Genomic DNA, 72,089 nt, shown 5'->3' with positions numbered 1-72,089 from the left:
ATTAATTCATTTGTCCAAGGCCACAGGGACAACTGGGAGAGAAAGTTTGCCTTCTGCCGGTTTGTGTATCCTGAGAGAGTTGTGTCCGACAGATGACAAGTCATTATGTCCATTCCTTTCCTTCCTTCTTCCCTAGACAGGAGCACTTGCCAACTCTCACAGGCAGGATTTTATCCTATTCCCAAAGATCTCCCAGGACAGACAGACACCGATTCCTCACCAACCTTTTCAGCTGCATTGTCTTACTCTGCTGATATTTATTATCTGGAAGGCAATGCCACCGCCGAGTTTATTAGCACTTGGGGGTTTAGAGTAACTGACCTCCGGTAGGTCTCTGTGGCCATTCAGGCACGGACTGGGTGCCCACCACAGGATGGGTGCTGACGAAAGGCAGCGGTGAGAAGAGATCAGAGGCCCTGACTTTGCATTCAGGTGATATATGCTTTGATCTGATCAAAGTACGAGCCTCCCTCGTTTCTACAACCCAGAGTATTTCGTGGTATGCTGTGTCAACATGTGCATCCTTCCTCTCCATGCTTAGGGAACTGGTCACCAGTGGCGCAGTTGGCGGGTAAATGCAGGACACCTGCTCAGGTGACACAGCCTAGTGATTTCTGGAGCGTGGAGCTCTCTGGTGTGCTCTGCTGGGCCCACAAAGGCCAGCTAACACACTCATCCTGCCTTGCTCTCTGAGGACTGAAAGTTTTGGAAAGAAACTCCCTACAGGGCTAGTAGAGCTCAGGGCCCCACTGTAAGCTCATCTGCAGTTCCATGAATGAGTTTAAAAACCGCTCGTGTTCCATCTTTCCAGGACACGTTCCCTCACTCTGGTTGACTGAAGTGAACACAACTCTGATGGCTTCCAATTTGGAATCTAACTTCTTATGTGGAACTTTCATTAGCTCCCAGCAGGAGCATCGCCTGAAGCTTTAAAAAAAAAAAAAAAAAATTTTTTTTCCCTCAGTGTTTGGCTTGGCAAACCTCCTTTTCCCTTAATTGATCAATTTTCCTGTTCAGAAATAGACATAATCAGATATATTGCTCAGTAGCCTCTCTGAGAAAGCATTAGCTCCGTCTGCTTAGACAGGCATTAGGTTTCACACCCCTGAGGGTTGCTTTTCTTTTTCAAGAAAAATTAAATGGCTAAGTAAGAGGGTGCTAAAAAACAAAGTTGTGTTACTGCTTGGCATTTAATTGAGAAACTTGCTAATGTGTCCTTTGAACTCTTGGTTTCCCCTTTCCCTGAGGGATTGCTGATACTTTGCTTTAATGGCAGCATAAAAATCTCAGTTTGACTCCTGGTGGCATTATCTGGGCTTTAAGAATGCAAATTGTTGTTTTTACTGCATTCCTTGGTCTAGTGATTCTGACAGCCACCACATCCCAGTAACTGACTGTTCAGAGAAAGTTCCTAATTTGGAAGACTTCTTAGGTCTTGAGATCTGGAAGCATTCTCCTGGTGGTTGGCATTGACAGCTCCCACCATTTCGGAGGCTGATCGGTAAAGGAAGTCCATACTTCAGAAAAAGAAGAGGGGTTGGAGGGTGAAAACTGCTCTCCTTGAATAAGGAGTCACGAGTCATGGTGGTGGGAAGCAGGTGAGCTTTGGAGCGATGGACCTGGGTGTTTCATTCTCTCCTCCCTTTGCTCAGTTTTGTGGAAAGACTCAGCAGCTCCCCAGCGAGTTTGTCCACTTATGGCAGGTAAGAGGTAGCACTGAATTTCCGTTCATCAGCTCATCCATGTCAGTTGTACAAAAAAGTGACTTTCAAAATTTTCCAATAACAATTTTATATGTATTAGAAGACTCCGCACTGTTGGTGTCTGCAGTAAATTAGTCACAGCTAAATGAGGGACCATTCTCACTTTTCTTTCTTTGTCACATGGTCAGCCCCTTGGGAGAGCTCATCTTTCCCCATCTGGATCTTGGTCACCCATTGACCTCAGGTTGCCCCTGGGGTGTCCCTTGCTCCTCTCCATGTAGATCTATCACATCCTGTGGTTTTCTTTTAATGCCATCTTCTGTGTGAGACCCATGTAATAATGTTGCTCCTTCCAGGTACAGCTAGGGCGTGCTGCTAAGGGATTCTTGTTCTGACTCATTATACATATTTCTCTGAAGGCCTTATGGTCTCCACGGGACTCTGCTGGGCAGTAGGTGTGGGACCCCTACTCCGGGGCCCGGGAAAATCCAGGCTGTCAGGCCTTTGTCTTCCCTCTCCCTAGCCAGAAAAAAAAAATAAATAAATAAAAAATAAAAAAGCTTTCTAGTCTCCAGGGAAAGCTCTGCTCTGAAACGTCATTCCATTCAAACATTTAACCTATGCCCAGGTCCTCCTGAGTCTTGTAAGAACATTGGATTTTTAGAGCGAAATGCTCGAATATCCTTTCCTTTCCCTCCCTCTCCCCCTCTCTGCCTTCCGTGTTCTGTCCTGTATGATCTGCCCCTTAATGAAGTGAGGATTGACTGGTCTAGCTGCTTGAATTAGGGTTGTTGGAGAAAGTGAGCTAGTCGGGGGAAAAACAGGAAACTAATTAATAATTCCAAATATTACCCTGCCACATGTAGATAATAACAGCTAGTAGCATTGTTACAGAGTTCAGAGGTGAATGTGAGTTGCTCAGCGTTGAAATTCTCAAAGAGTAGGTATGCCACAACCCAGGCCGTCTCTCCTTCTTCTCAGGGTTCTAAGGGACGCGAGGGCCCAAGGCTGGGTGTGGTGTCCCTTTTGCTAATCCTGTTTCTCTTCCTGTTTTCCGTATCTCAGTGTTCTTTCTTTTACACATTTGTTCTGTGTCAGAAATTAGGGAATTATCTTAAACATCTCTCCTTTACCACTTTTTCCTAATCTATTCCCCAAATCCAATCAGTTGGCAAGTCTTGTTGATTCGGTCTTCAGTGTCCTCTCTCAATCTCTCCGTCTGTCCCTATCTCTCTTGTCTGTCTCTCTCCAGGCTGTCTGTCTCTCTCTCTTCTTCCATCTTTCTCCTGAACATTAACCTAATCTCCCCAGACATCTGTTCTTGCTCACCTTTAATTCTTTCCCCACAGGTAGCCAAAGGGGGCTTAAACAACAGCAAAACCTCTCACTGACTTGGCTTCCCGACAGCTGGGGAGAATGAAATGTAAACCCCATGACATGGTCTTTGAGGTCCTGCATTTCGCCCTGGCTCCCGCTTGAACTTCATTTTACTCACTCTGTCCAGTAAAGGCGGACATTTCCAGAGCCAGTGGGCCCTCCATGCTTTTTGGCATTTCTTTCCCCAGTTGGCTGCCCCTTCCAGTCTCCACAGTCAATGATCCTGCCTTCTACGTGCCCCCATCACATCTCTGTGTTATCCTCTGACTCACTCACTTTCTACAGATAACTTGACCTTCATCTTTGAGAAAACACGGAACGTGATTTCTGGAGGTCCCTAAAGTGGCTTCATGCTGTCCTCTGAAATATGTTTCCCTCTGGTGGTCTCCTCAACCCTGTCAAAGCAGACATGTCCACACCCCTTCCCACTTGTCCTTCGTGGGCTCCTTGTCCTCTCTCAGCTTAGGATTGCCTGATGAGATACAGGGCACCCAGTTAAACTGGAATTTCAGATAAAAGGCAACAAAATTTTTTATTCCAAGTATGTCCCGAGTATTTCACGAGGCACACTTATGCTGAAAAATTATTACTACTGTTCTGGAATTTAAGTTTTGCTGAATATCTTATAGTTTTCTTTGTTAACTCAGGCAACCCTACCCCTACCTTCTTAAAATTATTTCCCCTTCTCTCCTTTCGCTTCCACTGGGTGCTCCCACTCAGCTTTAAGCTCTCAAGCTACTTCCACTGATAAATTTTTAGGCGCAAAAAAATCATTCCCTGGATTCTATTATCCTTCAAGCTTGTGCCCCAACTCTTTGGTCTACCCTCTATTTCAACTTCTTTACTTGCTTTCTGTTCGTTAGGTCTTTGCAATATGATTTCTGGTTTTACTACGCAATACTCTTCTTAAATATCACAAATGCTTTCCAGATTCCCTCTCCTGCTATCTTTATATCCAATTAGGCTTCTCATTTAGGTGTCCCACAGATATTTCCCCTTACACACTCTGTTCTCCTAAATGTTCAAGAGTTAACTTTTAATTGCCCTCTTGTAATTTATCCCCCTTTCTGTTCTAATTGTTGTGATTTAAAAGCATCTACACGGACCTAGTTGCCTAGGCTGAAATCCGTGGAGTCACATTCCTCCTTATTTATCATTCCCAATATAATTGGTCACCAGCTTTTATGGCTTCTGTCCTTGGAATAAAGCTTTTTCAATTTTCTCTTCTTTACCTTACTACTTTCCTGTCTGTGCTTTAGATTAGGCTTCTACCATTTCTCATGTGAATTAGTAGCAATTTTAGATCAAAAGGGATGCAATATTTTGTATATTTTATATATATGCCAAATTCACCTCAAGAATTGTGCCAAATTTAACTCCTGTCAGTAAGGGATAATACTGTTAATTTTCAAGAATCCTTGCCCAAAGTGATTGTTGTCTTGGAAAACAGCTTTGGTAGTCCAACAGGTTAAAATGCCATTTGTGTTTTAATTGCATTACTAAGAAAGTGGAAAACATTTCCTAGATAACAGATTTTTTTGAAAACTCAAAGATGGATCTAAATTAACTGCTTAAAATCTTGTATTGCTTCCCATTTCCAATGGGATAAAATCTAAAGTCCTTGGCAGGACGCTTAATGCTTTTCACTCCCTGGCCCCCAAATATTTTCCCCAAATTTTACTTCCCATAATCTTCTCCCCACATGCTGAGTAAAAGGAAGTAGAGAAGGAGACTTTGGTAATTTCCCTGTGGTCAGGAATTGTGTCTTTCCTCTCTCCTACCACTGTGATCATAGCTCCAGCACATAGCAGGTGCTTAATGAGTGGAAGGGCGATGGCTGAGCGTGAGATGAAGGGGAATGAAGGCTTTGGTGGTGGTGTGCTGGAGATACCCTCGGGTCTGTGCCTCAAAATGCCTGTTATCTCTAACGCTACCCGTCTGTGGAAGCTATGACATAAAAGTAGATAATAAGGGATAATTCACAGAAATGGACATGTAGTTGTACATGTTGATAATATCTTCACCAATATATGAGGAAAAGCAAGGAAGTCATTTTCTGTAAGCCACAACAGTAATCCCTTCTCCAGCGATCTTAGCTGGCTAGAACTCCCGTCCCTACTTTCTGGGCTTCCACACCTGGTGATTGGCTGGCCGGGATTTGCTGACTTTTCTTCTGTTTCACCCAAGATGACAATACCCAGGAACCACAGCTATGCACAGCACCCTCCCCCCACACCCCGTTACCCTGTGCCTCCTAAAGCCCGCTCCTCTCCCTGCTGGTTCCTGGACAGCTCCCTTCCTGTCTCCGAACCACCCACAGAGGGCAGCTCTCGGATCGTCTTTGCTGCACCCTCTAGTGGTCACTAGGATGTTGCACAACATCACAGGAGTAGCTTTCCAGAGTGGAAACAGGGCAGTAATGTGTGCGATCCTGCAGCATCACAAAGCATTAACTCTGTTCCAGCTACTCTTCCCTGGAACACAGCTCTTGTTCCCTGTATGGCTCAGACAGGGCCTGAATCCATTTTGGAGGATCTTGGCAATAACCCCCAAACTCCTCACCCTTCTTTCAGGGCACAGTGTCCCTTACAGACTTGGTAGTTTTATCAGGGAGATGTGTGAATTCAACTTGAATATAATGACCCTGAGTTCTAGGGGTGATTTATAATCTATGTGATAAGACCACCAATTGGTATTAATATGTTACATATTTGCATTAATTACAATATAAGGGAACACATAATAGTTCGAAATGGTGGCATTGCGGCTGACAGTCCTGATTTATGAAAATAAAGAACAGTGTGGAAGGTGTCATCTTGCCAATAACCTTTGTATTCTGAGGCTGCCCCCATTTTTAGGCCGAGTGACTTTCACGGCTCATGTTCATTTTACTTTGGGGGGAAAGAAGCAACCCCGACATACAGAGAGAACCTTTCCCTAAACTCCCAGCCTCACAGCAGCACAGCCCATGCTCAAAACTGTCAGTCTGATGCCCAAGTTGTCATTTTCGTCCTGCTGACTCTCTCCCGGGAGCCCGATGGAGTCTCCTTGAGGCAGCCGAAGGAGTGACAGATAGACACGTTGGATAGTGGGGCCATTTGAGGCAGCCACATGAGGTATGGAAAATGTGATTTATAGGTATTTTTTTCCCCAGGGGAAAATGGATTTCATTATTTTCCACCTCAGGTAAGGGGTAAACCTCTGGGCTTGACCTTGGAAGGTTGTACAGCTATAATATGCTGCCTGAAGTGCTGATATAGAGTAAAACCTCATTAAATCAATATTGGTTATTCAAAATCATGCTTGATTGGAAGCAACTGCTTTCCCTCAGCTGCCTCATGCCCCACTGTTTCTTGAACAAAAATATTAGCTACTTTAAAGCCAGTTAAGCTGTGAAGTTTTCTTGGTCCTTGGAGTTTAAAATAATATCGTTATTTATTATTTTTCAAATAGAAGACAGTTCTGAAACACCAAGTCCAAAACTGATTATAATTTACTACTGTCGCAGGTAGGTTTAGTAACCAAAACTTCCTGTCTGTTTCAGTAAAAATGTCATGCGTTTTCTCCTCCCATGTACACAGGTGTACAGTGAATGCTTATTGGAATAAATAAGCTTATGGGTCCCCGGGCAAATAGAAGTTACACAAATAAACAGCCATGGCTAATTATCCATGGCAACGGTCAACTGGAATGCAGACGGATGAGCTCCATTGTCAGTTTAAAGGCTTCTTTCAAGCAGAGTGAGGCCAGCTTGAAGAAACTGGGAGGTGATCTGAGGTCATAGGTGATCTTGAACCATTTTACCTCCCATCCACCCCCCCCCAAACCAAACCTATAGTAGTCGACATTACCAAAACCCATTATTTGGGTTTTCAGTAAAGGACATCAAAGTACCTCAGAAGAGAACAGGCAGTTAGAGATATGGCTAATGCACCCATTAGTAAGTAGCTGTTGTATGTTTATCTTCATGATCACGCCAGAAACGGTCCAGATTTACAATGCAGCATGCAGATCGCCGAATGCTGGGCCTTCCCAGGCCTTCCGAGGCAGTACTGTGTATTTGTATTTTTGCCATATCTTGTCTACAGTTTTTAGGGCTTAAGTGACGCAGGCTGTTGGATTGAATGTTTGCTTTCTGTAAACCTCCTTTCTTTCCTTTGGTCCTGTCCCTGGCTGAAACCAGGATAGAGCCTGTTGCTTTTGTCTTTACTATGCCTCCCTCCTCCCAAATCCCTCCAAATTTCCAGATCCGTCTGGTGGGGAATGGGAATGGGTCCAGGGAGTGTTAGGGTGGGGCTCCTGAGAGACGAGAAATTCTATCTGAGTTAGAGAAGGCTGGGAAATGGGTTTCTGACTTCTCTGGGGTCCTGGCATGGGATCCCTTATCACCAGCCAGCACTTGGGTTGGGGATGAGTGGCTGTTCATGGTTGGGGATCCCATTCTCAGTTTTTCCTTCATGCAGGGACACTTCTAGGTATCTCTATATCCCGGATTTAGGGATAAAACCAGGCCCCTCTTTGCTGGAATGCAAATGTTTGGTGATCTTCTATGGCTGCTGACCATGGTAAGATCTCTGCCTTACAGCTTCCCCATGGCTCCCGCTGCTTCATCCCAGCGGGGATCCTGAACAGCAAGGCTTCTCTTGTCTACTTTGGGAAGGCTGCTGACTTGCCCAGGTGGATGTGGCTTTCCAGGTGACCAGTATACGCTGATTTTGAGAAAAATCTCATGGAAAGCAGAATTTTTAAAACTGAGAAATGAGGACATGGTCAGTCCCATGACAAAGGGAATTCTTCCAGATTTCTGTAAACCAGTAACTTTCCTAAAGTGTTTTCAGTGTTCCTCAATTTTCTTACAACATTTTTTAAAGGTACCTTTCTACAGAGTGAGCAGGAGAAACCCTTGAGGTAGTATAAGGGAACACGTGGGCTGAGAGTGTGGAGACATTAACACGGGCAAGGAAGCCTGTAATCCATGGTCGCTGGGATGGAAGAGTAGCTGAGGACACTCAGCAAATTAAAGACATTTCTCTTTTATCCATCCCTGGCCCTCATTAATATCCCCCAATGCACTGTTTTCCCAGGACTGCAATGAAATGAACCTGGCTCCTGATTTGTCTAGTCATAATTAGAGTCTTCCTTTCTCTTGTTAGACAGTAATGCCAATAATGACTGCAAACATTTTGTCTTCTTTTAGAAAGGCAAAGAGCCAAAATCATTATATCTGAGTTGATGTCAGATTTATAATGCTGAGACGCAAGCTTCACATGCCATATGTGTGCCAAAATTTCATTAAGCCTTTGGAAGGTTTAACTGTGCATTAGGAAGAGATCTTGTTTTTTCCCGATGAATTTTTCTTCCTATTTATTTGTACCCCAAGCCAGAGCTTTCTGTTTACTGTGGCTCATTTTCTGGGGAGGCAAGTGGGAGGGAAGGGAGAGGTTGGGGGATGAGGAGGAGGTATCTGATGGGAAGTGAAGGGGAAGGGGGTTTGGGAAAGTGGTAAGAGGAGGAGAGGGACAGGTTGAGGGAGAAAGGAATGGAGGCTGAAGAATCGGATGAGAAGTGGTGTGTGCACGTGTAAGGGAAATGGATTACTTAGAAAGAAGCCAACAAAATAAAGGGAAAAGTTAACTTGATTGACTTGGCTGGCTAGGTCTCTTCACCTGGGCTCACACCCAGGCACGCCAGAGGATAGTCTAAAAATAGGCGGAATTTATCACATGTGGTTGAGCAGATTACTCCCAAGGGGGTGTTTTCCAGGGCCCAAATGGTAGGATCCCAGCCATTTTGCACCTCAGAAGAGGTAATTTACTTCACACAAGTGAGCACTTGGCTCCCAGGGAGAGTATTTCTTCTTCACAACAGAATGGTGTTCAATATTCCCAGCCCTGTAGGTGGGAATTACATACCCATAAACCAAGGAAATGAGATAATGAATGGATTTTTGATATTCTTTAGATGAGAGAAAGGCAGCAGATCTTTCCAGGATTCCTGCTTTGGGCTCCATATCCCACTCCTGCGTGGCAACTCAAGAATGTTTTGAAAATTGTGCTTAAAAGCTAGAGACAGAACACACATTTTTTTCCTTTCCTCCCTGCCCTTCCCCAGTGTTGCACCGAAAAGTGCATTTTTCACATGTAAGATTATCCAATGGATAATTCACTCCCCAGGCACCGGGAAAAATAGGTTTGGAGTTTGATGAGCTGCCTGCTGCTGGCTCCTCTGTTTTCTGGCACCAAGTTTTCTCAATAGCAGACTCAACAGTTGCATTTTTCACCTACAAAAGAATTGCTATCAGAAAACCAGACAGCGGATAATTGTATTTTGTGAATTGACGGTGAAACTACTTGGTTTCAGCGAAGGTCCAAAGGCTGGTAATGTTCAACCAGGAGAAATGGTTTGTGTGAGAGAATTCATTTCTGGGGGCTCATTTTTACTGGAGGAAAGATGTTTGCTTAGATTTTTAAAAAATTCTTTTCTAACGCTCAGCTAGAAGGTTCAGAATCTTTAATGGCTCTGGTGAACCTTGCCGTATTGGTGTGAGTGCGAGACTCCTGGGAAAACTGGAGATTCCAGCTTCAGCTAGAACCTTCATCTATCCCCTCAAACCCACTAGGAAAGAGAATAAAAATATATATCCTTCTTGACGGGCAGCGAATGTTCTGGCAGCTCGCCACCTGGCTGTATTGGATAAGGAAACACGAGGTGCTGAGTGTTTCCCTCCAAGCACACGCCTCGGGCTGCTCCCACACCTTGCTAGTGCAGAACCAAGATGTTTCCCCAGAAGGGAGCCAGCTGCCCGTGCGGGCTGGGCTCATTCATCCAGAGCTGCTGAAGAACGGTGGCTTCCTTTTCCTTCTCGGTCCACCAGGACTCTGCAGGTGTCTGGGACTCCCTATTTTGTATCATTTTTCACTGAACCTTGAGCAAGATAGACCTATATTCTCCTCCTTGCTCTGGAAAATTTGCACCAAGGGAGGGAAAATAAAGGCAAAGCCTGTGAATCTGTTCCTTACACACATTGGACTCATTCCCACCTCTGTGCACGCTGTTCAACCCACTTGGAACACCCTTCACTCTCCCATCGGCACCCATTTACCTAAATTTTATTCATTCTTCAAGACTCATTAAATCCCATCTGTTTCATGAAGGTTTTTCCATCTATGAGTTTACTCCCTCCCCTGGTCTCCTGTATCTACAATCTGTCCCAAAATTTAATGTGCATACAGACCATGTCTTGTGTTTTTTTCTCCCTTTCCCTCCTGTGCCCGCACAGTGGTCTCCATAATAAGCTTCCAGAAATGTTTGTTGATTGACACATTGAGGAGATGAGCTGAACCTCCTTCTCTTTTCTGCAGTAGGGAACGGGGCTGAGGAAGTTATAGTGTATGTCCCACATGTAAGTTTAGCCCAGTGGATTTCTGGGTCTGTTTCCTCACTAAAGAGCAATCTTAAGGACAAGAGAATTGTTCCCTGCCCCCATACCTCCTTTATTCTCACCACTAGAATTTGTGTATAGAACAAAGTAAGATAAAATGGCTATGGCATGGGAAGGGCAGGCCATAGGCAGTGGGTAGTTCACACAGCATGGAAGGTCCTGCCTGCTCTGCTTCCTGATGGTGGGGAGTGTGTACATGTTTCTTGGGATCAGGCTCTCAGAGCTCAGTCCTCAGCTCCCTCAGAGGCCCCCTAAACAAAATAGTGTGATTATAGTAAGAAGCTGAATTGAATACCAGGAGGGCACAGAACAGGAAGTAACCAACTCTGTTTGTAAGGTTGGTAATGGGGAGGTGATCATGCAAGGATTCAAAGGCCAGGAGACCTTTGAATTGGCTCTCAGGTCTCTGGTCAGAGTCATGATCCTTTAGCCTGGTGCCAGTAGGGAGGGGCCCCCAGAAGCCCCACAGAGAGATGCCCTGATTCCAGTGTCCTAGATAGTAGCACACACGGAGGCCTTCATTGGCGCTCGTTGGTATTGGTAGGGCAAGTGCTGCGTTCCCGGCTGTCACAGACCCAGCATTTCAGGGGTGAGGTAGCGAGTGTTCTGGTGGTCCTTCCGTCCCATTTCCAAGACACACAAAGAGCCTCCTAGCTGATGGGCAGCTGGGAACCCAGGGGGCAAGGGTGGCCGAGCAACTTTCCAAGGCTGGCTGGCAGTGACATAGGCAAGCTGAACGGTACTCGCTAAGAAGGGGAAATCTGCTCTTAAGATTGAATCCAGACTGCAAGTGGTGGGGACAGAAGGCTCAGTCCCGGTGCGCCTGTTGTCAGGGATCTGTCAGAGCCAAGATCTGAGTGAGCCACCCTTCCCTGGCAGTCATCAGCTCACTGCACAGCAAATCCCTTTGTTGGGATGCCTGGTGGCCAGTGGCAGCAGCAGCTTGATAAACACCGTGCACGGACACCAGCTAAAAAACAAACAAACCGAACTAGAAAGTGGCTCTCCTTTGGATGCCTGCTACGTCTGATGATTTCTAATGCCACCTTCAGGATTTGCTGAGAACCGATTGTCTGGGTACCAGCTTATTTAAAAGAGCTTTATTAAAATGAAATAATAGGGAGGGAAACCAAAGGAGGGCTGGTTCGCCGTGTGGTCCCAGGCTGCCTTCCATGCTGGGACATTGTTTCGTGAGAAGTATGAGAAGATGGAGGCTCCAAGGCCTGAGCTGTGGAGGGACAATGTGGGAGCCGTGGTCCGGATGGAGGCCTGAGAGGTTGCAAGCGGGACATGACATGCTTGTGGTGGGGTTGTGGGGAGCAGGAACCCCTGCAGGGCTTTTCCCAGTGATGTGTTGTTCTGACCAGGCTGGAGGCTGGCTGTTATGCCCCCATCCATTTGAAAATGTTTGCTGAACATTTCTGATGTGTAGGGCATGTGCTTGGTGTGGGACATACAAGGCCCTGCTGTCTCTGTGCACCGGGGGCTCGCCTCACAGTCTAGTCGGACATTTGACCAGCACGGAGCTCATTTGGTGCAAGAGAAGGACCAAACGAATTCATCTAAGGATTTTGTTCTTCATTCCCCTGTTCTTTCATTTGTTTGACTTAACCTCTATTCATGAATTTCTAGATGCCAGGAGCTTCACTCACTCGTGCTTGAGGAGCTCAGCACTTCATGGAGGTGCCCATGGCAAAGAAAAGGGACACTGGGGAGGGGGAGGGCCCAGAGCAACGAACTCAGGTGTTTGAGTTATGGGGGCAGGGGGCTGGGTCGTGGATGTCCCCCAGGGCAGGAGATATTTGGATTGTGTCCTGAGAGAGGAGAACTGTGAGGAAAAGAAGAGGAAGGGTCTAACGGCGGAGGGAGGGTGAGGCAGACAGAGCACCCACATGGATGAAAGTGCTGGAGAGAGAAGGAAGCGGGCACATCTGATAGAGTGCATGTGAGCAGGTGGACGGTGGAAGCCAGCCGTGTGTGTGTGTGTGTGTGTGTGTGTGTGTGTGTGTGTGTACACAAGCGCGCACGGACTTGGGCTCTGTGTTTGCGCTCTGTCTGTGAATGTTGACTTTGTATGCTGCTGAGGTGAAATCTTAGAAGATGCAGAATTCTACAATCTGTCTTTGAAGGGGAGCCGTGAAAAATGTGGGCATGACACTCCCAGGCCTGCAAAGTGTGAGTTTGCCTTCACACTTCACAAACTAGAGGCCTACATCGGTGTTCCTTGTTTTTCTGCATCCTCTCTTTCTTATTGAGAAAAGGCTCCTGCTTTCTAAGAGAGGTGGTCATTGTAAGAATGCCATGGGCACACTTGCAAACATCTGCTTTACTCCCCGGAGGGTTTCGATGCTGGAAGTATTTAGTCCGTATGCTAGGATTCTGGCAGGAAGGCAGGGCGCTGTCCTGGGCGGCGGCCGGGGGGCCAGGGCTGCTGAACCCCACCCTGGGAAGAGAAGTTTCCACCAGAGCTATCAGGACTCTGGTTTCTAAAAGTAACATCTCAGGGACAGTCTTTATGTTTTAGCAAATTATGCTCTTATGGACAAAGCTGGAATTACTTCTAATCATTTCACAAGGGACATTTTTAAAACTTACTGACGATTTTGCTATTTTGTCAGTGTGGAACCGACCCATTTAAACTTTCCAGTCTTATTAATTTTTAATTTAGATTTAATGAAATTAATTCAAATTAAGAAGGTGACCATTATCAATTTCCTTTCCTATTAGTTCCTTAATGCTTTGGCAAATTGCATTCTAAACTTCTCCTTCAACGAGCTGGATACATATTCATGGGTTTCCTAAGAAAAGATGAATTTGATCTTGATATGCTAATCCACAGCCACGGCAGCAATCAGGGAGCAGCTAGGGAGAGAAGTGCATTCTGGTATTAATTATGGATCAGGCATTAAGAGCTGGTAAATAATTAAAGCTTCATGTGTCACAACTCAAGTTAAGGATCAGTGTATATTTCCATTACCAAATGCGTTTGGGGGCTATTTCTAGCCCTGTTTTGATATTGACTGAACATAAACTGGGATGCAGCTAGGCGACTCTCAGTCATGGAAAACCCGTTGTACAGAATTTTGAACGTACTTATCTGCTGGTGTAGGTATTCATTCCATTTCAGAAGCTGACGTCTGGTGTTTCTAGGAACTTCTGGGTCATCAGTCCCCCCCCCCACATGCCCCTCTTAAAATTTCTTCATTCTTTGGGGGTCTGTGCAGGGGAACCATGCATTAGGCAAGAGGTTGTGCTGCTCCAGGTGTCCTTGGAGGAGCCGTGTCTTTAGCGGCCAGGGGCTTGTTAGAAGTGCAGGGTCAGTTTCCTTGGGTTTCTCTTCCACTTCAGCTCTCTCTGGGTTCTAAACGGCCAGCCTCCCCTCTGGGTACTGCTGAGGGCTGGCTGCAGGCCTTTACGGTGCTGGAAGCAGTGGTCTCCGGGGTGAATCCTGGTTCTGCTCCTTGTTAGCTGGGATCTTAAGTTCCCAGCAATCTGAGGCTCAGCTCCAGTGGGAGTGGCACTGCCTACCTCACCAGGCTGTTGTCAGGAGCGAATTTCGGTGGGAAATAATGCTGACCAGCCCCCTTGCAATCTACAAATGGGAGTCATGTTGATGATGATGGTGATGATGATAATGGCATTGAGGAAGGAGTCACTCCTAGAGGGAAGACTTGATGGCCACGAAGGACGTGATGACCTCAGTGGACGATGCGAGGATGTTAGAATTCTTGGAAAATAGTCATGCATTAGGCTTGACGGCCTAAAGGGAAGTTGAAAAGGAGAGGTTTTCTTGGCATGGGTTGTAGGAGTGCAGGAGTGATATTCTCTGAGAGTGAGACTTGCCCTGAAAAAGAGAAGAGAAGGGCATTTTTAGAGTGAGATCCCGGTGCTCCATCTCTCTGGACCCCTTCCCATCCTGACTTCCTCTGCATCAAAATGCTGTCTTTGTTCCACCGAGGAAATGAATGTGACTTATGTGGATGTCATCCTTTTCTCTGGACGTGACAAATAAAATACCCTTTCATGTCTTTTCTGCAGTTGAAATGCAAGAGGAAGGAAAAGCAAACGTTTGAAATTCTGAAGTCTGAAAATCTCAATATAAGAATTTCTAGTTTATAAAGACACCTACAGTTACCTTTCTCAGAGACCCCCGTTTCACACCCCAAACTGTGAGTGTCCGCGATGGAATTGGCCCTCTCGAGGCTTTTCCACCCCAGAGAATCTCCTTTCTTCAGTTCCCTTAGTCACTCTGCTCTCAAGAAGTATGAAAATGATATTACAATAATAAATGCTGACCTCTTCAAAGATAGAATGAATCGTTAGTGGGATGGGGTTAAGAAGCCCAGAAGCCCCAGGAATGTTTTCATTGTCCTTTTAAAATGCTGGGTGAGCCGCTGAACAAGAATGAGAACCTTTGGGCATTTCCCATCAACGGCTGCGGGTCACAAGGTCACGGGCTCTGGCCCTGCAGGAACATATGAATACCAGCCACGGAGGGCTCCTTCTTCCTTATTCTCTAGAAGGCACAGAGTGGAATTACCCATTATGGCCATGAATTGCCACTTTATTTTCACAGCAATGAAAGAAAGGAAAACTGAACGTTTAAAAAAAAAAAAACAACAACACCTCATCTTAAACCTTTTCAGTCTTTAAGCCCATAAATACAGGGGTCAGAACAAGAGGCCCTCTTTTAAAAAATATTTTATGTCAGGTTGTGCCATATGTAATATTTAGCAAGCTTATTTTCTCTCATCTGAGAGGTAAAGGATTTTTGACCAGCTCCACTCACAAAGCAATTTATGGCCATATGCTGAAATATATTAGAATTAGAACCTCAGCTTCCCATTTAAATTTGGGGCAGTGAGTTTGATCAGGTGTTGATAGGTTCTGAGACTTTGAACTTGGTTCCAAAATCAGTTGTTTGCAGAATCTATTAAGTTGGGGGCAGAGAGGAAGAAGGGGACGGAGGGTGCTGCTAAGGTCTGACATCAGAAACCTTTATCCTTCCCGTCTTCCCGAGCACTGTGTACCTCACTTTATCCACAGGGTGGGTGTGACTCACGCTGCATGGTGTCTTCATCTGGGATCTGAAAGGTAACACAGCTAAGTGGGGAAGGGCTTGGGCTCAGGAGCCTGCTGCCTGGGCTTGTACCATGTGTCAGCGACTTACTAGCTTTGGGAGCTTAGGCAAGTCACTCTGTGCCTCAGTTCCCTTATCTGTATAATGCAGCTGATGGTCGTTCCTACCTGTAAGGTCACGAGGATTAGATGAGTTAGTACATAGATGAGTTAACACACACAGCGCACTTCCAGCAGTGCCCTGTGTGTAGCAATCGGTGTGTATTTTTTTACTCTTTCTCATCCCAGATGCTTGACCCTGAGCTCAGGTAGAGAATTCATCTTTCTGTTTCCATACTGCCAGGGATAGTACTGGTCAGTAGTTCATATACATCATTCCACCAACACGTATCACATGCCTGCGATGAGTTGGGCCTTGACTGAGAGGCTTGATCACTGCCCTTCTGGAAGGAATGGTTTCCCTGCAGAGAAGAGCAAATGTTGCCATACTGCTAGTTGGGGAAGTTTGGGATGCTGTGGGACACCTCTCAGCAGCGCTTATCTCAAACCTGTGGGGTGCAGGTCCGGCTTTCTCAAGGGAAACTGAGCCTTAGCTGAGTCTGTAGTAGCCGAAGGGCAGAAAGGACTCTAGGTAAGAGGAAGCACCTGTGAGAAGGTATCCCATGAACAGCTGGTGAACGAAATGAAATTTGGGTCAGCTTTTGAGAAAGTGAGGGAGCCTTGGCATCTTCTTAAATTATCAGTTGAAATAGGAATACCACTCCTGATGGCCGTACCTCCATTCCCTGAATCAGGGTGAAGATGGAAGAAGGCAGCCTGGGAAGAGTCGTCTTCTGCCAGGAGGGTCTCCGGCACTCAGGGCTCTGTGCTAAAGCCACCTCAGGCACATCTATGTGCTTTATGAAGCATTTTCTCCCCCAGTCCCCCTTCCTTTCCCTTCGCTCTCCCCTCCCCCTCTGTCTCCTCTCCTGTTCTCTCTCTCTCTTTCTTTCTTTCTTTCTTTCTTTCTTAAATTTAGATTTAATTGACTTATGATGTTAGTTTCAGAGGTACAACATAATGATTCTGTATTTGTGGATACTGGGAAATGATCACCATGATAAGTTTAATTCACATCCATCACCACAACGCACTGTTACAATTTTTTTTTTCTTGTGGGGAAACTCCAAGATCTATGCTCTTAGCAACTCGCAGATATATAATACAGCGTTATTTATTTATTGCTACAGATGTATTCAACACACAACAATCTCCTCCAGCTTTACGGAGGTGGCTGGCCACGTCCACGACCACATCCACCTGTAAACTGGAATTCAGTTGCTGACCCGGTCCCAGCCTCAGCTCGCTTGTTAGCAGCAGGGGGCACAGTGCTTTGTCTGCAGGTGTCTCTGTCAGCTTTCCCTCTGGTGAGGCTTGCGGAGCTTTCCAGACCTTTGGGCCGGGGTCCGCCGGTCTCGGGATGGCTGGGGCACAGAGTGGCAGGCACGTCTCAGGGGCCAGGTGGAGGAAATCACAGAGATCTTGGGTACACTGGTTGGTAAGCTATCACTGGAAATGCCTTCAGGAAAGCTATTGCTTTACGTAGCCTCATGGTCTGACATGAAGATGAGGCATATTCTTGTCTGCCAGTTCAGGGTGTTTGAGCATATGGACATCCTTCTTGGCCACCGTCACTCCCTCCTTGAAAAGGACTTCGTAACTGGCGATATGATTTTTCATGGGCGTCAACGTCTCGGTGGCTGCTACGTCTGGGGCCAGGGCTGGAAAGGCAGTACGGTGTTAACAGTGTCATGTGCTGTACCTTCCATCCGTGGGACTTAGTTCTTTTATAGCTGTAAGTTTGTGCTTTTTAACTACCTTATCCCCATCATTGCTTTCTTATACATGTACTTTAATGCCCTCTTTTTCTAAATCCTGTGCTGTCGCTAGCAGCTTACCTTGACAGTAGTGGTAGATGTTTTGACTGCAGAGGAACGGACAATTCATTGCAAAGAAAACATAGGGTCAGATTTCCTTCATTGCCCTCTGAGACCTGGCAAAACTCTGCCATTCTTCTTCTTCTTCTTCTTTTTTTTTTTTTTTTAAAGATTTTATTTATTTATTTGTCAGAGAGGGAGAGCACAAGCAGAGGGAGCTGAGGCAGAGGGAGAAGCAGGCTCCTGTGAGCAAGGAGCCTGATGTGGGACTCGATCCCAGGACCCTGGGATCATGACCTGAGCTGAAGGTAGGTGATTAACTGAGCCACCCAGGGGTCCTAAAACTCTGCCGTTCTTGGAGGGAGTTTTGTTCCCATATGGATTGCTTGTGGTCACTACCCCTTCACTCCTGCTGAGCCTCACCTGTACCCTCTCTGTCTTCCTTGTCATGTCTTCATAAGATAAAGGCAACTCTTGATGTGGAAAATAGTGGGGTCAAATTAAAACATTGATTGGCTAGTCATTTAAAAGCCATGGAGCAAGAGGTAAAGCTTTACCAAACTCTTATTAGTCCCCTCATGGGGAGGTTTTGGCACTGGGCAGTGTTGAACCAGTCACCACCTTACTTTCCCTGGAAAGGAACGGAAAGTAGCCCTTGACTATATATATGGCACCTTTCTCTGAAGATAAATCCTTGATTGAGTTGGAAGCTTGGCTGCTTTTTCGTGCCCTTTGATAGTAGGGTCCTCTTGACTCTCAGTAACCTATTCAGCATTTCCCTCAACATGATCGATAGCTTTCTATTAATGCTCTTGGACCCAGAGGAAGCAGAACAGACGAGAGAAGGCAAGTGGGGTGATAGATACTTCAAATTCACCCAAAGGTAAATGGTTATTTCATATAGAGAATTCAGGAGAGAAGATTCACTCTAAATATACACATTTCCCCAAGACAGGTGAGTGACTGCATTGCTCTCTGGAGGGGGCTGAGGTGGCCGTCAGCACTTTGAGAATTAGCCTACTTTTGCCTTCCTTTCTATGAAGAAGAAAATGTCCTTAGAATAAATGTCTCCCAAGAGAACTTTCTAGAACAACTGAACATGTGCAGTGACTTTCCCAAAAAAGCCTGTGTTTTTCTTTTTATGGTGTATTTATCATTCCACAAAATGTGGGAGATGGGACTGCACTCTAAAGTGATTTCTTATGAGGAGAAGAGCAGAAAGATTAGGTAAGTAGGAGGTTTCACATGTCAGCCTCTCTGCCACACCTGTTCTTGTGTTTCACATTAGAAAAATGCCCTCGGAGTGCACAGTTGGCACACAATTATGGCATTGCAACAGATCAGTCATGCCAAGAGCCTTGGGCCTATGAAAATCCCACCAGATAGGAAAGAAACAGGAGAACATGGCTCTCGGTGAAAATGGAAATAATCCCATCATGTTTCTCTAGTTAGGGACCCACTAGACTAGGTGCTAGAATAGCTGGGCAGCAGCATTTTATGGACCCGTATTTCCTTCCCTCTAGTCCCCATCGTATCTCCCTTATAACCTCACGAACACCTTTTATTATTCGTTTACTGATTTATTTACTGTGCCTTAAAGGTTATGCAGTGTTTTCTTTGTAATAGTCTCTTTTAAAAACAGTATTTGCTTAAAAATGATCAAAGTAATATATGGACATGAAAAAATAAATCCCCAGGATTACAAAGTGGCTTATCGTGAGAGGAATAGAAGCTGTCTCACTTACAACTCTCAGCCTACCTCACAGAGGCAAGGGCTTTGAACTATTTTCACTGTTTCTTTGCATGGTTATTGTTATTGATTGATTTATTAACATTAGGTATTATTTGCTCTCTTTCTAGTATAATCATATACCTCTCATAATCTACTCCTCACTCCTCCCTCCATTCTTTAAATAGATTTTTTTTAGTTATAGCAGTGGAATGATTATGTTATTGTATTTGACTATTTTACATTTCAGAGTCCAGTAGAGTATCATGATTATATTTTCTTTCTTCAATAGCTGTTGGTTTTTCTTCATGGTTCCAGTGGGCTTTCTTTGTTCTGTGCATTGATCGCTCTTACAGCCTTTGCTCTTCCAAATCTTTAAGAATATGTCGATCCCTAACAATGTCTGAGTTACTCCCCTCCATGCTCCTCCTCAATTTCCCACATAACTCTCCCTTTAGTGACTAGTTCACCATGAAACAACAAGCTCCTTTAGAGGGCACCATACCTTTTCATCTGTATATTCTTCATACCTGTCCCATTGTTGGGCACGTACTGGGCGTTCATTCCATATTTGATAAATGACTGAGTGACTGTACTTCCACAGACTGTTGAACAAACAAAGTTAGGCTTTATGGGCTTGAGGGAAATGAGTTTCAGATGTTAAATGTGATAATATAATTTTTTGAATCTACCAATTTACTTTCTCATCATCTTTACATTTTACTCTTGAGTTCATCTTGTAAATATTCACGTTCCCAAACATAACCTGAACAAAGTATTATCAATCACATAAAAAGATTAGTTATGATTACTGAAGTCTAGATATGAAACAGCTGCCATTTATTCAATAATTTAATGCAGTGTTTGTTCAACTAGCAAACTACTATTTGTGCATTTATTATTATGACCTCCATGTCTTCCTGGTGTGATTATTGACTGTAAACCATATGCAGTTTCAGCTGTAGTGATTTCAGCGTCACACTCTCTGGTCCCTCTGCCTGGAATGTTTTCCCCATCACCTCTCCCTCCCCAACCCCTGCAACACACATGCCTAGATTTCACCTACTCTTTCTTCTTAGCTTACCACCATCATCACTCACCAGGCCGTTTCTTTCCATTTGACACTCTGCTTTCATGAAGCACTTACCTCCATTGTAATTGAACTTTGACCTCAGCGATTCTTTGATTAATGATGGTCTCCCCCACTAGACTGTCAGCATCCAAGTGTGCAGGCCTGTTTTGTCTTCTGTTTCATCCCTGGCTTTCTGTGTGGAACTTAGTGCATGGCAGGTGCTCAATTATACCATTAAAGCTTTCCCCTATGATTTAATTTTTTAAAATATGTCCTCTATGAGTTTAAACTTCTGGAGGTTTCCTTTCTAAAAATAATTGTCAAAAGTTGACTTTGGGCTGTGTGATGGACTATGAGTAGGCTTAAGAAATCTGGATCAATGAGATATCAAGAAATCCAGGTAATTTTGTTATTATTATTGGAGAATTGTTTGCTGAAATGGAAGTATTTTCCATTGGGTATGGAAAGAAAATATAAAGAACTTCTATTCATAATTATTTTATTTTAAATATGGCTTAATACTTCATCTGGGATTGTGACTCTTCAAGTCTTTCCAGTTAAGTAACTAATGCTTATTCCATTTAGCACAATAGTATTTCTGTATGTACTATTTTTAACAAGTTTTTTCCCCAGGAGACACACAGACCTTTCTCCCATCTTTGGAAGAGTGCACTGGCCTTAGACTTTTTCTTGGTGACTCAGTCATTGCCAGACATGCTGGAGAGTAAAATGGACTTATGACTGATTTTCACAGGGTTGTATGTTTCTTAGCAGAAAATCTAGTTAGATGTGAAGACTGACTTTTTAAATGTTAGAAATCAAATATTGAGTGAATGCTAAAAGACCACCTATAAAATATGAATGGAATAAAAAGGAAAACAATATAAGAAATACAAGTATACCCTCAGCCCTGTTTTAAAAATAGAATATTTTAGTTAACCCTAAAACCTGGAAATGTTACTTTCTCAATCCTTCTCTTTCCCTCTACCCTTAGGTGCAACCACTATTCTGAATCTTGTGTTCATGATCATCTTGCTTTTTTATGGCTTCAAAATGTGTGTTTGCAACCTGAATAATATGTTATTTAATTTTGCATGTTTCTGATTATAAATGGAGTCATACTATATGTACTCTGCAGCTTGATTTCTCTTTGCTCCATATTGTATTCAGGAGATTTCTTATGAGGGAGTGTAGCCATACTTTGTTCATTTTCAATGATACATGATATCCCATGTGAGAGGAGACAACATTTTTTATCCATCCTAGTTGGTTGTATCTAGGTTTTGCTTTCATGAACAGCAGTGTTTGAATATGCTTTGCACACATGCTCTGTGTACATGTGCAAGAGCTTCTCTTGAGAATGAATCTAGGGTTAGAATTTCTAAGTCATAGGTTTATGTGTATTTTGAACTAGATAAAGCCAAAATGTTCTCCAAAGAAATTGTCCAATTACACACTCCCAGTGGCAGAATGTATACGTGTTGAATGTTCTACATTCTCTCTAGCACTTGGTGTCGTCAAACTTTTCATTTTTGCCACATTGGTAACTATGAAGTGTTAATTCATTATAGTTTTCATTTGTATTTCCCCACTTAGTAATGAGGTTGGACATTTTTCTCCCCATATTTATAGGTTATTCAGATTTTCCTTCCTATGAAGTGCCTGTTCAAGTACTCTGCCCAATTTTTAATTTTTTTTGTCTTGCTTTGTGTGTTGATCTATGGTTCTTTATAATGTTTTTAATCAAATCTAAGAGATCACTGATTGTAAGAGGTGCTCCTAAGGTACTACTATCACTAAGAAATAAAAATGCTAACAAATTGGGGCACCCTGTTGATTGTAAGATGCATCTGATTTAAAAGTCTCTAAAATATGAGAGAAATGAGCATTTCAGAGTGAAGAAATATATACTCTGGATATTAATCCTTTGTCAATTAAATGTATTTTAAACTGTATTTTCCAGTTTATATTTGTCTCTATCTTCTTTGTGCAGTCTTTGAATGTAAACTAGTTCTTAATTTAATATTTTACACTAAAACTAATTTTAAAATCCTTTCTTCTATATTTTGTACATTTTATGTCTCAAGGAATCTTTCTCATGCTGAAATCACAAAGATATTTTTCAGTATTTTGTTTTATATATTTCATGGATTTGCCTCCCACATTTGAGATTTTAGTTCACCTGTCATTGATTTTGGAGTATGACTTGAGGAAGGTTTCAACATAAGATCAATTGTTCTAGCATCAAAAAACCCCGTTCTTTACCAACTGCCCTATAATTCTACTTTCATCTTAAATCAGTTGTCTGTATATGTGGGTGGGTCTATTTCTGGGCTCCCAAATCTGTTCCATTAGTATACTTGATTCTCCCAGCACCATTACTATGCAGATGGATGTGGATCTACCTTGAAGGTCCAGAAGCTTAAGCATGAATACCTCCTCATTTCAGTACCTCTCATTTTGCTTGGATCCCTGATTTAATATTTATAATTTTGGGTTATTTTCTTTAGAAGGGTATTCCATTTGCAAACATTTTAGGTCCTACTTAACTTGGACCCACCCTTTGGTGCAATCTTAAGTACAATTAACTCAATTCCTCTCTCTGCCCCCCATTCCTGTTCTTCTGGAATGCCTCCCCTATTCCTGGGCCTTTGGTTTTTTTCTATGCATTTTAGAATCCCCTTGTCATCATTCATAAATAAACCAGTATTTTCAGTGGAATTATATCACATATCTAAGCAAAATTGGGAAACATTGACATCTTTGCCATACTGAGTTTTTCAACCCATGATCATGGTGTATTTCTCCATTTATTTAGCTCTTCACTAATGTCTTTCAATACAGTTCTCTCTCTCTCTCTTTTTTTAAGGAGATGCCATGCCTAGTGCAGAGCCCCGACACAGGGCTTGAACTCATAACCCTGAGATCAAGACCTGAGCTGAGAGAGTGGGATGCTCAGCTGACTGAACCACCCAGGTGCCCCAAGTTTTCTAAATTTTTGTGAAGATTTTGCATATCTTATTTCTTGTACTTCATGTGTTTGGGGGATACCATAATGAATATCTTTTTAAAAAATTTTATTTTCTGAATGTTATTCGTGCTATGTAGAAATGCAATTGAATACTGAATACTGATTTTGTATTTGGCAGCTTTGTTTATCTTTATGATTAGTTCTAATAGCTTAGTTTTAGGTGAATCATATGTTAGTATTGTCAATGTTGTTTCTCTTTTTCCAATCATATTCCGTACCTTCCTTCCATTTCTCCCTCCTTCTCTTCCTTTTTCACTTCCTTTTCTCCTTTCCTTCATTCTTGGCTTACTACACCACCTAGGGGCTCCAGTGCCATGTTGGAGAGATGATAGTCACCTTGTCTTCTTTTTTAAAAACAGCTTTATTGAGACATAATTCACCTACCATACAATTCATCCATTTAAAGTGTATGATTCAATGGTTTTTAGTATATTCAAAAAATGATGCAACATCATCACAATTTAATTTTAGAACATTTTTAATTCTCCGGAAGGAAACTCTGTATCTCTTAGCAGCCACTCACTCTCCATCCTACCACTCCTTCTCCCCATCTCCATCCCTGACTCAGCCAGTCCTAGGCAAGCACTGATCCTTCTGTCTCTATAGACTTGCCTATTCTGGATGTTTCATATAAATGGAATATGTGGCCTTTCATGGCTGGCTTCTTCCACTTAGCAGAATGTTTTAAAATTTCATCCATGCTGTGGCCATGTGTCAGTACATAATTTGTTTTTACTGTCAAATAATATTCCATAGAATAAGTATGGCATATCCATTCATTTTGTAACTGAACTGCATTTCTTCTGCCTGATGCACAGCAAAGCTAGTCACTGAGACATCAGGCATGCAACAAGCAAAGAGCTTGTTTGTGAGGCAGCCAGAGGAGGAGATGGGAGGACAAGTCTCAAATCCTCCTCCCTGAAGGGGAAGACAACAAGTTTTTATAGGAGTCGAGATTACATCATATTGATAAAAAGGGCAGGGAAACTTATTTGAGGAAAGATGGTGCATGTGCATTGAGCAAATATATATGTAACATACATCCCATGTTCACTTTGGGGTAGAGACATAATATCAGAATGAGACCGTTGAGCTGGATATCAGGAGGTGATCTTAGGACAAGGAGAAGAGGCTATACACATGCTCTGAGAGCCTATATAGACTGGATGGGGTCTTGGGCTTGTTATCTTGGGTAAGGCATTTAGGGTTTTCCCTGTTCATAGACTGGAACCTTATCAGTTGACCTTGATTCCAGACTTCTGCAGAGACAGCTAGTGGATTTGTTAGTGAGTTCTGAAAAGACACAACAGCTAATGAGGGAGAAATTATTTTCTGAAAACCAAGCTTTAAGTTTTCTGCTAGTTTCAGGGTGCCTGGGAGGCTCAGTCAGATAAGTGCCCACCCCAAAAGCTTTCTGCTAGTTTCATGTCCATTAACCCTATGGAGCTCAATTTCAGTTGGTTGATGGACATTTGGGTTATGTCCACTTTGGGGCTATTTTGAATAATGCTACTGTGAGCATTCAAGTACAAGTTTTTGTGTGGACAAATGTTTTCTGTTCTCTCGTGTATATGTCTAGAAATGAAATTTCTGGGTCATATGTTAACTCTTTCTTTCATCTTTTGATGAACTGACAGGACTCTTTTTCAAAATGACTGCATCATTTTATATTCCCACCAATGGGGTATCAAAGTTCCAGTTTTCCTCACATTCTTGCCGACACTTGTCATTGAATGTATTTTTGATCATTGCTATCCTTGAGGGCATTAAGTGTTATCTCATTGGGGTTTTGCATTTCTCTGATGACTAACGACATTGAGTATTTTTTACAAATGCTTATTAACCATCTATCTTCTTTGGAGAAATGCTTATCAGGTCTCTTGCCCATTTTTAAATTAGGTTGTGTGTCTTTATTTTTGAGTTGTTAGAGTTCTTTATGTATTCTAGATGCAAGTCCTTTATCAGGTATGTGATTTGCAAATATTTTCTCCTATATGGGTTGTATTTTCATTTTCTTGATGGTGACCTTTGAAACACAAAAGTTATTAATTCTAAGGAAGTTCACTTTATCTTTTTTTTTTTGTCATGTGCTTTTTTGATATCATTTTTAAGAACACTGCCTAATCTGAGATCACAAAGATTTATGAGTCCTTCAGGCTTTTCAAAAAAATCTCTTTTAAAAGGCTAAGAAACTCTCCTTCTGAAAATACTTGGAATTCTATCAAATACATTTACTTGCAATTATTGAAATGACTGTACTTTTTTTTAATTTAATCTTTTACTGTGGTGAAGTATGTTAAATTGATTCTCGAATATTAAACTAAACTTTCAGTCCTGGAATATATCCAGTTTGTTCTTGAGAGTATCTTTTCCCACATATTGCTAAATTTGATTTGAGAATATTTGTGTAGGAGTTTTAGATCTATGTTCATAAATGAGATTGATTCTGTTGTTTTTTTTTCCCTCAAACTGTCTTTGCCAGATTTTGGAACTGAACCCTTGCTCCCTGCCTCATAGATGAGCTGGTGAGTAGTCCCTCTTTTATTCTTCTCTTGGGTAGATTTCTCTAAGATTAAAATTGATTGTTCCTTGAATATTTGATAGAATTTTCTGGCAAAACCCTTTATGTTTCTATATGGAAAGATTTTTAGCTGCTGATTCAAGTTTTTTTTTTTTTTTTTTTTTTTTTTAAGGGACTTAAGATTATGCAACTTTTTTATTTCTAGAAGTTTTGTAGGAATTTGTCCATCTCATTTAAATTTTAAAATTTATTGGCATAGAATTGTTCATAGTATCTTTATTCTTTAAAAAAAAATTCTGCTGTATATAGTTGTATCTTCTTTTTATTCCTAAAAATGTATGTTTATGCAATTTTTCTCTTGATCAATATTGCTGGTGTCTTGTCAATATTCTTGCTCTTTTCAAAAATCTAATTCTTGGCTTTGTTCATATTCTCTATTACACTGACTCTCCCAAAGATGAACTCCAGGTAGCCCCAATTCCTTCTATTCCTAAGCAGAGCTATAGTACGCATCCTCAACATCTCTCCTTTTGGACCTATAAGGGCAGTTGCCTGGAATGTATATTCAGGACCAGAGTTTCTGGGCAAGAGGGTATATATATGTGTAGTTTGACCAGGCAGGGCTGGTTTCTCTCATTGATCTATAATTTCAATGGCAATAGTTGGGGATTCCTATGTCCCACATCCTCACCTTACACTTGAGTTCATCCATCTTTCCAATTTTAACAGTTTTAATAGGCATAAAGTGCTAAGCAATTTTATTGTTTTTAATAATAGTTTGTTATATATATTTATTTTATTTTATATATATTTTATTATTATTATATTTTTATTATTATGTTATGTTAGCCACCGTACAGTGTATCATTAGTTTCTGATGTAGTATTCTAAGAAGTGATAAACATTTTTGTTTTAATTTGTATTCTCTGATTACCAGTGTTTTGGTAAATTTTATTATGTGCTTGTTGCCTTTTTGTGGGTATTCTTCTGTACCTTGCCTGTTCATATGCTTTGCCTCTTCTGTTTTTTTATAGTGTCTGTCCTCTGCTCATTGATTTGAAGCCATTTTTGGGGCTATTCTACATAGTTGTCTTTTGTCAGATTTCGAAGTTGCAAATATATTCTTCTGTTTTGTTGGCTGTTTATTAATTATTTGCCATGGTATATTTTGCTGAATAGAAGTCCTTAAGTCTGATGTAATCAAACTCATCAGTTCTTTTCCCTAATCGTGTATACATTTAAAGTTTTATTTAAGAACTTCTTTTCAATACTAGATTACAAAGAAAACCTGTTTTTTTCTTCTAATAACTTTATCCTTCTATCTTTTATATATATGTCTTTAATTCTTCTAGAGTTCAACTTTGTAGGTAAAGTTAGGAAGGAATCTGGCTTGTTTTCCTTCATATAACAAGACAGTTTTCCTAACATCATTTACTAAAGCACCTGTCTTTCCCTGTTGGTTTTTGATGTCCACATTTATTGCATAATACATTCCTATATATTTATGTTTCTGTCTCTGAGTTACTTGAATCAAAATCATATTATTATTGTTACTTTTACTATAGTTTTAAAGAGTGTCCTAAGCAAAAGACTCAATAGCCAACTCAGTATTGAAGGAGAAGAATAAAATTAGAGGACTGAGACTACTCAACTTTGAGACCTGAAGATAAAGGCACAGTAATCAAGACAGTGTGGTATTGGTGAAAGAAAAGACAAACAGATCAGTGAAACAGAATAGAGAGCCCAGAGATAGATCCACATAAACACAGTCAGCTGACCTTTAGTACGAAGAAAAGCAATATAGTAGAGCAAAAATACCCCTTTCAACAAATGATACTGAAACAACTGGACCTCTACATGCAAAAAAATGAATCTAGACACAGACAAAAAATTCACTCTATAGATTGAAGGTATAAATATATAATCCCAAACTATAAAACTCCTAGAACATAACATAAGAGGGGCACCTGGGTGGCTCAGTTGGTAAAATGACTGCCTTCGGCTCAAGTCATGATCCTGGAGTCCTGGGATCAAGTCCTTCATTGGTCTCTCTCCTCAGTGGGGAGCCTGCTTCTCCCTCTGACCTATCCCCTCTCATGCTCTCTCTCTCAAATAAATAAATAAATGAAAATAAAATCTTAAAAAGAAAAGAAGTTAACACAAGAGAACACCTATATAGGTGGGAGGAGCAAGATGGCGGAGGAGTAGGAGACCTAAATTTCATCTGGTCCCAGGAATTCAGCTGGATAGTTATCAAACCATTCTGAGCACCTACAAACTCAACAGGAGATTGAAGAAAGGAATACCAGCAATCTGTGAGCAGAAAAGCGATAATTTTCTGGAAGGTGGGACAGGACATGTGGAAAAGTGAATCTGAGGCGATATTTGGGAAGACAGATGGTGAGGGTTGGGAGCCGCTGACAGCTGGCTACCAGCTAGTGAAGAGCAGCAAAGCACAAAATCAGAACTTCTAGAAGTCTGCTCCACTAGGTACGTTGCTCCAGTGGCTCAGCAGGGGGTGGAACCCTCACTGGGACATCTTATCAATTCCTTTTTAAAAATCTTAAATTTTCACTTTTACAGTCATGTTCTATCTCTTCATTGTATTTAACCTTATTTTTTGTATATATATAACTTTTTCTTCTTTAAAATTTTGGGATACAATTTCTTCTGATAGACCAAAATATACCCTAAATCAAGTGTATGGCTTTGTTCTAGTCTCCTGCCTGACCACATTCTCTCCTTTTTTTTTTTTTTAAATTTTTTTCTTTCTTTTTTTAAACCAACTTCTTATCAATTCCTTTAAAATTTTTTTTAAACCTTTCATCTTTACAGTCATATTCCATCCTTTCATTGTATTTACCTTATTTTTATATATATATTTAAGTTTTTCTTTTTTATAAATTTTGAGAGGCAGTTTCTTCTAACAGACCAAAATACACCCAAAAATCTAGTGTGTGGCTCTGTTCTATATACCGGCCTGATCATATTCTTCTCCCCCACCCTGGTCTCTTCTGATTTGTTTAGTATATATTTTTCTGGGGTCATTGTTACCCTTTAAGCGTTTTGCTCTTTCACTCATCTGTTCTCTGGACACAATGACAAAACAGAAAAACTCACCTCAAAAAGAAAAGAATAAGAGGCAGTACCAACTGCCAGGGACCTAATCAATATGGACGTTAGTAAGATATTGGAACTAGAGTTCAGAATGACAATTATAAAGATACTAGCTGGGCTTGATAAAAGCAATGAAGATACTAGAAAATTCCTTTCTGGAGAAATGAAAGAACTAAAACCTAACCAAGTTGAAATAAAAAAGGTTATTAATGAAGTTCAATAAAAAATGGAGGCTCTAACTGCTGGGATAAATGAGGCAGAAAAGAGAATTAGTGATAAAGAAGACCAAATGATGGAGAATAAAGATGCTGAGAAAACGAGAGATAAACAACTACTGGATCATGAGGGGAGAATTTGAGAGAAAAATGATACCATAAGGTGGAACAATCTTAGAATAGGTGGGATCCCAGAAGAAGAAAGAGAAAGGGGGGCCTATATTGGAGCAAATAATAGTAGAGATTGTCCCTAATTAGGGGAAGTAAACAGGCATCAAAATCCAGGAGGCACAGAGGATCCTCCTTAAAATCAATAAAAATAAGTCAACACCACAACAGCTAATAGTAAAAATTACATGTTTCAAAGACAAAGAGAAAATCCTGAAAGGAGGACAAGAGGTCTGTAATCTAGAATGGTAGAAGCATTAAATTGGCAGTGGACCTGGCTGGCTAGAAAGGACTGGCATGACATATTCAGAGCACTAAATGAGAAAAATATGCAGCTGAGATTACAATATCCAACTAGGCTGTCATTGAAAATAGAAGGAGAGATAAAAAGCTTCCAGGATAAACAAAAACTTAAAGAATTTTCAAACACCAAACCAGCCCTACAGGAAATATTGAAAAGGGTCCTCTCTAAGCAAAGAGAGAGCCTAAAAGGAACATACACCAGAAAGGAATAGAGACAATATACAGTAACTGTGACCTTACAGGCAATACAATGACACAAATTCATATCTTTCAATAGTTATTCTCAATGTAAATGGGCTAAATGTCCCAATCAAAAGACACAGGGTATCAGACTAGATAAAAAACAAAACAAAACAAAACAAACAAAAAAAAAAAAAAAAAAACAAGACTTATATCAATATGCTGTCTGCAAGAGACTCATTTTAGACCCAAAGACACAAAGACAAGATTTAAAGTGAGGGGTGGAAAACTATTTACCAAGCTAATGAACATCAAAAGAAAGCTGGGGTGGCGATCCTTATATCAGATCAATTAGATTTTAAGCCAAAGACTATAATAAGAAATGAGGAAGGACACTGTATCATACTTAAAGGGTCTGTCCAACAAGAAGATCTAACAATTTAAAATATCTATGCCCCTAACATAGGAGCAGCCAATTATTTAAAACCAGTTAATAACAAAATCAAAGAAACACTTTGACAATAATACAATAACAGTAGGGGATTTTAACACACCCTTCACTGAAATGGACAAATCATCTAAGCAAAAGATCAACAAGGAAATAAAGTCCTTAAATGACACAGTGGACCAGATGGACTTCACACATATATTCAGAACATTCCATCCCAAAGTATCAGAATGCACATTCTCATCTAGTGCACATGCAACATTCTCCAGAATAGATCACCTTCTGGGTCACAAATCAACTCTCAACTGGTGTCAGAAGATTGGGATCATTCCCTGCATATTTTTGGGCCACAATGCTTTGAAACTAGAACTCAAGCACAAGAGGAAAGTTGGAAAGAACTCAAATACATGGAAGTTAAAGAGCATCCTACTAAAGAATAAATGGGTCAACCAGGAAATTAAAGAAGAATTAAAACAGTTCATGGAAACCAATGACAATGAAAACATAACTGTTCAAAATCTTTGGGATGTAGCACAGGTGGTCTTAAGAGGAAGTATATAGCAATATAAGCCTTTCTCAAGAAACAAGAAAAGTCTAAAGTACACAACCTAAATCTACACCTAAAGAAGCTGGAGAAAGAACAGCAAAGAAAGCCTAAACCCAGTAGGAGAAGAGAAATAATAAAGATCAGAGCAGAAATCAATGAAATACAAACCAAAAGAACAGTAGAACAGATCAACAAAACTAGGAGCTGGTTCTTTGAAAGAAGTAATGAATTTGATAAATCCCTGGCCAGACTTATCAAAAAGAAAAGAGAAAGCACCCAAATAAATAAAATCACGAATTAAAGAGGAGAGATCACAGCCAACATCAAATAAATACAAACAATTATAAGAACATAATATGAGCAACTACATGCCAGCAAATTAGACAATCTGAAAGAAATGGATGTATTCCTAGAGACATATTAACTACTGAAACTGAACCAGGAAGAATGAGAAAACCTGAACACACCCATAGCCAGTAAGGAAATTGAGGCAGTAATCTAAAATCTCCCCACAAAAAAGAACCCAGGGCCAGATGGCTTCCCATGGGAATTCTACCAAACATTTAAATAAGAATTAATACCTATTCTCCTGAAACTGTTCCAAGAATAGAAATGGAAGGAAAATTTCCAAATTCATTTTATGAAGTCAGCATTACTTTGATACCAAAACCAAAGACCCCATCAAAAAGGAGAATTACAGGGGCACCTGGATGGCTCAGTGGGTTAAAGCCTCTGCCTTCGGCTCAGGTCATGATCCCATGGTCTTGGGATTGAGCCTTGCCTTGGGCTCTTTGCTTGGTGGGGAGCCTGCTTCTCCCTCTCTCTCTGCCTGCCTCTCTGCCTACTTGTGATCTCTGTCTGTCAAATAAATAAATAAAATCTTTAAAAAAAAACAAACAAAAAAAGGAGAATTACAGACCAATATTCCTGATGAACACAGATACAAAAATTCTTATCAAAATACTAGCCAATAGGATCCAAGAGTACATTAAAAGGATTATTCACCACAACCAAGTGAGATTTTCTTGGGCTGCAAATTTGGTTCAACATCTGCAAATCAATCAATGTGGTAAAATACATTAATGAAAGAACAAGAACCATAGGATACTCTCAATAGATGCTGAAAAGGCATTTGACAAAGTACAGCATCATTTCTTGATTAAAGCTCTTCACAGTATAGGAATAGAGGGTATATACCTCAATATCATCAAAGCCATCTACAAAAAACCCATGGTGAGTATAATTCTCAATGGGGAAAGACTGAGAGCTTTTTCCCTAAGGTCAGGACATGGCAGGGATATCCCCTATCACCACTGCTATTCAACATAGTACTAGAGGTCCTAGCCTCAAGAATCAGACAACAAAAAGAAAGAAAAGGCATCCAAATCAGCAAAGAAGAAGGCAAACTCTCACTCTTTGCAGATGATATGATACTCTATGTAGAAAACCCAAGAGACTCCACCCCAAAAATGCTAGAAATCATGCAGAAATTCAGTAAAGTATTAAGATATAAAATTAATGCACAGAAATCAGTTGCATTTCTATACACCAACAGCAAGACAGAAGAAAGAGAAATTAAGGAACCAGTCCCGTTTACAATTGCACCCCAAACCATAAGATACCTAGGAATAAATGTAACCAAAGAGGCAAAGAATCTGTATTCAGAAAACTGTAGAATACTCATGAAAGAAATTGAGGAAGACAAAAAGAAATGGAAAAACATTCCATGCTCATGGATTGGAAGAACATATATTGTGAAAATGTCTATGCTGCCTATAGCCTTCTACACATTTAGTGCAATTCCTATCAAAATATCATCAACTTTTTTCACAGAAATGGAACAAAGAATCCTAAAATTTGCACGGAGTCAGAAAAGACCCCAAATAGCCAGAGGAATGTTGGAAAAAGAAAACCAAAGCTGGTGGCATTACAATTCTGGACTTGAAGCTCTATTACAAAATACTATTGAGACAGTATGATACTGGTACAAAGCAGTCACAGAGATCAATGGAACAGAATAGAGAGCCCAGAAATGAACCCTCAACTCTATAGTCAACTAATCTTCAATAATGCAGGAAAGAATGTCCAATGGAAAGAAGACAAGTTTTTTCAATAAATGGTGTTGGGAAAATTGGACAGCCACATGCAGGTGAATGAAACTGGACCATTTCCTTTTACCACTCACAAAAATAGACTCAAAAGGGATGAAAGACCTCAATGTGAGACACGAATCCATCAAAATCCTTGAGGAGAACACAGGCAACAACCTCTTTGACCTCAGCCAAAGCAACTTCTTCCTAGAAACATTGCCAAAGGCAAGGGAAGCAAGGGCAAAAATGAACTACTGGGACTTTATCAAGATAAAAAGCTTTTGCACAGCAAAGGAAACAGCCAACAAATCCGACAGACTGACAACCAACCAACAGAATGGGAGAAGATATTTGCAAATGACATATCAGGTAAAGGGCTGGTATTCAAAATCTATAAACAGCTTATCATGGGGCACCGGGGTGGCACAGTGGGTTAAGCCTCTGCCTTTGGCTCAGGTTATGATCTCAGGGTCCTGGGATTGAGCCCTGCATAGGGCTCTCTGCTCAGCAGGGAGCCTGCTTCCCCCACCCCCCACCTGCCTCTCTGTCTACTTGTGATCTCTCTCTGTGTGTCAAATAAATAAAATCTTTAAAAAAAATAAACAACTTATCAAACTCAACACCCAAAGAATAAATAATCCAATCAAGAGATGGGCAGAAGACATGAACAGATATTTCATGTGTCTAGCCAGCAGATACATGAAAAAGCTCTCAATATCACTCAGCATCAGGGAAATACAAATCAAAAGTACAGTGAGGGGTGCCTGGGTGACTCAGTGGGTTAAAGCATCTGCCTTCCACTCAGGTCATGATCCCAGGGTCCTCCGATTGAGTCCCGCATTGGGCTTTCTGCTCAGCAGGGAGCCTGCTTCTACATCTCTCTCTTCCTGCGTCTCTGCCTACTTGTGATCTCCGTCTGTCAAATAAATAAATAAAATCTTTAAAAAAAAAAAACAACTACAGTGAGGTACCACCTCACACCAGTCAGAATGACTAAGATTAAGTCAGGAAACGACAGATGTTGGTGAGGTTGCGGAGAAGGGAAAACCCTCCTACTCTGTTGGTAGGAATGCAAGCTGGTGCAGCCATTCTGGAAAACAGTATGGAGGTTCCTCAAAAAGTTGAAAATAGAGCTACCCTATGACCCAGCAATTGCTCTACTGGGTATTACCCCAAAGATAGAAATGTAGTGATCCAGAGGGGCATATGCACCCCCATGTTTATAGTAACAATGTCCACAATAGGCAAACAATGGAAAGAGCCTAGATATCCATTGACAAATGAATGGATAAAGAAGATGTGGTATATATATATATATATATGCATATATATATCCATCAAAACTGAAATCTTGCCATTTGTAATGATGTGAATGGAACTAGAGGGTATTTTGCTAAGCAAAATAAGTCAATCAGAGAAAGAGAATTATCATACGATCTCACTGATATGAAGGATGTGAGAAACAAGACAGAGGATCGTAGGGGAAGGGAGGGAAAAATGAAACAAGATGAAACCAGAGGGGGAGAGAAACACTAAGAGACTCTTAATCTTGGGAAACAAACTGAGGGTTGCTGGTGTGGAGGAGGGTGGGAGGGATGGGGCGATGGACATTGGGGCGGGTATAGTGAGTGCTGTGATGTAAGACTGATGAATCACAGACCTGTAATCCTGAAACAAATGATACATTATATGTTAATAATAGAAAAGAGAACATCTATATAACCTTGGGTATGGCTGTGACTTTTTAGGTACAACACTGAAGGCATGATCTGTGAATAGAACAATTGATAAGCTGGACTTCATTAAAATAAAAAACTAGTCTGCAAAAGACAATGTCAACAGAATGAGAAGATAAGTTACAGACTGTGAGAAAATATTGCAAAAGATACAGGTGATAAATGATTGTTACTTAAAATACACAAAGAAATTGTTATGAACGAGATGCCATTACATTCTGATTAAAATAGCCAAAATCCAGAACACTCACAACACCAAATGCTGGCAAGGATGTGAAACAGCAGGAACTCTCATTAATAGCTGGTGGGAGTACAAAATGGTAGAGCCACTTCGAAAAACAGTTTGGCAGTTGCTTACAAAACTAAACATATTCTTACTATGTGACTCAACAATCATGCTCTTTGTTATTTATCCAATGAAACTGAAAACCTATATCCACACAAAAATCTGCACAGAAATATTTATAGTAGCTTTATTCATAATTGCCAAAACTTCGAGGTAACCGAGGTGTTCTTCTGTTAGTGAGGGAATAAACAGTGGTATGTCCAGACAATAGAATATTATTCAGCACTAAAAAGAATTGAACTATCAACTCATAAAAATATATGGAATAACCTTAAATGTATATTCCCAAGTGACAGAAGTCAGTCTGAAAACACTACCTGCTGTATGATTCTAACTATATGACATTCTGGGAAAGGCAAAACTATGAAGGCAATAAAGAGATTGGTGGTTGTCAGGGGAAGGAAGAAATGAATAGATGGAACAAAGGATTTTTACACAGTGAGAAGTCTGAGTGATTTATCTGTAAGATACCATGATGACAGATACTGTCATTATACATTGATTCAAGCCCATGGAATATACAACACCAAGAGGGAACCTGTATGTAAATTACCAACTTTAGGTAATAGGTCAATGTAGGTTCGTCAGTTGTATGAATGTGCCACTCTGGTGGGGGATGTTGATAAAGAAGGTAGGAGCCTGTGCATGTGTGGGGGCAGGGATATATGGGAAATCTCTTTATCTTTCTCTTAATTTTGCTGTGAACCTAAAACTCTTAAAAAAAAAAAAGTCTTAATAACAATAAAAGAAAAATTGTCCTAAGTATGGTAGGTCCAATAGTCCACCCCTTGTCTGAGGTCAGCTTAGCTATGTATAGGCATTTGTTTTTTTCACATAAATTTTAGATTTAGTTTGTTGAGTGTCTCAGGAAATTCAAATGGAATTTTGACGTACTATTGAATTTATAGATTAATTTGGAAGAGGAAAATTGACATCTTTATTATATTATCTCACCCCAAAACATGGAACATCTTTTCATTTATGCATTCTTCTATTCTTTTTATTAGAACTTTAAAAATTTTACTGTAGAGCTCCTGTGTATTTTTGATTAATGTAATTCAAGGAACTTTATAATTTTTGTTGCATTTGCAAATGGATTATTTTTGGCTATTGCTTTCCATAGGTTGAACTTGATTCTCTTAGCTTTTCTAAACGGATGATCATATCATCAGCAAATGACAGATGTTTTATCTTTTCCTTTCTAATTTTTAACCATACCACTTTTTCTCCCTTCTAGTTTAGGGCAGAAGTAGAGCTATGTTAAAGTCAGGATTCTGGGAGTCCTTGTATTGTTTTCAGCTCTACAGGGAATTCATATTGTTTCTCCATTAAGTATAACATTAACTATAGGTTTTGGTATATAAATTTTACCCAATAAAGTAAGTTCCTTTCTATTCATTTTATCCTAAGATTTTTAAAAGCTATGAATAGACATTATATTTTTATTAAAAGCTTTCCCTGCTTTGATAAAATGTGTATTAATGTGTGAAATTGCAGTAATAGATTTTTTTTCCCTGATGTTGAATCATTCTTGCATCCCTTGGATAAATCATACTTGAAGATGATGTATTATAATACACTGTAGTGCTAGATTAGCTTATGTTTTTACATTTATTTTCATAAGAAATGCTGTATGATCTTTTATTTATTATTATTCTTATCTGCTCTGGGAGTCAAGATTTTAATAGTTGCCTAAAATGAACTGAATAGCTTCTGTTTTTATTTTGTCTTTTCTTTGGAATAGCTTGTATAAGTTAGAATTTAGTCTTTCTTTGAAAGTTTAGTAAAACTTACCTATGAAATCCTTTAGCTTTCTATTTTGTCTTGAGAGGGTAGATCTTTGAACACTTCAGGTGTTTAATGCTTACTGTCCATTCAAGCTATCTATTTCCCCTCATACCACACACTGCATTTCGTGTTCTTTAGGAACAATTTTATCAAGTTGTCAGATTTATTAACAGTTAGTTACTTATGATATACTCTCTTATTTTAAAAATATCTCCAGTTATTTCTCTTCTATCTTTTTATTTGAATATTTAAAAAATCTTTCTCTAGTTTTACTGGAGGTTTACCTACATTATGAGTCTTTTAAATGAACCAGCTTTTCTCTATCATTTTTCAGTCTGTTTCTTTGATTTTTGCTTTTATTATTTCCCTTCCTCTTGATTCTTTGGGTTTGTTATGCCAGTTTTATCTCATTTCCCTCAACCAAATTATTGTTTATTTTAAACCTTTCTTATTTTCTTTCTCCTCAGATTTATTGAGATGGAACTGGCATATAACATTGTATAAGTTTAAGGTGTACAATGTGTTAATTGGATACACTTATAGATTGCAAAATGATTACAACCATACCTCCATCACTTCATGTACTTGAAAGCTGTAAAAAACGATGTACCTCTTCTGTTCCCCATTCTTTTTTTTAAAAAATATTTTATTTATTTATTTGACAGAGAGAGAGAGAGAGGGAGAGATCACAAGTAGGCAGAGAGGCAGACAGAGAGAGAGGGGGAAGCAGGCTCCCCGCTGAGCAGACAGCCCCATGCGGGCTGGATCCCAGGACCCTGAGATCATGACCTGAGCCGAAGGCAGAGGCTTAACCCACTGAGCCACCCAGGCGCCCCTGTTCCCCATTCTTGATATGTAGTGTTTTCATTATCGTTTTATAATTACCCTTATTTCTGCTTTTTTTGTAACTCAAAAATTATTTGTTAATATGTTATTTAGTTTCCAAACCCATGGGATTTATTTAAAGTCACCCTTTATAATTAATTTTTAATTTTACATTATAATTAAAATTACATTACCCAGTTTTAAGATATTTAGAGGTTTTGTATTTTCCTCTCTGACCTAATACATAGCTATTTTGTAAATGTTACATGTATGCTTATAATAATGCAAATGCTCTAAGATCAGACTTATTTGCTGCCTAGTTCATATCTTTTAGTGCCCTTTGACTTCTTGACTTTGTGGTTTTGAGAAGAGTAAGTTATATCTGCAACTATGATTATTGATTTGCTTATTTCATTTGCAGTTTTATCAGTTGTTGCCTCATATATTTTGAGACAGTATTGTCAGCTGCCAATATGGTTCATGATTGATGTATTTTTTTTCCTGTTGTTTATTTTACCACTTTTTGGCCATTTATGACATATATGTTTTTTGCTTTATAATGTACATTATTGGACACTAAGATTACGAACTACTTAGCTCTGTTTTTGTCCATGTGTCTCATCAATCCTTTATTTTTCTGCCTTTCCATGAGTCTTTTAGATGCCACTTTGGACTGTATTATTCAACATTTTATTTCATTTAGGTTGTTTTTAAATCCAATCTAAATGTATTATCTAATTAATGAATTTAACATAGTGATGTCTATGTTAATTATTGTGATATTAGAACTAATTTCTAGCACATTATTTTATGTTTCCATAGCATGTACTTTCTTTTTGCCTAACTGAGGGTTGCTGGAGGGATAACTGGGTGATGGGTATTAAAGATGGGCACTTGACGGAATGAGCACCGGGTATTATATGCAACTGATGAATCACTAAACTCTACCTCTGAACCTAATAATATACTGTATATTAATTAATTGATTTTAAATAAAAAAAATAAAACTTCTCTCTTTCTTCCACCATGTGGTTTGGCTTTTCTTCTATTATTTAATATTATTTTTTTTTTACACGGTAACTTCCTTTAACTTTAAACTCCTATTTATTTATTCCTGATCTCTTGAGCTTATTAACATCCATAACTTCTTAACACTGCAAGTATCGGTCATGCTCTGATACCTCTTTTCTCTGATCTTGTTAAGATTGTGTAGAATTTTAGTGCTAGATACTGGATATACATTTCTTCTTCTTTTCTTTGGTCATAAACCTTTCCTTTTTTTTGTTTCTTTTTTTTTTTTTAAAGACAGCAATACATATCATGAAGGTGTATAATGACTCTTTGTTTTCAAATCTGGTGCAATATCTCCTAGAATCTTTTCTTCAGCTATTTAACTACTTTTCCCTGAATATGGGTCTCTGTTCAGCAAACTTGTAAGGTCACAGATGCATGAGAATATTTTTTTTTAGCCTCTTCATAGCTACATAATGACTTGGCTGTATATTTTAAATTCTTTAAAATATTATTCCATCATTTTCTTACATCTTGTATTATGGTGGAGAAATCTGATGTCAATTTGTTGTTTCTTTCATTTTCCCCCAGCTTTCTTAAGATATAATTGGGCAAAAAAAAGAAAAAAAATACAATTGACGTATAACATTGTATAAATTTAAGGTGTGCAATGTGTTGATTTGGTGCACTTATATATTGCAAAATGATTACCACCATAGTTTTACCTAACACCTCCATCACGTCACATAATTACTATTCTTTTTTGCTGTGAGAACATGTAAGATCTATACTCTTAGCAATTTTCAAGTATATAATATGGTATTACTACTGTAATCACCATGCTGGATGCTAGATCCCCAGAACTTATTCATCTTGTAATTGGAAGTTTGTACCATTCACTGGCATTTCCCTCCGCCGCCCCGTACTCCCTGCCCCCCAACCATCGGTAGCAGCCATTCTACTGTTTCTATGAGTTTGGCCCATTTAGATTCCATTTATAAGTGATATCATACACTATTTATATTTCTCTCCCTGACTTATTTAACTTCGCATGATGCCCTCAGAATCCATCCATGTAGGACCATGTTGGGAATCCAAGCATGATTTTCTTTTCTCTCCTAACTAAATTTATTTCATTATGTATTATATAGCGCACCTTCTTCATCTGTTCATCTGTTGATGGACACTTAGGTTGTTTCCATATCTTGGCTATTGGGAATAATGCTGCAGTAAATATGGGAGTGCAGATATCTTCCACATCCTGCTTGTATTTCCTTTGGATAAATACCCAGAATGGGGTTGTTGGATTATATGGGAGTTTAACTTTTAGTTTTTTGAGGAGCCTCCATGCTGTTTTCCATGGTGCTTGTACTAATTAACATTCTCACCAAGTGTGCACGAGGGTTCCTTTTTCTCCATGTCCTCACCAACACTTGTGATTTCTTTCTAAATGATGGGCATTTTAATTGATATGAGGTGCTATCTCATTGTACTTGATTCTTGTTTTTTTAGAGGTGATCTTCTATCCACTGGCCCCCTCCCAGAAGTTTGTAGAATTTTCTTTTTCTTTTTAATACACATAGATTTCTCTAAAATGTAAATTTTTCTTATCTCACCTATCATTTGTGCTATGAGTTCTTTCAATCTGAGTTACTTTGGGCAAGTTTGTCTCTAGTATTCCTAAAATGTTTTCTCTTTTCTATTTGGATTCTTCCTTCTTTTTTTTTTAAAAACACATTTATTCAGCGTCATGATCAGACTATTACATTTAGCAATCAATAGCATGGGTGCAAAAAAAAAAAATCTACATTAAAACCCTTTGTTGGAATGCTTTACACTTTCCACAGAACAGAAACTAAAATAACCTGTTATACAATTAATCACAAATACAGTCTTCGAGTTTTTTTTGCCCATACCCATGAGTATTGTCTAAAACATATCTTCTTTGTAGTAGCTAGGCCCTGCCACCACTGTGCTTGGCTGAGTTCACAAATCTGTTGTAACCTGTAGCTTCCCTGTCACTTCTCTGCCTCTCCTCTCCTGCTAAGCTTTGTTTCCTGGCAGTAATTCTTTTAAATTCCTATTACCTATATATTGGTACTTCTAACCTCCGTATCTCTTAGTTCTTGTTTTATATGTTTTTATCTCTGCATCTTGACGGTTGCCACCTCGAAAATTCTTCAGTATAAACTTCCAGGTTACATATTCACAGTTCCTTCTTTAGTTTCAAAAGTCTAGTTTTATTTCATTATCTTGTTCACTATTACAATTTGCATACTTTTATGTATAATATTCCCTTTTTAAAAAATAGATTCATATTCTTATTTCAAGTGGCTAATATCTTCCTTTATCTCCTTAATATATTCATTGGGCTTCTCTCAAATTAGATTTAGTAATTCTTCTTCAGTATATAGTCCTAACTAATTGAATTTTTTTTGACATACATTTTGAGGGTCCAGGAGGATGTACTGGAAAGGGTCTGAAGGCTGGGCTCCAATCTATCCGGTCTTTGAATTTAAAAAGAAGGGAGGGAAACAGTCTGTAAGGAGAATCGAAGCTCCGCAAGCCACTCCTGACCTCCCCTGTTCTGCTGTCATGGCACCAGACAACTACTGTGGTCACTACTTCACTTTAAAACTTTAGGGAAATGCCACATTGTAAAAAGGCAGCCCTGACAGCTTGTGATCTACCAGCTATGGGGTTTGGAAGGCAAGCTGTGGAAGAATTAAGGCTGAGGGTAGATGATCAGTTAATGCCTGTTTTCCTCAACTGCTTACTTTAGCAGAGCATATATACGTGTCCCTTATTTTCTCTCTTGGACAACTGAACTTGCAGTGTGGACCATTTCCATTGATTTCTACAGAGGAGAGAGAAGAAAAGAATATATCAAGGCAATTGTGGGGAAGAGGCAGGCGTAGAATTTAAAAACCTTCCTACTTCCTACACACACACACACACACACACACACACACACTATAAAGCATAGTAAGTCTATACTTCTATCTCTGCCTACTCCCAGCCCCAGGCTACACCACTTACATTCCCACCTACCCTCTGACACCAAGCTCAAGTCATACTTCCATCTTTCCAGAATTTTCTCATATTCTGTGGTTGGTTTCTGAAATCCACTTCCCCCTCCTGCTTCTATAGTTTCTTTGCAATTGTTTTTGGTGGAGAGATCCAGTAGCACATTCTAGTTTGACATCTGGCTACCCATTCATATTGATTATAATGGCTATTATTTGGCTATATTTCCACCATCTTCTTTTATGCTTTCAGAGATGATTATTTCTTCTGTATTCTCTTTCTTTCTTTCTCTCTTTGGATTGAGTAACTAAATATATATATTTTTTATCTTCCTGTCTTTATTTTCTGGAAATTAGACATTCTACCTATATTCCTTTATTGATGTAGTAATTAGGGTTAAGTTTTTTTTTAATTTTTAATTTTTTATAAACATATATTTTTATCCCCAGGGGTACAGGTCGGTGAATCGCCAGGTTTACACACTTCACAGCACTCACCATAGCACATACCCTCCCCAATGTCCATAACCCCACGCCCCTCTCCCAACCCCCCTACCCTGAGCAACCCTCAGTTTGTTTTGTGAGATTAAGAGTCACTTATGGTTTGTCTCCCTCCCAGTCTTATCTTTTTTCATTTATTCTTCTCCTACCCCCTTAACTCCCCATGTTGCATCTCCACTTCCTCATATCCGGGAGATCATATGATAGATGCCTTTCTCCAATTGACTTATTTCTCTAAGCTTGATACCCTCTAGTTCCATCTGCGTCATTGCAAATGGCAAGATTTCATTTATTTTGATGGCTGCATAGTATTCCATTGTGTATATATACCAAATCTTCTTTATCCATTCATCTGTTGATGGACATCTAGGTTCTTTCCATAGTTTAGCTATTGTAGACATTGCTGCTATAAATATTCGGGTGCATGTGCCCCTTTGGATCACTACATTTGTATCTTTAGGGTAAATACCCAGTAGTGAAATTGCTAGGTCATAGGGTAGTTCTATTTTCAACACTTTGAGGGACCTCCATGCTGTTTTACAAAGTGGTTGCTCCAGCTTGCATTCCCACCAACAGTATAGGAGGGTTCCCCTTTCTCTGCATCTTCGCCAGCATCTGTCATTTTTGACTGAGTGACAAAACCTTAAATGGATAGAAATGGCTTAAACAAAGTCCAGGTAGAATGTTGATGGACTGAATAAATAAATAGTGTAAGGATATTTTCCTCAAAATGACAGACTGACTCAGTGAACTCTCAGTCCATAGCTCAGGAGATGCTTATGATGAAATTGCCAAGATGTATCTATGATTTTTTTTGTATCTATGGTTTTTATGAAAATAGAAAAGATCTAGCAAAATAATCCTGAAAAATAAAACAATGTTGGATTCACGTAGATGATTTCAAGACATTATACAACTATAAAAATCAAGAAAGTTTAGTATTTATGTAAGGACAATATTATATTTATATAGGATAGACAAGTCAATGAAATAGAACAGAAACCAAAAACAGCCACATATATATATGGTCAACTGATTTTTTTTTTTAAGATTTTATTTATTTATTTGACAGACGGAGATCACAAGCAGGCAGAGAAGCAGGCAGAGAGAGAGGAGGAAGCAGGCTCCCTGCTGAGCAGAGAGCCCGATGTGAGGCTCAATCCCAGAACACTGGGATCATGACCTGAGCCGAAGGCAGAGGCTTTAACCCACTGAACCACCCAGGCGCCCCTGGTCAACTGATTTTTAATAAAAGCACTGATGCAATTCATTTGAGAAAGGCAAGTGTTTTAAAAGATATTGGAATGACTGGATATTTGTATGGAAAAAATGAACTAATCCCTTCCTTACATCATCCACAAAAATTAATTCATGATGGATCACTACTTAAAACTTAAAGAATTATAAAGCCTCCAGAAGAAAACAGTAAAATATCCTTGTGAACTTGGAGGCAAAGAGTTGTGGAAGGGGACAAAAATATACTGATTTTGACTTCATCACAATTAAAAATTTCTATTCATTAGATGCCTATATTTGGAAAAATACTCATATTTAGAATATACAAAGAACTATTATTAATCAACAGTAGAAAGAGAAAGAAATCAATAAAAATGGACAAAATACTTAAGCCATTTCACAAAAGAAGATATATTAACAGCTAATAAGAACATGACATCATTAGTCATCAAGGGAATGAAAATTAAAACCCTCTCTAGAATGGCAAAATTTCTTTTAAAAGCTGATAATATCAAGTGTTGGTGCATTTGGAATTCTCCTACATCACTGGTAGCCCTGTAATGATTTAATCTCCTTGGAAAACTGGCCATTACACATTCATCAGCTTACACTTACATATGACACAAGAAATTCCATTCCTATGTATTTACCAAAATGAAAACATGCATTCCCAAAAATATTATACAAGATAGTTTCTAGCAGCCTTATTACAATAATCCCAAGCTAGAATGTCCATCAGCAGGACAATATCAACCCAAATGTCCACCAGTTGGAGAATAGATTTTTAAACATATTGTTTGTATATTCATATAATGTGATCCTGCTCCGCAGTAAGAAGGGCATGCTGCTGATACACAACATGGATGAATTTCAAAAACACTATGTTGGGCAAAAGACTCTAAACACAAAAGAATAATTCACATAATTCTATTTATATGATGTTTCAGGAATGGGTAAAACTAATGTAGAGTTATAAGAGTCAGAAAAGAGGTTGCCTCTGAAGAAAGGAAATTGAGAAAGAGCATGAGGGAACTGTCTCCAGTGAGGGAAATAGTCTATATCTCGCTTGAGTGGTGATTGTGTGGTTGTATACAGTTGTCACAGTTCATTGCACTAAACGTTAAGATGCATGCATTTTATTGTATATAAATCATACCTTAATCCCACTCACTCACAGTATTTTTGGAAGTAATGAGTCCACATAGGTGCTCAGAGATTGAAATGTTATAAGGTAGCAGGGACCCAGACTCTCTTTTTCTCTTCACCATGCAGCAAGGCAGTTTGTTTTTATGTATTTTATATGGCATGTGTTTGGAGTTTACCACATATTTACTGTTTTCTCATCATGTTTTTCTTCCATCTAAGATATTTCATTCAAGATAATCTGTTTTTTTCTGACTGAAGTGTCTTAAGATTTATTTTAGTAAGAGTCTGTCGTGGCACATTCTTTTTTTTTCCTTTGAAAATTTCACCTTTTTCTTGAATGATATTTTTGCTGGAAATACAGTCTTAGGTTGCTTGTTATTTCCATTTAAGTGCATTGCTGTCTCATCCTCATATCTTCCAGCTGCTGTTGAGAAGTCTCTGTCTCATAGTTGTTTTGTAGACAACACAGCTCTTCGCTCATCTCTGTTTTTTTGTTTTCGGCAAGCTTGCTATGATGTGTCTAGGTATGGATTTTTTTTTTTAACCTGCTGCATGAGATTCTTTAGATACCCTGAATCTTACTTAGGCTGATGTCTTTCATGAACTCTGGAGAATTCTTATTTTTTTTCTTGATTATTTTCTCCTTATTCACTCTCTTTTCTTCTGCAACTCTGATTGGATGTATGACAGACCCCTTCACTCTGTCTGCTCTGGCTTTCAATGTCACTCAATGCATTTTCCAACTGTTTGTCTTTTGGGGCTGAAATTCAGATTATTTCTTAAGGTTTCTTCATTATGAGTTATGTCATTAGCTATGTCTAATCTGCTGTTAAAGCTATCCACTGAGCTTTAATTTCTAAATATAAATTCTAAGGGCACCTGAATGGCGTAGTCAGTTAAGCATCCGACTTTTGGTTTTGACTCAGGTCATGGTCTCAGGGTTATAAGATAGAGCCTCCTCATTGGGCTCCACACTCAGGGGGGAGTCTACTTAAGACTCTCTTTCCCCCTTCCTCTGCCTCTCCTTTCTCGCTCTATAAAATAAATAAGTAAATCTTTAAAAAAATTTAAATATAATTTCTTAGAGTTCTACATGCATTTTTTTTTCCCAAATAAATTTGGTCACTTAGTTTCCTCTCCCTTACACATATGTTAAATTTCCCCTTTATTTTTTTAAACATGTATTTTTATTTTGTAGTTTGAATCTGATTTTTCTAGCATTTCAGGTTTTTCCATGACTGATTTTGTCAAATAATTGTTTCTGTAAGCTCTTGTTCAGAGTGCCTTATTTCCTTATGCATTTTGTGATTTAATTTATTTATTTATTTTTGCCATGATATCATATTTCTTAGAACTTTGTCAGTTGGAATTCTTTAAGACCTGAGTTGAGGTTGTTTCAGAGAATCCTTGGTTTGTTTTTTATCAGGCATGAGGGATGCTATCTACCTAAGACCACTTTATTTTTATTTTTTATTTTACTTTTTAAAAATTATTTTTATTAACATATAATGTATTATTTGCCCCAGAGGTACAGTTCTGGGAATTGTCAGGCTTGCACATTTCATAGCACTCACCATAGCCCATACCCTCCCCAATGTCCATAACCCCCCCACCCTCTCCCTACCCCACTACCCCCCAGCAACCCTCTGCTTGTTTTGTGAGTTGAAGAGTCTCTTATGGTTTGACTAAGACCACTTTAAACTAATGTATTGGCTTAAGGTTCAGTGAACTTGGACTGAAGTGCTGTGTGAGGGTCAATTGCTTGTTAGGGGTTCTCAAGACTTTCCTTCTCTTCTTTGTGTTAAGGTTTAAATGTGTTAAGGCACATTCCTCTACTGGCCCCTAAGCAGGGAGGTGATTTTATCTCGAGTCTGTCCCTGTGTAGAGAGTATAGCCCTTTGGGATCCCAGCTTTATAAGTGGGGAGTCACATCAGACTCTTTCTTACTGGAGAGGGCTGAAGGTCCTTATCACCTATGTCTTTTGATTCCCAAGGCCATGAAAACTGAAGCTTAACTTCACCAGAGTAAGCAAGTGTCCTAAGGTGGAGGTTGCTTGCATGCTCCATTGATGTCTCTGGGCTTCATCTTCAGTAAGTTTTTGGCCTCTGGAAACTTACTACTTTCTTGACACTTTATTCTCACATTTATGTAGATTTAAGAAGTTATGTATCTGGCATCTTTAGTAGTTCTCGCCGGAAAGATGGCTCGAGATAGCTGGTCTGTGTGGAAACAGGAGTCATATACTTGTTTTATCTCATTGTTATAAAATGTCTGTTTTATTATAAATTTTAAAGTGCACATGATAGAGTAATATAGTTGTATTTAGTTTAATAAGTGAATAAATAAATGTAAACTTACCAGGAATACGTGCTCAGAATTCTTATGGCTGGGTGTGCAGTGAAGAAAGTTTGGGAAACCCACCTTAGAGTCACAGCATGGGCCATTCCCTCCTTCTGAACACCTGGGGAGGTGACCACAGCAGAAGGGAGGCTTGCAAGGCCCTCATTGTCTTGGGGATCTCCAGGCTTTTCTGCTATGAAGCAGAGTCTAGGAAAATTATGCAGATATGACTGGTTATTTATAATTTCCTCAAAGAGTCTTGAAAGCTTCCTGCGGGGGCGGGTATGTCCACCTCTTCACTGAGGTGGTAGCTGGTTGGTGGACATGTCCCTATGAATCAGTAGCACACAGGCCTGCAGTGCTGACTGTGGACAACTTGGATGATTGGCTTTCTAGATAAAGCCCCAGCTCAGGCAGCTATGCGTGCCCAGCCCCCACCATTGCACTGCTCTGGCTGGTCTTACTGGAGACAAACCTCTTTTACTCTAAAAAATGGTTTCTATTTTGGAGATGATGCTTTTGACAGAGAAATACATGCTTCCTTTGACTGATAGGACCTTGGCAAAGAAAGTCCATTTTGCTGGTTGCTGGCTAACATCCTGACTGGGAAGAGCAATAACTTCATTAATGAATTATCTCCTACTTAAAGACAAATTTGACTCATTTGTTTCCTTAAAAAGATGGTGTCATTGATTAAAGATGGCCATTAGTGACCACTAATAAATGTATCCCTTCACCCTTCAAAGACATTTGACGTTTGCATTTCATTGCTAGGAAGCAAAACAGACAGTTCTTTGGCTAACCTATAGGTCTCCAAGTTACCTGAAGGTCTCGGTGTTCTAAATAATAATAATTAAAGGAGAAATTACTTAAGAATACCTGAGTTTAGTGAATGGATCTGGAGATATTCTTTTGTAACCTTTAAATTGGGAGCAGTGCTAACTTCTGGCTAAATTACATGAGGGACTCTCCTGGCAGTGATCATGTTATTAGGGTACAATTCACAAGCATGGTGATATCCCAGATAACGAGTCCGGCTGTAACAGAGTACTTAGCAGAAGCTTCAAAGCTAAAATGGAATATATCACACCAATTGTGGAACCTAAAACCAAAGTCAAATGCTAATTTTTACAAAAAGGCATCAAAGTTTCATTTTTAAAAAGTCGACTGAACTAGGCTGGATTGAAATCCAAGCCTGTGTATTATTAAAATAATTGAATCGGGATATCAAAATATCAGACTGAGCTCGAATCGGAACTCCCTACATTCTCGATGGTAGATAACAAGTGCCTCCTTTATAAGCTAAATTGGACTTTTTGAGAGGGAATGGCAGTTTTGCTAGCAGACAACAAAATGATAGGACTCAGAGGATTAGCCTTTGGGGGAAGGTACAGATGTGCTGAGAATGACAAGGGGCTCACTGGCCCTCCGGACGTGAGCAGGAGCTGTCAGTTTTCCTTTAGCACAGCATATATGGGTCCACTGGGTCTTTCCACAAGGTATCTTTGGCTGAATTGAGGTTTGGTCATTGCAGCCAGGTTAGGACTGACCGTATGGGGGCACCATGTCAGCTGGACTGACTGTTCATAGGCCACTCATTTGGGGACATAGAATTACATCCTGCTAGTTGCGCTTTCCATGAATGGATGAGGAAACATTTGCAAATGACATGGTTCCAGAACCCCCACCAGCTGTGCTGTCTTTTCTGGGTGAGCCTGATTGCTTCTGGCTCTATCCAGTGCAGTGTTTTCCATTAAATCAGTCTTTCCTCTGTGGGGGTATTTATTATGTGCCATTTTGAAAATAAAAGGGACGCGGCGCAATCATCCAGCAAAACCATAAAACATTTTATTATCCGAGACGGTGAGGGGACAGGTTTGACATACAACACTGGGAGCCGCGATGGCCGAACAATGTGGTACTAAAGCGTGATTTAATGAGGCTTGGAGGATTTAGCTCAGTCAGAAAAGTTCCACTGTGTCTTGGGCATAGGAGAAGCGAGCTGGCACGGGCACCTCGCTGAGCAGCATCTCCCCAGACAGGCTTCAGCCAGCAGCCCCCATTTGTCCCACTGTCCCCGACAACCATTGTCAGGGCGACTTTAGCGATGAAAACTCCTGACTGATTTAGTGGCCCCCAAACTTGGCACAGCTTCCCAGTGGCTTCCGTTTTACAAGGCCAGCAGTTAATCCAACAAAAGCCTGAATTCATTTCCCTCTGTGTCCATTGATTGCCAGCTGAGAGCTGGATGCTGTCAACTTGCTTTAAAAAAAAAAAAAAAAAATTCCACTTCACTGGAATTGAAGTCCTTTGCCCTCTGATAAATGGCAGGGTGCTGTCTTGGGCAACATTTTTGTTTTCCACTTCTCCAGAGGAAAAACTCATTAGTAGATGGTGGCTGGTCATCAAGCCAACCATTGTCTTTGGATTTAATCATACACATCTTTCTGATGCAGCTGAATAAGCCTACCTGTTAGACTTCATTATTGTGTCGGAACCACCTTAGCCTTTGAGTTATGAACACAAGACATTCATGGACAAGTTCAAGCATCATTTTGTTATCTTATTCATTGGAGTGGAGGTGTTTGCTGAATATTTATTGAGTATCTGTGGCATGCTTGGTCCCCTGGGATTGAATGGAGCTGTGGGAGGGTTAAAAGCCTAGTTCCTGTCCTGAAGGGGCGAATGATCTAGAAGGTGAGAGGTGACACACATGCAGAGAGATCAACAACACTGCTTTATTACATAAGCAATGGGCTTTTGTCAAGACAGCCTTGGCTTAGTCTTATATGGTGGTTCTCCACAGGATCGTGTACCACAGGATGACCTGAGAACCTTTCAAAAAAATGAATGTTAGGCTGTTGGGGCTGTAAACAAGAATAGTATGGGCTGGGCTTAAACAGTTATCATTTATTCCTCACAGTTCTGGAGGTCGAGAAGTCCATGCTCAAGGTGCCGGCATTCTGCCGTGTTGTCGGAGCCTATTTCTTGGCTTGCAGATGACTAGCTTCCTCCTGTATCCTCACATGATAGAGAAGGGAGGGGCGGAGAGAGACAGAGACGGAGAGAGAGAAGGAGAGAGGGAGGAAGAGAGCTCTTGTGTTTGTTCCTATAAGGGCACCAATCTCACTCATGAGGGCTCCACCCTCCTGACCCAATTACTTCCCAAAGGCCCTATCTCCTGACACCATTGCATTGAGGATAGGATTTTACATATGAATGCTAGGGGCACACAGACTCTCAATCCATAACAGGTCTTCATGCCAGAGACCCTGATTCAATGAATCTACTGAGAGTCTGGCCTTTGGTACTGAGAAAAGCAGGTGATTCCAATGTTCTGTGAGGGCTGAGAACTGTTGGTCTCAGAGACAGGTGACTAGCCATTATTTTTTTGTTTTGTTTTGTTTTTAATTAACATTTAGGTTCTACTCTGGATTTTCTTTCTCTCCAGATAAATAGAAGCTTTCTCTTCTCTTCTCCAGTAGCTCCTTATACACATCTCAGTGATAGGCTCACTAACCTCCCTGTGGTAATCTTTCCACAGATCTCTTCATCCCACCTCGTTGTCCTCCTGGGGGTAGGGATGGAGTGCTAGTCGTTGTTTTCATCCTAGAGCTTGGCACAGAAAAGATGCTCCACAAACATTTGTTGGGTGAAGGAGTAAAGAAATGAGCTGGTTGACCTTGAACAAGATACATACACTCTCTGCTTAGGAGTCTGTCTCCATCGTAAAGACAGGAGAAAGGGGGAATTATGCTGTCATTCTGTGGGTCTATATTAGATGTGGATGCCTTCCTCTGATGACTTTGGAGCCCTTTGAAAATAAAGGTGCAATGCAAATTCTAGGCATTCTCATGGACAGTTGACCCTGGAGTATACCTTTGTTCTCCCATTTTGTATCAAGACAGGAGTGAATTTTGATGAGATTATAGCAGAGCTGATGCTGGCATGATGAGTCTACTAATGTCATCTAAATGAGATGGCTGACTTCTAAAGTAGTTCAAAACACAGAAGGAAATAAAAGTCCAAGAGGGTGGCCTCAAGGCTTTGGTAATCACTGAGGGATGGGGGCAGGGGGCCAGGGGTCTCTCCACGATCCTCAGTCCCAGGGCATGGCTGACCTCTAAGTGACTTGTTAAAATTCTCTTTTCAAACCCTGTTTGCAAATGTATTTATTTATCTGGGAATGGGGTTTAGGTGGAAGGAGGTCAGTATTTTTTTTTTTTTTTAAGATTTCATTTTTAAATAATCTCTACACCCAAGGTGGGGCTCAAGCTTACAACCCTGAGATGAAGGGTCATACGCTTTTCTGATTTAGCCAGCCAGGCACCCCACGAAGCTAGTATTTCCAAGAGAATGTTTGGGGCACCAGCCTTTCCAAAGGACCAGTCGTTAGAACTCATTTACAGTGACAGATGAACTACTGATGTCTTTTTCTTTTCCATGAATTAGTTTAAATATGCTGACATGCACCTCCCTCATTTTTTCCTGCCCACAAACTTCATTGTAATAAAAATTAGCACTCAAAGCCCTAAGCCACGTATTCTAGATTATGGGGAGGCTTCTGCTTCTCAGAAAACATTCCGGCTATTTAGTTGCTGTGAATTTTGTGTTAAACATTTCTGAAATCCAGGCTCATTTGTTTACTTGGGGTTTAGAGTTCCGAGAAGAGCCTCTTGCCATGTTCTGATCTCTCTGCTCTCTGAAGCCAAGGCCAAGTACTGACTTCCCTCCACCATCCACGACAAGGAGCAGACCTCCTGCCTTCTATTTCATGAGCATGTTTTCTCCTTGGAGATCAAAATGCCTTTAAAAAAATGTTCAGGTGGGAAAACCAAGGCCCAAGGACATCAGAGGTCACCCTTTATGTTGTTCTGTCTCTCTGAAAGTGGGTCTTTTCCCAGGGTGCCTCTCACTTATTTATTTTGGAAAAAACATGAGTTCAGACTGCCATTAGGGAAATTGGTTTCATTTAAAGGTGAATTAAATATTCCCCTCTTCTAAACTGCTGTGGGGAGAGAACAAAGGAAGTATCACATGATGGCGGTTAACACAAAGGTGCTTTTTTTCCTAGTGTAAATGGTAATCGGGTAATAAGAAAGGCAGTTTTGTCAAGACAGCGGGGCATAACCAGCGACAGTAATTTCAAGGACTTGGGAGTGAGCTGTGCTGTTAGGCTTGGTTGTGGGTCCCTAAAGCATCGGGCTGGAGTCAGTTCCTAACATCACTGAGCTTCAGCTTCTACCTTCAGAGCAGGGCGATTCTGCATGTCAAATCCTGAATTTAAATGAACGTGAAGCTCTGTTGGCGAAACCTCATTCCTGTTTGCAGCCACAGCTGGGCGGCCACCAGAGAGTTTTCAGGCTAGACATGTTTTTCCCCAACATCTGTCAGCTTAGCTAAATCAGAGCTCCAAATGAACAGTGTAATACCCAAGATCATTATCTGGATTTGTGACACTCCCTCCCTCTTTTCCCTGGAGGATTTAGGATTCAAAATGAAAAACAACATTTGTAAGGGATCAGGAAAGGGAGGATTTTCATCTTTATTATTATTACTACTAATAATACATTTTCATTAACATGGTTTTAATGGTATGAAACAAGAGAAATGAAACATGCTCCCTCCAAGTCAGCACATTCCCCAGTGCCTTTTGCATGGGGTACTGTATCTTCGACTCAATCAATCCAAGATAAGCCTATTAATTAAGCTTACGTCTACAGGTGCCGTCTACACAGATGCAATTTTCTGCTCTGAGCTAACTGAAAACTTGCAGATGGGCTCTGGGTTCAGCACTTTTTTTCACAACATGCAAAAGAGGCGGTGTGTGCTCCAGGTAGAAGGAGAGAGTTAATCCACTAATCAAGCCAACAAATATTTATTGAGTGCCTACTTGATACTCAGCTAGGTTCTAGTGCTAGAAGGGATGCATGATGAGAAAACTTATACCTTTAATGAGGAAACATGACTCACATTCCAAGCAGCATGGCTGTGGACAGAACGCAGCATATGGAATCAGGCAGACCTGGCTTAGAAATCTAGTTCCACAGCTTAAAAGTGCCATGACCTTGAAATTTTTATTTCATATTGTAGGCACCTAGTTTCTTTTGATTAAAACAGGATATTAATGCCTTTAAGATTGTTGTAAGCATTAGTAATAACTTTGTAAAGCATCTGTCCCATCAGAGACACTCCAAAAATATTATTATAAGGTGGAATTTTTTACATATATATTCTAATTCAGTTACAGTTATGCAGAGATAGATAGGCAAATCCTCAGAGTAAGGAGAGAGTAGTGCCAGCCAGAATAGATGGGTAAATACTGAGCATAGCTAAGGGAGCACTTAGGAATGACAGAATCAAGGACTCTTACTAGAAGGAATCATACCGGTTATCTGGTAACTGACTCATTGTACCAATCAGAAACAGAGGCTCAGATAAGCTGACTTGCCAGGTTAGTAAATAAATTGGGAGCAGAGGCCAGATTGGACTTGACATGTGACCCTGCTTTTGGAACTTCTGCTGTGTGATATGATGGTTCCCAAGCCTGGAGGAGCAGTTGGGTATCTTGTGAGCTTTTTAAAAAAGATAGGCTTTCAAGAGAGGCAGATTTATGAGGGATGAAGAGAGGCCCAGGAAGGTGTTTTTGCCGTGTGTCCTGGCTTGCAGACCTGCTGGTGGTAGGCCTAAGGCACAGCAAGATGGGAGCCGTCAGCCCAGTTCTTTCTCTCTCCTGCTATGGGAAAGCCAGCCTGGACATGCTTGGTCTTCTAATAGGTCTGTCTCTCTCTCTTTTTAAGATTTTATTTATTTATTTACTTGACAGAGAGAGAGAGAGAGAGCAAGCACAAGCCAGGATGGGGGTGGGGGAGAGGAAGAGGGACAAGCAGACTCTGCGCTCAGCATGGAACGCCATGTGGGGCTCAATCCCAGGACACTTAGATCATGACCATAGTGCAAGTCAAGAGCTGGATGTCCAGCTGGCTAAGACACCCAGGTGCCCCTCATTTGTCTCTTGAAGGGGTAGCACTGGCTGAGATTCTGGCATCCCCATTGCTCATAGTCACTCTGTCATACCAGCTCAGCTCAGGCTGGGACTGAAGTTGGGATAGGGTCTGGCCAGGAGGTGAGGGGAGGTCTAACAGGAATGGTGGCGGGAAGGCAGGACCATGAGATGAACTCAGCTTGGGAGCCCTTTCCTGAGGGAAGGAAAGGGAGGCCAGGTCACATGGCTAGAAAAGGGCTCCAGCCTAGTGAGCTCCATGGGGGGACATCACTTTGTAGCAGAGCACTTGCTAAACTGTGTTCTATGGAACACGAGCCCTTCGAGATGCTCTAAAAGAGATCTCTGCGTACCTAAGTTTGGGAGATGCTCCCTCCCGCATCGTGGAGAATTCATAATGCACATCGAGAGCTCTGAGGAATCTGATTAACTTTACTTAGACTGGAATGTTCCAAATTTTATTTGATCACAGGGCACTTCATAAAAACCCCTATTAACTAATGTTCCACGGAACACATTTTGGAAAACACTGTTATAACAAATGGAGTCATTATGAGTTCTGTGCTCAGTTAGAGAGAACTTTTAGAGGGACTTGGGGAAGTGATCATTAGAAGGAGCACTTAAGAAGAGCAGGAAATGAACTGGAATTTCTCAGCCTAGAGGAGAGAAGCCTTACGCAACACATTTTTAGTTATATGAATTGGTATAATGAGGGCTATGATTGATTGTTCTTCATATTCACGGAGCATCAAGCCAGAAGGAATGGGCTTAAGAGTTAGGCCTAGAGATTTAAGAGGAAGAAAGCGGAAATCTTTCTGAGAAGGGATATAAACTAGAATAGTTTATCTAGGGAAATAACACAATTTTCAGAGTCTCATTAATTTGAAGGAATAAAGTCAGAAAGGGAGCTTAGATAACAAGTCAAGTCCCTTGCATCTTCTTCTCTGTCTTTGGATAGTCAGGGATTTACACACTTACACGGGAGCCGCAGAGCAGCCTCGCAATCTGAACAAAGATCCAGCAGCTCGCAGAACCATAGATTTGAAAAGAACCCAACCTCTGGTCCAGCTTCCTACCAAAGCCGGAAGAATTTCTGCAAGCTCCTGCCCCCCAGCCTTCAGGAATACACTGGAACACCTCCAGTGCCAGAGAAGTCATTACTTTTCTAGGCAGCTCATTTCATTTATGGATAGCTTAAATCGTTAGGCAGTGCTGCCTTACCACAAGCCAAAATATGTTTCATCTCATCTTCTACATTTCAGACCTGGTTATTTGTGGTGGAGCTCCTCAGTGTATCCTTGTTACTTTCCCCCCGTGAGATGGCCATTCAGATGTCCAAAGACATATCATATCTGAACTATGCTTCCCCAAGACAAATAGTCCAACCCTTTCAGCCATTTTTTTTCATACAGCTCTAGAAACTTCCCCACTCATCCAGTGAGTAAGGGTTGATCATCATGAACTGCAGCTTTAGATGTGGACAGAGTCTTGCTACAGAAGACAAGCGCTGAAGCTGCTTTGTGAACCGATTAGTGGGGTGAAACGTGGAAACACACGAGAAGTTCCTGCAGCCTCCCATGTTCCCTCTTCCTAGCAGTTAGGCTACTGCTAGTGGGAGCAGGAGAAGAGGTTTCGAGGGGCACCCTCTCAAGGGGAGTGTGTGTGAGGTGTTCTGGGAAGGGTGGGTGGGGGCGACTCACAGAAGCACTCTTCCTGACCCTGCCTGGGACCATCCTGCCCCAGATCTCATGAGGCAGCCTGAAAATAGAAGCTGCATATAATTCATTTGTTCAGTTCTTTCCTGCTCTTCTCCATTTGTGGTGTTTAGCAATCGTGTCACGCAGTTAATGGAAATACTTTCTTTTTTCCTTCGCCTCACACCAACCACTATCAAGTTCTTCCTCATATTGCAATAAATTCTTTGAATCTACAAGCAGGATTTTACATTTGTCCTTCCTACATTTAATTTTATTTATATGACTGCTTTGATGTTTCTAAAATGGCTTCTTCTGCAGTGCCGAATATTCCTGCTGTCTTGGAATCATCTTCACTTTGTAAAAACAAGCCTTCCCTTTTTTCTGCAAAGCCCTGGCATGGGCCCACCAGAAAAGAATCAGGGGAAGAGAGTTTGGAACCATGCTACTAGAGACTTCTTTGGAGTGAGACACCAGCCCTTTAATCAACTCTTTGGGTTAAAATATTCAGGATGAAAATAAAGTTCATTCACCGAGTAGGGCGATTGTCCTGTGTTATTTCTCCATCTTGTTCACAGAGAAAGAATAGTGACTACTGAAATCAAGATACTTTAGGCAGTAGTTTGAATTTTCCCCATTTGTCTGATATTCATGGGAAGTTGATGGGAGACTGAGTATGTTTTAGCAGACGAACATTGCTGTCTCTGGGTGGTAGTGGTCTTACCCACGCACTCATGGGCGTGTTCATTGTGCAACAAGGAACACTGCCTTTCACAGCATGGAGTTCGCACTGTTGAAGCAGTTTAAGCATCCTTAACCAGTTGGCTTTCCTTTCCAGCTGGTCTTTCTTTGCTTTCCCCTCCTGCTTCAATTCTCTTAATAGGCCATACTCCCTAAACTTCTGGCTATTAACATCTTCCTCCTACTTCCTGAACCCTGGACACTTCTTCCACTTCATTTGACTAGACCTTCATCTTAGACCTACCTTCCTCCAGGATGCTAACCTCCGTGTCCCCAGGCTGGATTAGATGTTTTTCCCACGTGTTCCTTCCCACCCCAGGCTTATCCCTGGGGTAGTACCTGCCGGTCAGGTGTCCTTGCCTGTGGACTTCTTCCACTTGGCTGTTAACTCCTTCAGAGCAGGGACTGTGTCTGGTACATAGCAGGCTCTCAACGTATCAGTTAGAAACTACAGGCTGGGAGTTCATAGGGCACAAAGACAGAGTATTCTGAATGACCTTGAGGTCCTTTGTTGATATTTAGAATCTGGCCTTGAGCACATCATTGTCTTTTGGGGTTTCAGTTTCTTTATCTGTGAAATGAAGATGATCTCTAAGACTCTAGGCTAATGCAAAGAGCATTCAACTGGAAACATGTAGCCCTGACACTGATCTGCAGAGAGATTGGGAAAGACATTTAACCCACTCACTTCTCTGAGTGTCAGTTTCCTTATTGGATAAAGAGGCTGAACTCTGCAGTCAGGAGGGTGGTTTTGGAGACAGGTGGCTGTGGAGCAAATCACTTGGTGCCTCCATTTCCTCATATACAAATTATCCTTCCTTGGCAGCATCCCAGGTGAGGACTAATAGAGGTAACCCCAGTTTAGCTGGGGAAGAGGATAACAATATACTGTGTTAAGTGCATTTGTCCTAGCACTTGATCCTGCCCACAACCTATATAGGTTTTACAAATCTCCATTTTGAAGGAGGAGGAAGTGGTTCAAGGTCACCCTGTAACTGGCAGGACCGGCTTCCCAAGGCGCCTCCTGCCTGTCCCATTTCACCCCGTGGCTCGATTCCTCCTTTGTTCCGTGCTCAGCACTGGGCTCTCCTCCACCTTTCCAAGTCCAGGTCTGGCAGTAGGACCTGCTCCAGCCCCAGGAAGGAGTCCATGCTAACAGGAGCCTCTGTGGTCTGCAGATGGAGCGAGGTCTGGCCGGAGCCTGCTGGCGCGGGTGGCCAAGGCTGGCTTGGAGCCCCGCTCACGCTCTCTCTCCGGAGGGGAGGCAGGGGGGTGGCGGGTGGGGGGCGCCAGGCACAGAGGCGTCCAGGCGGCGTGCATGGTTTATAAAAAGCCATCAGGAGCACTGTCCTGGGACTGCAGTCATTTATCCGCACTTTTCCCTTGTAAAATGTTACTGACTGTTTTACACCAAGGGCAGTTTATCCTGAATGGGATGTACAGGCATTCAATTCACCTCTACTTTTTGCCAACTCTGCTTTTTTCCACCGCCCCCCCCCCCCTTGCTTCTGAAGTTATATATGGTTCCGAGAGAGGAAGCCATTTTCTATCTGAGGGGGAAAAAAAAAAAAAAAGAGCTGACGGCTTTAAAGAGAAACCTTCCATCATAGGAGAGAACATTTGGTTGGAGAGATAATGCCTTTGTTTTCAAACAAATGGAATCCCGCTTCGGTGGGATTACATTCCTGCGGCCCCGACCCCATTTCCGGTCGGGCGCTAAGAGCACTAGGGCGGCGACGCGCGCCGGCGTTGGGGGGGGGGGGGGGGGAGTACGGAGGGGAGATAGGATCAGGCCCATTTTTCAAACGGGAAAATGGAAGCCGCAGGAGGTGAAAGCCCTTGTTGAAGAGCGCAGCGAAAGGCTGCCGGGGCAAATTGGGGTTAATAAGGGAGAGCAGAGAGAGGGAGAGCACCTCGGAGCCAGATGTTCCCCCCTCTTCCGCCGCCTCGTCCGCCTCTCCCCCGTTGGTGAGGTGGGTGCTGCTCCGGGCTCCCATTTGTGGACGAGGCGAACGCGTGTCGGTGGCATGGGCGACTGGCTGAGGGTCACACACGTCGTCACCGCAAAGCGGGTCTCCGGCCTAAGCCCTCGGAGTCCAGGCCGTCCAGCTGCCGCCGTTAGTACCCGCCGCTGGCCGCGCCCCCGGCTTTCGCGGAGCATCTAAATATAATGGATTGCCGCTGCAGAATGCCGGGATATTTTAATTTATAGAAAAGAATAATGGGGTTCAGGTGAATGCCCTCTTCTGTATATTCTCTTTGGAAGGAGGCTTAGCTTTATTGTCCTTTCACTTCCCGTTAGTTCTAGCTAAAGTGATTCCATAATGACATATAAACCCAAACATGAGTAATTGATGGCAGCCTCAGGAGCTTGAGCAGAATAAAACCAGACCGACTGGAATCTCCAGGGTGAAGAATTAACATTTATTGGTTTAGTGAAATGAATTTATGTCCCAATAAAGCCGGTTACGGACTAGACAGTGATTTAATGAGGTGCCTTCTGTAAAAAGAGCAAATATGCACTTCTGGGTTCGGGTTAGGGTGTAACAGAAATGCCACCTGCTAGACCGGTTTTTCAGATGTGTGCGGAAAAAAATCTATGAAATTTCCTTAATCCATGAAATTTGTGTTTAACCCATTCTGCTTCTATAGAGTTTTCTGAAAGTAGAAGGGAAATTGAATCAGCCTCTCTAAAACCACGAACACTACCTTTGTTCATAGCTCCCACCAGATCAGGGGGTCTGAGCACTCCTGGAAGCTGAAAGAATGAAGATTAGGACAAATGAATCAGAACAGAAAAGAAATGCTGAATCTGGATATGCACAACACCCTTTACAGCTAGAAGTTCGTGCTCTGGCTGTGTAGGAGGATGCTAGAAGGCATGGAGAGAATAAAGGTCCGTGGTGCCTTCTCAGGGGTGGGGCAGTGCGTGGAGAAGGATATCCTTGGTAACTGTCCCTTCACTATTGGACAGTCCACATCTGCCGTTATAAGCCAACACCTTCCCTACCTCCTACTGCTCTCTTTGCTTCTTCATTGAGAGTACTGAGGAATTGGTTTTCTTTGATCATAAAACTTACAGTCCCAAACCCTGAGTCATCTTGACTCTTTTTTCTTGTAGCCCATATCTAATCCCATAGGAATTTCCCTCTCGGGAAATCCCATAAACTCTACTTTCAAAATAGCTCTAGAATCTGGCCATTTTCCCCTGTGTCCCCTGCCACCATTCCTAGTTCAGCCACCTCCCCTCTCTTTGTCTGGGTAACTTCAGTAGTACCCTAATTGGTCATCCTGCTTCTCTTCCTGATTCTCCCTCCCAGCCTCCAGACACGCATTTATAATCTGGGCTTAATCCAGTAGCCTTGAGGGGGATGCTTTTAGAATCAAAAGTCAGATGCTGCCTCTTCTTTGCTCCAACCTGCCCAGGATCCCCATCTCCCACAGAGTCATTGTAATGACTTACAGAGCCTTCCATGGACAAGCCCTACCCAGGTGTCCCCACTCTCTGACCTCCACCTCCTACCACGCATTCCTGGAGTTTTGCTGCAGCCTTGTTAGCCTCCTTGCTTTTTCTCTTCTTCTGCCTCAGTGCTTCTGCTTGCATGGCTCTTCTCCCAGATGTCCACGTGGCTGGCTCCTTGATCAATTTTACTGTTTTCCTCACTCTTACCTTCACAGGAAGTCCACTCTGACTACCTCGTTTAACGCTGTAACCCCCCCCCCCCAAGCCCCACGTGTGCTCCTGATCTTCCATATCCATCTCTGTTTTCCCCAGAGCACCTATTACTTTTTGATATATTGTTTAATTCACTTATTTATTGTGCTTTTGTTTATTTCTGACTCCCGCATTTGAATGTAAGCTCTTCGAGGGCTGTAATCTTCCTGTTCTGCTTACTGCTGCAGCCCAAAAGTCTAGGACAGTGTTTGATTCGTTGGACGTGCTCCGTAAATGCTTGTTCAACGAATGACTGAATGAATGAATAGAAAGTCTGCTGAAAGCCAATCTAAAATCCTTTGAATACTGAGGTGAGAAGCAGGACCAACTCAATTTTGTTTTCACAGTTGGATATTTTTGTAGCCTGGTTTTTCTTACATGTTTGTTTTTAACTCTGGAAAAGAAGATATATTGAATTGGCTTCAAGCCGTATTTTCTATGTCTGTGAAGTTTTGAGATCTCGGGCAAAAGAATTTCAGTTAGATGAAGAGGATTTTTATTTGAGTGATTCCCATTAAATTCTTCTTATTGGAGCATATTAGAAATTTTGAAACTTGGAATTAAGTGGAATAGCATTAGGAAAAGTGTACCCACTTCTAATGTCACCACTGACACTGACAAAATATTTGAGCGCCCACTGGGTGCAGAGCAGTGGAAAAAAACCCCATTAAATGTGTGGCACACACATCTGTGCTGCTGTGAGGCCAGATGTTCTAGTTGTGGGAGTTTTATGTTTCCAGTACTTCTAAACAGGAATGTCAGATTTCGTGCATTTAAATTAACTTTATGAGGAGTGGCTGTTAAGTGTAAAGTGTGGTCAACAGTGAGGAAAGCAGAAAGCCGATTGGTTCAAGCGGAAATATCCTGCAGCACTTGGCATGATTTTTTCTTATTGTATACTTTATCAGGCAAAACGTAGACTATAGTTGTCATCCTAATTCACATTTGTGTAGCACTGTGCAGCTTACAAAGCATTTGCTTATAATAGATCATCTCAAGTGTATAGTCTCCAGGAAAAGATTTGCCAAAGCCATTGTCTCTCCCGTTGTAGTCGGTATGTAGAGTTTGGTTCTGTAGCCCCAGAGGCAATCTGTTCAGTGTTGCGTGGGTGAGGAGGAACTCGGGACTGGGGGTGGGGGGTGTGGGGCCCACCAGGCAGCCACACCCATGGTTCTGTAGCCAGAGCGCAGACCTCGCTGCTGGGCTGCCTACTTTTAAACCCAGGTTTGCCTCTTGCTGTGACTCTTGGTGCTTCCTTTTCCTCATCTGTAAAATGGAGTCAGTGATGGTAGATCCTTAGAGGATGCCTGTAAGAATGGAATGAAATTCTAAGTGGAGAGTGTTGAGAGCAATTCCTGGCATCTGGGAAACCTCCCCCATGGGCCAGCTGTTTGTAGGAGGGCACAGTGAATGGACCTGCTTGTCCTTCAGCTCTCTTTCAGTTTTTTGGTCAGACAGTTGGAAAATTTCTCCTTGGAGTCACTCCTTTGGATACATCATTTTAACAGTGTTAAAGTAGGACCTCAGGAGAATCCAAGGATAGCTGTGGATACTTTCTCCAGAACAACCGGCATAGTCACAGGTGTGTACACTTTTGCTTATAATTTCAGGAGGTTTGTGAATTCCTGAAGTCCAGATCAAGAATCTCAGAGGTGAGAGTATTGTGTTGCCAAAGGCTGAGCTTTGATTATCCCTGGTCGAACCATTGCAGTATGCCCCCCGGCGCCTGTGACCATGCTGGCAGGGGTACTCTGACCTGTCACATCTAGAACCTGGATCACTGGAAGGACAGACTCAGGGGATTCTGCTGCGTCCCCTGAGGGCTTTGTGAGGAGCCACTTGAAGTAGACAGAGGGTACCCAGACAGTGGAACAGGTGTCTGCAGAGACCAGCTTTCTTCACATAATCACTCTCCTGGGACATCCCCTCTTGACACCTTTCGGCTGCCTGGCTGTGCTCTGAAGCCGGGGAGAGCCTGACACTCTCCCCTTTGGCCGCCTCCCTTCCCTCCTGGCACTCAGTCACTTCTCCCCCAGGGGCCTCCTGCGGCTGAGAAGTGCTGGGAGGGAAAGAGTCATTCCTGAGAAAGTGAAGAGCTTCTGAACAGGTCCTAGCAGGGAGAGTGATCTGACAAAGGGAGTTACACCACAGAGGCAGAGCTGTATAATTGGATGTCAATATGTGTATTTCAAAACACAGTCTCCAGGTATCCCAACTTCCCAGGGAGATGAAAAAGAATCTTTCAGTATGAAAGCTTGTTACATCTCAAAGCACGCTCGTGCTTCCCAAGGACGGAGCAAGAAAGTAGAGTCGCGAGAGCTGCTGCGACATCGCATGTCATGGACGCTTTCTCCCGTCACAGTCAGAGAGGCATTCAGGTTTCTGTTTTGTGTCCCTTCCTCTGCAACTTTCCAAGGACGGGGCCGGTTTGATGGTCAGAGTTTGGCTCGTGGAGACAGTGGCCCCGTACTTTGGGCCCAGATCCACTCCTCGGAGGAAAATGCTGATTCTCCATGTTTTCTCTGCTGCTGGAAGAGGATAATAAAAGCCTTTTTCTCCCCTCTTGGGAACTTGGTGAAGATTAATTAGATGCTGCCTCTGAAGTGTTTTAAACTCTGGCAGAAGAAGGTGCTAAGCATTATTTCTAAAGTTAGCTTCTTTAACCCATTCTGTGTACTAGGGATCTCTATCCATTTAATCGGAATCTGGGTGAATGCCACCCATTCTCCAAAGTAAAATGGCTAATAGGGGGGTGGTGTTCGTGGGTGTCTGATGGTGGAGGTCAATTTCATTCACTCACTTCAAACAGAATGCCTTATCATGACCTGAGGGCTTTGGCTGAACACACCTCAAAGAGACAGCCGATGCAGCCAGGGCCAGAGCAGGCTGGGCTCCTCTGAGACTTCTTGTCTTAGGGCTTGGTAAGAAGGAGAGGGGCCATCATGACCTGGAAGGGGGCAGCCAGAAGTCCCCAAGTGAGAGTTTTTGTCTGGCTTCCTAAAAGGCAGAGGGACAGACTGGAACACCTTGGCTGGGAAAAGTCAACTCTTCCTCACTGTCCAGGCTTAGAAGTCAGCCCAGGGTGGAGCACTTGTACGCTATCCCAGTATGTGGTGAGGCCTGCGGTGAGGACCCTCCCAGGTGGCCTTCCACACTTGCAGAGGAAAGCACAGTCAGACACCTGTTCTGAACAGAGGACAAGGTCTTGAACCAAAAGTTTTCTTTTGTTTGTTCACTTAACACATCATTGATTCAATATCTGTGATGGGTCATATTTCTATATAGGGAAGGTACAGCTGACTAAGGTGGTCAAAGTCTTTATTCCCAAGGAGCTTGCATTCTAGCAGAAGACACAGCTAATGAGGAAACCAATTCTCTAATTTGTCTCTATCTGAATGTAAGCTCTATCTACAAGGGCAGGTTGTGGCTTTTTAAAATCTGTTTTGTTCATTGCTGTGTTGTCAGCACCTAGAGTAAGACCCGAGAGCTGGATATTGGGTGCTCAATAAGCATCTGCTGAATAAATGAATGAGCATGGTCGTTTCAGACATTGGCAAGTACAGTGAAGGAAATGAAGCTGAGCATAGGGGGGAGATGAAGACCGAGAAGTAATCGAGAGTTGGATGTTGTAAGGTTTTGTAGGCTTTGCTAAAAGTTTGGGCGAGAACAAGAGGTTTAAAGCATAGGAAATATGCAATTTACTTTTCATTAAAAAAAAAAAAAACCAAAAACACTCAAGTGCCTTATAACAGTGGGTGGAGGAAAGGTGGCTGGGTCATGATGATGAGTGTGAGAGGTGGGGCAAGGTCTAGGGAGACTCTCCAGCCAGGAGGAGGGGTCTCTGTGTGGCAGTCTTGCTGAGGCCTGCTGAATTTGTCCTGCGTGGCCGTTTTTGCCTTCTGGGTTCCTCCCTCCCCCGCACCATCTTCAGGAAACTTTCAGGGCCATCACTTCCTATTGGTTTTGATAAATGTCGCTGAGACGCCGTATCCTCCTTCATCTATTCCTGCACAATATTTACGTTGCTCTTAGTGCCAGATAACTCGGAAGAGCTTGGGTCCTCTTGCAGGTAAGATACTCACTCTTCCTCCAGGTGAGACACCTGGCTAGGCCCCTCCACTTTGCTCCCCTGTCATCCACCAGTCACAGAGGGGGACTACTGGCAAGAAAAGAAAATGGTTCTTTTACTCGGTTAACTGTAACCTCCCAGGGACCCTCCTGGGCCCTACCAGATGGCTTCGCATACTGTCGGTGGGAGAGAGATATTCTCCAGGAAATGACTGCCAACCAGTTGTCACCTCACAGGGCTGTTATACTTTCTTGACAGCTATGGAGGGCTGTAGACGCTTCCCCCAGCCTAGGCACATCCACCAAAATTGTGTGCTATTTTATTTTTATTGATTTATTTTAATAGTTCCATCTCTAGAACCTCTAGGGGTGCATGGAGACCAGGTTAAGAATCTCTGAAGGAACTAGATCCTATAGGCCACCACTGTCCTGGAGGCAGACACTGATCATTGCCACCGAAATAATCTATCCAAGCCCCACAAAACAGGCTGACACAGACCACAAAAGAACATGACTATAAATGGAGTCACTTACTTCTTCCCTGAGCTTCTGAGCCTTCAACCACAAAATAAGGCTAATAATACCTTAACTCATGATGTTATAATGGACATCAAAGTAATTTTACTCTTGCATATTACCCAAGAATCAAAAGTCCAACTGCCCCTCAGGGTGAGGGTGGGGGCCAGGCAGGTAACATGTATCTCTTAATTGGAACCAGGTGTAAGACAATAGGGAGTGGTGAGGCATGTGGCATATTTGAGACATACGTTTTGTAAAATTCAAGTTTTGTGAAAAGATGCAGAGCTAATCGTGGTAGAAAACATCTGTGGACTGAATTTGGCTTTGGGCCACACATTTTAGATTCCTGAAAAATGTGAAGTAGGTCACTCTATTAGCCGTCCTGTGGGGAGTCCAGATGGGACAACCAAGGCCTGTTTTTTATGTGCCTAGAGGAGAAGGCTGATAATTTAGTGTGGTTTGGAGGGGCTTCTCCTTCAGATAGCTCCCTCTTAGGTCTTCCAGGAACTGAAATCCTAACCATTAGTATATGGGGTGTGTGTGTGTGTGTGAAGGGGGGGAGCAGTGATGATTAATTAAGGGACTAATGGTTCTCATTAAGATGTAAATATGCTATCTATAATGGAAAGCCTATTGATTCTCTTTTGGCCGTGTAGACTTGAGCATTTTAAGACAGTAATCAAAAACCTCTGTGAACTGTAACTGTACCCTTTAGCTTTCATATTGCACTTTGACTACCTCCTATGTATCAGGAGCCTTACGAGGGGCTGGGCTTACATCCATGAATACAACCTGACCCTGCCTTCAGTGCATTTGACACTAAGGGCCAGGGTGCTGCCTTTTTGTTCGTCACTGGACACCTGTTCCCCCACATTACCCTGAACACAGCGGGAACTTAACAAATTGGTGGGAGCAAGGCATCGCCACAACCCTCTGCAATGTGTGACAGTCGCAGGAAGTGACCTGTAGTGGGGACTGTGGGTGATTTTATCAGATTAGCTCTAGAAGTTAGAGGAAACCAGGGAGAAGGACACAGGTAGAGGGGCCAGGGGTTGGGGGTTGATGAGCGAAGAGAGGATCCTGTTGGGACGGTAGTGAAAAGGGGGAGTCTGGTAAGAGCAGGAATTGGGGCAACCAGCTGGAGCAGAGTGGATGGCAGGATGGTTCTGGGGACCCTGAGGGGTTGGTGGTTGAGAAGGCTTTGTCAGGTGAGCCCCCAGGCCAGGCGGCTAGCAGTCATCTAGCCCGGGAGGCCTTCTAGCCCAGGCGACCCTCCCAGGCAAGCAGAGTGACAGAGGCTGGGCATGCAGGCGGCACTGGGCTCTGATGCTGTAGCTGGCCTCCTGAGAAAGTTCCTTGGATAGGAGTGACAGACTTTCTCCTGAGCCCAGTGTTCTGAGAATTTCCCAGCACCTACTGAAAAGGGTTATCTCACAATCCTCCCAGAATTAAGTGATAATTTTAATAACTGCAGGCTTTTATGTTGGTAATTCGCCCCTGATAACAGAGCCCTTAACTGCAGCTCTTATCAATGGCTGTTGGGGCAAGACGGTTTGAAGTGAGAGCAATGCTTTGACGGGGTGGGGGGGGGCATGGGGGAGGGAGGGCTGTGTAACTTGGACTCTCTCCCAGGTTTGGCAACTCCCAGGTTTGGCAACTTGAGTTAGTTCAAGGTCAGAACATCCTGTTAGAGCCTGGAGGTCCTGGAGATTTGAGCTTGACTCATATCTGTGGGTAGCATTAGCGGTTTTTCCTGGTTCCCGTCATCCCACTTGGAACCTTTCAGGCTTGTCTCCTGCCATTCCAGCCTTTGGTACAAGGAGCCAGAGTGGTTGCTGTTAGCACATGTTCCTGATGTTTTCACACCTGGAACTACCAACCGATTCCACTTCTCTAGCCTCTGAAAGCCTTGATTTGCTCATTAAAAATGGTGACAGTCATTTCTAATTCCTAAGGTGCTGTGAGGAAAGGTGATGTAGTTGCAGGAGCATGGCTTTCGGGGTCAGACAGACAGAGGTTTTAATTTCTTCTCTCCCATTTACCGCATTACTGTGTGGTCTTCGTTATGATTAATTTTTTAAGCGTCCCAGTTTCCCAAGTGGGTAAAATGTATCTGAAACCACAGTGACCTTCATTCGGCACACAGAAGGCAATCTTAGTGGATATCACCCTCCCTTTCTCCCTCATCCTTATTTCTCACCTTAAAAGTCTTAGTTCCCTTGTGGATGTGTCCTGGAGGCTCCTTAGGGAGTCTTATCTCTCACTTTCCTTGGGCTCCTGGGATGCTCCTGACCATTTCTACCTTTCTCTGCCTACCCTTTGTTGCAAAATGACCATTCCTCTCTTCTTCATTTTGCTCCCTTAAGAGGTTGGCTTCAATTAGGTGCTGGGAGGAAAGCAATCTAATTAAATTGATTCATATCAATGTGTTAATGAATGGTCCACCTTTAAGGTCTACAGGAATATTTGCATTTTGTAATGGAATTCCTAATCAATGACAGAATCACCCTGGTAGAATTTCTGGGTAGAGGACGAAGGAAAGTGTAGAATTTTAGGCACTGGGGAGAAGACAATGGTGTCAAGGTTTGGAGAGGAGAGCAGTGTTCGAGTCGGTCGACGATGCAGCCTCGTTGCCTGCAGTGCCTTGACCTAAAGCTGTTGCTGGCAGCATGTGAGCAAAGAACACAGCTATTTGAGAGCTAAATCTAGAGAGAGATGCAATCTATCTGCACCCAAGTGCAGTTCCTTCAAAGATCTGAAAGATTAAGATCTGGCCTGCTGTTAAAATTATTGTTTAGAACTTGCATGGCCCATTTTATTTTCAGAGTTCTTTTTATTCATTAATTAGTTATTCATTTATTTAATGCAGTTTTTAATTGTGTGCTTATTCCATCTTGCAAGGTGGAATTATTCAGAGGAACATTTAAAAGAAATTAACAGTATGACAGGGCTTATAATTGTGCTTTAATCTTAAATTAATATCCCTCCTGTTTTCACGTTACCAGGACAATTATCCCGAATGGTACCAGAAGCAGGAAATTATGTATTGCCCTATATATGGCATTCCCTCCCGGAGAGCGCACCATTTATCATGGCTTTTTAATCTCCTCCGTGTGCAATAGAAGATAAAACATCTCAACAATATTTCAGTGTTTGGAGAAGATTAAGGCCCTGCAAACACTCCTGTTTGTTTCACCCAGTTCTTCTGCTGCATCAAACTGGGTCAGAGTTTTGAGGTGGGTTTGGGTAGCTCTCTAGGAATGTGGCTGTTTGTTTGGAGTTTCTGGGAACTCCCAGAACAAGTCTTAATAAGTAACCCTAGCTGGAAAAACTGGAAACATGTTTGTTTCTCTCAGTCTTTCTTTCTCTCGGCACTTCGTTTTTTTTCAGAGCTAGCTATAATGTTCCTGGTGACATTCACGGAGTTAAGAGAGGACAAAGCCAGCAGTTAGATGCTTAGAATGGCTGTAGTCTCCTCTGCCTTTATGGAAGAAAGAGCCTCTGATTGTAGGTTGTGGCCCCAAAACAAAAGAGTTGCCCCCACATTGTCTGCTTTTTGGGGAGGCCTGAGAAAGATGCTTTGAGATTCTGGAAAACAGCCAGTTTAGAAACTGCTTCAGTCAAGGTTCTCCGGAGAAAAAGGACTGACAGGGTAAACCAATATAAATAGGAACTCTATAAATCAATATTTATATAAATTGACTTATGTGATTGTGGGGGCTCTCTAAGCCAAAATCCAGGCTGAAAGTCGACAGCTGATGTTGCTGTCTTGAGTCTGCAGGTTGGTAGAATTTCTGTTGCATTCCATAGGTAGAATTACTTCTTTTGGGGGGAAAGTCCTCCTCTAACCTTCTTCAACTGATTAGATGAGGCCCACTCGCATTACGGAGCATAATCTGCTTTCCAGGCAAGTCAACTCTTTGCGAGTGTCAATCACATCTAAAAAGTTCCTTCTCAGTAACATACAGGCTAGTGTTTGACCAAGCAACCAGTCAGCGTAGCCCAGCCAAGTTGGCATGTAAATGTGATCCTCCCAGAGACTGGTGTCCTGATTGCAGAGTCCATGTGCCTACTTCATGTGATAAGCAATGAACGGCAAAGCTGCCTCTTACCCTGACCATGCCTGGAGAGCTTGCCCAGTTGGGAGTTTCCTCCATCAGCCAGATTCCATCCTTTGGGGAAAAGCTAAGTGTAGCGCGTGGAGGATGGCCACAGTTTCAGTTGGTGCTCCTCAGCCTCTCTTTGGCTCACTTCCCTCTTCTTGCCCCAGGGCTCCTGACTCCTGCTCAGGAGCACAGGACCTCTTCCACCATGGCATTTTAAAAAAACAAACTAATGACTATATAATATACATATAGAAAAATGCACAAGTCCTAAGACTCCACCTTAGATGGATTTTCACCAATTCTGCCTCCTCATATAAGCATCCGCAGACCAAGAAACAGCATTCCCGCCCCTCAGAAGCCTCCCTTGTGCCACGACCCTGCTGCTACTCCCTGGGTCCACCGGATACCGCTACCCTGACCTCTACCCCACATGTTAGCTTTGCCTTTATTTTGAGTTTTATACAGTATGCCTTTCCCCTTAGTGGAGCTTTGTGTAGAGAAATACCATGATGGGAAGTACTCTGAGTGGGTCTGTCCCCTCCTTCCGTCTGTCCTCACAGCTGGCAAACATGGCTGGTCTGTTACACATGGGGCTTCGTGCCAGAGACTGTGGACACACATAGTTGCCCAACGGACGTTCCAGAACAGCAACCTGGGGGCTCTGTGGGGAACTTAGGAAAGGGCCCTACCTCAGCAATCTCAGAACAGGTTCTAACCCCTCATCTCTCTTCTCAGAAGGCCCTGTGTAAGTGAGGGCAGCACTCTTGACTTGTCCCAAGGAGACATGGCATGGAGGGTGCTCTCTAGAATTCTCCCTCCCTGACAGAGCCCGGGGCTGGGACCTTCTTTCACTCCCAGAGCAGCAGTTCTAATCTCTTAGCACCTTCCTGGTTCTTTGTGGTTTTTTGATAGACTAGTTGCTGATAAGCACCCTGGTTGATAATGGTTTCCCACCTGACCTCTCTGATGAGGTGTTCCTCTCTTACTGCCATAAGCCACCAAGCCGCTCTGCTCCATCATGGCCCATGGGGTTGGTTCGTTTCCTTCTGTCTCCCTCAGGGGCTGCTTTCCTCCTTCAGGCCCCTAAATAGGATGTTACCCAAGGTCAAATCCTCATACCCCCCACTTTATTACATTGCCCTTGATGACAGACATTAACTCCTTTCATGCCTCCTCCAAGTACCCCTAATGCTTTCCCAGGCCACAGCCTGTGTGTCCACTGGCAACCAGACCATTTTCTGATGGGAAGCTTGCCCATGCCTCCTACTTTTGCTCCTAAGATGTCCTCTTTTTCTCTTTGCCACCCCCCTGCTACTTTCCACAACCCACAATCCTCTCCTTTGTCTTCAAGAAGCCCATGTGGCTGTGCCTTTTTCCCAGCCCCCTCGCTGCATTTCTTCTCTCCTTCTACCATCCATCTGGATAGCTAAAAATGCCCCCTGCCCTGCCTCATCACTGTCCATCCCCATATTTCCCCGTCACCATCAGATGCATTTTTTAGTTAGCCTTCAACTGCTGCTCAGTGCCTTTGGGACAAAGCCACACTGGTGGGTGGGCACCCCCACCCTTTGAGACCCGCCCCTGGGATCATGGTTTCTGTGGCATCCTCAGCCACCAGGATGCCCTTTCCCACTCCTGCTATTTTGCTGCTATGCTTTTGTAGGACATAACACTCTAGTACTGGCCATCTGTGAGGAGTCCAGAGATGGTCCAGGAGGGGCCTCTCTTGGCATGTCCCGGTGTCTTCTGTACCTCACTCGTCCAGTGACCTGGAGGGTCTCTCCAGCTGCCCCTGCAGGGAGTAGTCTTTCCCTTTCTGAACTTGGCTTTACTTACGGTCCATGTGGCTCTTATTTATGTCAGAATGAATCTTATATCTGAATGTTTAACCTTCCCATGGTTGATGGAATAATATTCCCTACTGCCCACCAAAGATGTCCACGTCCTAACCCCTGCAACCTACAGCTATAAACACATCACACCCAAAGGCTTTAAGCCACATAGTGGAACTGCTAGATGATGATGCCAGTGGCCTTGAACCAGCTTCCTATTGGATTATTAAGTTCCCTTGCACAGTTCTACTTTGGGGGATCATGGAGCCAGGAGATGTGGGTCCACAACTTGCTTTCTCCACCAACTTACTGGGTATCATTAGAGGAGCCTCTTAATCTCCCTGAGCCTGAGATAGGGATTAATAATCTCTTCCCATTTCTCAGGCTGTAACTAGAGGCCATGTGCAGAGATGGGGGTGAGGCCGGACCCTGCCCAGAAATTCAGCAAGTGAGACAGTGGTCTGGAATGTGCCTTGGTTTTTTTGTTTTTTGTTTTTTTGTTTTTTTAAATATAAACACAACATTTAAAAGGGATACAACTAGAAGACGCACCACAGCCATCCTGTCACTTTCTACCTCCTGGCTCATGGAGGGTGAGAATATTCCAGTCTAGGTGCTTACCCTGTGTCCATCTTGAGTGTTATTTTAACATTTGCACTTTCCCTTCTCACCAGATGGGCTTTCTCTCTTTATCCCAGTCCTGCTCAGATAGGAGAGCAGAGCCAGAGCTGGCTGCCCACATCTCCTCCAGGACAGTCACTTCTCCCTTTCCCTCCCTTGACTCTCTTTGCTTCACCTCCTGGCGTGATCTGTTCTACCACATCTGCTGTGTGCCCGTTGACCATGGCATTTTACCTTTTTTTTATTTTTTAAATTTTATTTAAATTCAATTAACCAACAAATAGTGTATTACTAGTTCTAGAGTCCAGTGATTTAGCTGTTGCACATAATACCCCGTGCTCATTACATCATATGCCCTCCTTAATGCCCATTGCCCAGTTACCCCAGTCCCCCCACCCCCCGCCAAAACAACCCTCAGTGTGTTGACATTCCCCCTTTGGCTCAGACACTCCTGTGCCCTGCTTGGTGGGATAGGCGAAGGATCTTGGGGGCTCCTGGTTACAATCAGGGCTCTGGTCTTAACTCTGTCACCAGCCAGCTGAGAACTCTAAGCAGCTCACCTCGCCTGTAGGGGCTGTCCATTCCACAATGAAAATGAGGGGCCTAAAGTAGAAGAACCTAGAAAATGGGATGACCAAGAATCCCTGCTCAGAATTCTTTAAGGACTGCCATCACCCTCAGGAGGGAGCCCAACCTCCTCACTATGGCTCACAATGCCTTTTGTGGTTTGCTCCCTCTTTACTTTGAGGGCTTCATTCTTAGTAGCCTAAGTCTCTTAATTTCTGACCATAATGAATTACTTGAAGTCCCCAGACATGCCGTATTCTCTCTTAATGCCCCCAGGACTTTGCAGAGGCTGCTCCTCTGTCTTTACCACCTTTCCTGTACCCGGCCCTG

The 72,089-nt window shown here is 42.0% G+C and overlaps 1 pseudogene; it reads right to left on the bottom strand.

Annotated features, from left to right (window-relative positions):
* Positions 1-16,861: 16,861 nt before the first annotated feature.
* LOC123391120 lies at positions 16,862-58,328 on the bottom strand (annotated as a pseudogene).
* Between the last annotated feature and the right edge of the window lie 13,761 nt (positions 58,329-72,089).

The sequence above is a fragment of the Mustela putorius genome, unplaced genomic scaffold (assembly GCF_011764305.1).
Source record: "Mustela putorius furo isolate JIRA1106 unplaced genomic scaffold, ASM1176430v1.1 tig00000179_pilon_pilon_pilon, whole genome shotgun sequence".
Classification (NCBI taxonomy): domain Eukaryota; kingdom Metazoa; phylum Chordata; class Mammalia; order Carnivora; family Mustelidae; genus Mustela; species Mustela putorius.
This window is presented reverse-complemented; position numbering and strand designations above follow the sequence as displayed.